The 64,707-nt window shown below is 36.9% G+C and overlaps 1 pseudogene; it reads left to right on the top strand.

The window, feature by feature from the left end:
* Window positions 1–20,981: 20,981 nt before the first annotated feature.
* Window positions 20,982–54,780, top strand: LOC119517330 (annotated as a pseudogene).
* The last annotated feature ends 9,927 nt before the right edge of the window (window positions 54,781–64,707 follow it).

Consider the following 64,707-nt stretch of genomic DNA (forward strand, 5'->3'; position numbering starts at 1 on the left):
TTGTGAGCACAGCCCCAGGCAGGAGTTTATCCAGCCCTCCTGGGAGCGAGCTGCTAGCCGCAGGGTTTCATTCAGCTTCTAGCACTTCCCTCCATTCCCCCAGCCCCAGGGGTATCTGCAGCAGGCTATCTTCCAGGCCAGACACCGAGAGGCCAGCCCAGACCCCTCTTGCTGTGTTTTACTGTGTGGTTCCCACGATTGCACCTGCAGCCACTCCTGGATTTTCCCCTTTTATTTATTTATTATTTTTTTTTATTAAAAGAGCCCGTCGGTCTCCAGACACCAAACCCTGGCTTCCCTGGATCGCCACGTGGCTGTGGGACTTCTAGCCAGCTTATTCACTCGTTTCAGAATGCAGACTCCCGGTTTCACCAAGCATACAGTCCCTGGGAACTAGCACATCTCGTCCAGCTGGCACATTGCTGTAACTGGTGTTCTGGGTCACTTTCTGATCCTTATCTAGTGTTTTCCATGGAGGGGTTCCTTAGCCCTGTCTCACCTAGCCTTCATCTTGGTTTCTGTTTTCCCCATTCTTTCTTTTGTTCTTTCATTTTCTGTTCTGTGGTCCTTGGGGAGGCTGAGTTGTTGTTCAACTTCCTCTAATCTTGTATTATGATTATCCAGAGTCTATTTAATTTGGCCTACAGTTTCTTTAACTTCCGTAAGATCTATTTTTTTATTTACTCTTGCAATTTCTTCTTTATGCTCTTCTAGGGTCTTCTTTATGTCTTTTATATCCTGTGCCATGCTCTTCTTCATGTTCTTTATATCCTGTGCCATGCTCTTACTGCCTGTCTGTAATTCTGTGATTAATTGTGCCAAGTACTGTGTGTCTTCTGATCTTTTGATTCGGATGTTTTGGTTTGGGTTCTCCATACCATCTCTTTTTATCATATGCTTTAAGATTTTCTGTTGTTTTTGGTCTTTTAGCATTTGCTTTACTTGATCCCTAATTTGACAGAACTGCAGCTTGGTGGTATACACTTTCTCTTATTAACCAGCAGATGGCGTCTGTGAGTCACCTGTTCCCCTCAAGTCAGTTCTCCCCCACTTTGTCTTTGTGGTGTGTGGTGGTCTGATTCTTGTGGGGTCCAATTGGTGCACCATTTGGGTGTGCTTCTGGTGCTGTCCACCCTGAATGTGGGGTGTGTATCTGGGTGGTTAGGCAGGCAGGTCATCTTTAATAATCAAACCTCCCAGGTGTTCCCAGAGACTTAAGGCTGTTCTCTGCCATATTCTCACACGTCCTTGGTATTGGCATAGGTTCCCTGGGATTTCTGAGTGGTTCTCACTTCCCAGCTTTGCTCTTCCAGGACCTCTGCTGAGGAAGGGTCATGCCACATCACTAGTGCATGCCAGCCTGCCAGGAAAGCCCTGTGTTGCTGGGCCATGCAGGGGTGCTTGTAGCCTGCTTCAAAGATGGTTGAATGGGAAGTGTTAACTTCCCCCTTTTCACACAGCTCCAGCCTCCCAGCTCTGGGACAATCAGCCATGGAGGTATTAAAGGCCACTCTCCGTGGCTGATATTGTGGGTTGTGTGTAGTGCTGTGGGAAAGATTCCCATCACACTGGGTTTCTTGGCATGGCTCTGTGGTGTGTGTCTGGCCACAGGCAGGGGCATCCCCTGCCCACTGGGTAGATGGCTGCAAGGAATGCAGTTTTTTCCTCCTTTTGGCTCCCCTTTGATCTCTGGTCTCAAGACAATCAGCAGTGGGTGTGGGAAAAGGTATCCTCCATGCAAGACACTGAGGTTTCAGCCCAGCCTGCTCCCATTGTGCTTCACTGTGTGGCGTTCCCTGTCATATCTGCAGCTGCTCCCAGGATTTTTTTTAAACAACTAGGCCATCTCCAAACGCCAGCCCACACTGTAGTGAGGCTGCAGGACTTCCAGCTGACTCACTCACTTGTTTCAGAATGCAGGCTCCTGGTTTCACGAAATGCACATTCCCTGTGGATTTATCAGACCTTGTCCGGCTGTTGCATCACTGGCAGTGGTGTTCTGGGTCACTTCCTGGTTTTTATCTAGCATTTTTCATGGAGGGTTTTTTTTGCCCTGTCTCACCTAGCCACCATCTTAGGTTCCTCTATCATTCATTTTTATTCCTCAGAGCCTATACCATGCTTGTCACAGGGTAGGCATGAAAACAAACAAAAAAAATCTCTATTAATATTAAATGAACCTTTCTTCGTACGAAAGAACATAGTGTAAGTAATATGACTTTCATGCACTGGGTGCTGCTTGCCTTCCATGGATGATCCAAAAGACTAAAGTTAAGATAGAATAGGGTGAATATATGTCTGTGGAGTGGCATTTTATGAGTCTCTTATTTTCCTTTTATAAGATGCACACCATTCATTATCAAAAATTGCAGATATTTTCAAATAATGAAAAATTCAAAAGAGGTATAAAGTGAAGAGGAAGATAAACCTTTCTGAAAGGACTGAGATACATTTTAGGATTTTACATTTACAATTTCAAGTCATTGCATTCTCAGGTTTTCTTGGAACAGGCATATGTCTTTCTGTCATAAATTTAATAAAAGCTATTACACCATTCCTGTAAATATTGTTCATCAATAAACCTGCTATTTCATTTGTGATCCAATTCTGATTAAAGCAACATGACAATTTTATAAAGTGCCAAACATTGTTTGGTGTGATACATGGCATGGGTGTTATTTTCCCCATTTCCAGGTAAGGATCACCAGCACAGAGAGTTTGAAAGATTTACATACAGTTAATATTGGTTTATGAAAAATCCACATCTTGGTCTACATATAACTTCTTCTTTAAGATTCATCAGCCATAGTCTGTAAAGTGGGTGTGTATAGAAACAGATGAATAGCACTGCAAACAATGAGGAAAGCGTTCTAAGAAGAATTGGTTTTTCCACAATTGAGCAATATTGCTGAAGATATTGCTGTATATGGTTCTCAATTATGAACACATTACTTGTGAATTGGTTGAATCTAAATTAGAGACAGAATACTGGATTCACTTATTCCAACTCTCTCATCTTTTCCATAAGTTGTTTCAGCTACAAGGAATGATACAATCTAATATTTGTCTCAAAATTGCTCCTCTTGGACATCTCAGAGCACTCAGAGGTACAGCTGTCCTGTTTGTGCTTTTCCTACCCATATACCTGGCCAGTGTTATAGGGAACTTGCTCATCATCATGACCATCATCCCTGAATCTCACCTCCACACCCCTTTGTACAACATCCTTTCCAACTTTTCCTTGGCTGGCATTGACTTCATTGCTACCCTGATACCAAAGGTGATTGTGGACATCCAAATGCACAAGAGAATCATCTTCTATGATCCAGGCTGCCTGACTCACATGTCTTTTATAATTCCTTCTTGATGTTCTAACAGTGGGCTTCTGCATATGACCTAGAATGGTGGGGTAATACCTCCATTGAAACATTCAATCAAATGGTGTCACCCACAATTGGGAATGTCGCAATTCCATGGAACAACCTAATCCAAAGGTCCCACAAGATTGGATTAAGAGTACATGGGACTTTTGGGGACACAGCATATCCAAACTGGTACATTCTACACTCTGGACCCCAAAAAGACATGGTCTTTCAAAATGCAATAACACATTAATTCTATGACAATGCCACAAAAGCTTCAATCATTTTCAGTAACTATAGATAAGTACATTCTAATCAAAATCAGTTACAGATAAGGTCTACCCTAAGTCAAAATTCCCCTCTGGCTGTGGAACTTTGAGACTTAGAACAAGTTAACTGCTGCCAATATAAAAAGGGGGAGTCAGTCATAGGAAAAAAGTTCTCATTACCTCAGGGAGAAATTGAAAGGAAAACCGGAATCACTGGATCTAAACAGTTCCTAAAACCCACAGGGCACACATCATTAGATTTCAAAGTCTGAGAGTCACTTATAGAATAACATTTTATCCTCAGTGCTTGAAAGAGAAGCAGTCCCACATTTTCTAAAGGTTTATGCAGTGGCCCTTTTCTCTCCAAAAGCTGGGGTAAGTGCTTCAACATATCCATGCATTGAGGAAACCACATTCTTGGTCCCACCCTCCTCATGCATTGAGCTGCCACCTGGAATTTGCATCTCTGGGGCAAAGTCTCTCCCCTCTCCAAACAGTGGGGTGGTGTCAAGGCTCTCCCCAATCCACTGTGAATGTTCTTCACCCTCTCTGAGACCTGGGGTAGCAGCACTCTTCCTAAGCATGGAGGCACAGTGCCTGCCCTCTTTCTCCAAGGCAAAGGCATCCTTTCTATGTACATGGGCTGCTCCACTCTCCTTGTCTGAGATTTCTTGGCTTCAGACCTTGGCTTCCATGGTTATCTGTGAATACCATGCCTTCTCTGAATAAATTTTTCCTTCTATCTCTCCCTTTTCCTTTCACTGCCGTCCAGGCTAGCAGTGGTTCTCTCTATACAGATCTTGCAAAATAATTGTTGGCTTGGCATGCAACATACAGTTGTCAAAACCATCAGACAATAAGTCTTTTGACATCCTTTCTGGACAATTCCATCTCCAATCCTGGCTTGTTATGAAAAGGTTTGCTGGTTCCAAGTTGCATTAAATCCTCACATGGGGCAGTAGCCTGTGGTGTTCCACTTTCTGGAAGCCCAGAGTTTTCCATATCATGAATTTCTGGTTTCTATGTATCCAAGAATTCAGTTCTCATCTTATCTATTTCCTCTCACATTTTACTATAAGGTTCATGGGGAAGCCAGCCTGAAGTTTCAAAGTTAGTTTGCAGATCTCTTCAGCTTAGTATCCCAGTTTGTCACTTTCAAATTATGCCTTCCATCTGACACCAGAATTCAATTTTGCCAAATGCTCTGCTACTTTAAAACAAGGATCACCTGCCTTCCAGTTGGCAGTGACACATTCAACATTTCTAAGACCTTGTTGGAAGTATCTTTAGAATCCATATTTCTACCAACATTTTCTTCAAAAGAATCTAGGACTTTTCTGTCAAACTCCTCACAATTCATCCAGTATATTCCCCTTATCCACTTATAAAGTCATTCCAACATGTTTGGTATTTGCAAATCACAGTAGCAGCAACACACTTCTCTGGTACCAAAATCTTTTCCTGTTTGCTACAGCTGCCATTATGCAAAATACCATAAAAGGATTGGCTTTTATAAAAGGGGTTTATTTGGTTACAAATATATAGCCCTAATGTCATAGAAGTGACCATTATAAGGCATCAACAAGAGGATACCTTCACTGAAGAACAACACATGGTGTCCAGAACAACTCTGCTTGAAAGTCATGTGGCTGGTTTCTGCTGGTCCTTTTCTCCTGTGTTGGGTTTCAGTTCCTCTCCCTCAACTTCAGTGCATCCTTGCTTCTTTCTTCAAGGGCATTTCTATCTAAGCATCTGGGGTCCTCTCTTAGCTTCTCTGGGGAGAACTCTGGGCTTCATCTCTTAGCCTAGCATCTCCAAACACCATGATCTCTGTATCTCCAAGCATCTCTGTCAGCTCTCTCCCATCTCTTGAAGATTCTAGTGATCCAATTAAGACCTACCCTGGCTGGGCATGGTCAAATCTCCATGGAAACATTCCATCCAAAGGGTTAAGCCACAGATGGATGTCTCACATCACCATAGAACAACCTAATCCAAAGATCCCACAAGATTGAATTAAAAGAACATGGCTGTTGTGGGGCATAATATATCCAAACTGGCACATATACCTTATAGTGCACTCATTTAAAGTATAAAATTCAAGGGTTTCTAACATATTCAGGAACTGGGAAGCCATTAAAACAATCAGTTCTAGAAAATTTTTATCAGCCCCCCAAAAACTCCATAATGATTAGCATTCAATCTCCATTCCCCTGCAACCTACTGTCTCCCCACCCCCAGAATAAATAACCAGTGATCTACTTTAAATCTTTAAGGTTTGCCTATTTTGGGAATTTCTTATATATGTGATCATACAATATATAGTCTTTTGTTACTGGCTTCTTTCATTTTTTAAAAATATTTTCTGGTATCATCCATTTTGCACATTTATCAGTATTCCTTTATTTGTATTGCCAAATAATACTCCATTATGTAGATATATAACATTTTATTTATCTGTTCATCTGATAATTGACATCTAGGTTGTTTCAACCTTTTGGCTATTATGAGAAATGCTGATACAATAATTTTCATTCAGGTTTTTGCCTGGATGTATGTTATCATTTCTCTTGGTTAATTATATCGGAGTAGAACTGCTTGGTCATATGGTAACTTAGTATTTAATGTTTTGAGGCATTGCCAGACTGATTTACAAAACAACTGCACCATTTTACAATCCCATGATAATTGTATGAGGATTTCAGTATCTTCATATCATTGCCACTCTTGGTATTTTCACTTTCTTGAAAAACTTATTGTAGTAATGTATACGCAACTTAAAATATAGTATTTTAATTACTTTAAAGTGTTCAACACAGTAGTATTAATTGCATTCTCAAAATTGTGCAACCATCACCAATATTCATCTTTTTCATCACCTCAAACAGAAATTCCTCACCCAAATAGCCATAACTCCCTCTTCCCTTCAACCCTCATAGTCTAAAATCTATCTTTTTCTGTGAAATTTGCTTCATCTAGTTAATTCATACAAATGAGTTCATACAATATTTGTCTTTCTGTGCCTATCTTATTTCACTCAACATGCTGTCCTAAATGTTCATCCATATTGTAGCATCCATCAAAACTTAATTTCTTTTTATGGCTCAATAATATTCTATTGTGTGTACATAAAAAGTTTTGTTTATACATTCATCTGTTAATGGTTTCCACATTTGGCTATTGTGAATAATGCTGCTTTAAACATTGGTGTACAAATATATGTTCAAGTCCTGTCTTTTGGTTCTTTCAGGTATATACCCAGATATGGGTCATATGGTAATTCTATTTTTAGCTTTCTGAGGAACAGTAACTGATTTCCACAGTGGCTGTACCATTTTACAATGCTACCAGCAATATATAAGTATTTTCTCTACTGCCTCACCAAAATTAATACTTTTATTTCTATTTATTTTTAATAAAGATCACCCTAATGGCTGTGGAGTGGTATCTCATTCTGGTTTTGATTTGCATTTCCTTTATGAACAATGAGGTTAAACATATTTTCATGTGCGTATTGTCCATTTGTATACCTTCTTTGTAGAAATGTTTCTTCAAATTCATGGCTAAGTTTATAAGTGAGTAATTTTTCTTTTGGTTTTTAATTGTAGCAGCATTTTACATACCCTGGATATTTAACCCTTATTAGCTAAAAAGGTTAGCAAATATTTTCTCCCATTCTTCAGGATGTCTTTTCACTTTCTTGTTAGTGGACTATGATGTTAAAAAGTTTTAATTTTTATTAAGTCCATTCTGTCTAATTTTAGTTTTGTTGCTTATAATATTGATGGCACATGTAAGGAATTAGTGCCAAACCCAATGTTATGAAGGTTTTCTCATATTTTTACTAAGAGTTTGAAGTTTTGGGCCCTTATGTGTAGGTTGTTGATGGCTTTTAAATTAGTTTTTGTATATGGTGTGAAGTAGGTTTCAAGTACATTCATTAGCAATTCAGTATCAAGTTTTCCCTCACCATTCTCTGAAGAGACCATTATTTCCCCAGTTATTGTACTTGGCACCCTTGCCAAAAATGAGTTGGTCATAGATAAATGAGATCATATCTGAACCCTCAATTCTATTACTTTCATCTATATGTATATCTCTGCCAGTATCACATTGTTTTGATTACTGTGGCTTCGCAGTAATTAATTAAAATTATTTTTTTAAGTCAGGAAATGTGAGACCTCAATGATTTTTCTCCTTTTACAGTACCAGTTTGGCTATTTGGTGCCAAATAAATATTTGACTTGTCACTACATATGAATTTAAGGATCAGCTTTTCCATTTCTGCCAAAAATGATTGAAGGAATTTGATAGTTATTGCATTGAATCTGTAAATCACTCTGGGTATTATTGACATTTTGAGTAAGTCTTTCTATTCATGACCATGGGATGTCCAGTCATTAATGTATGTCTTCTTAATATCCTTAAGCTGTGTTTGGTGGTTTGCAGTGTACAAATCCTTCACCCACTTGGTTAAGTGTATTCCTAGGTATTTTATTCTTTTAGGAGCTATTGTAAGAATTGAATTTTTGTTGTTGTTGTTATTTCCAATACAGAACTTTTGCTGCTGCATAGAAACATAACTTATTTTTGCATGTCAATCTTGTAGCCTGCAACTTTCCTGAAATTGTTCATTAGTTCTATTGTTTTATTGTGAATTCCTTGAGAGTTTCCATATAAAAGATCATGATAACTTTCAATAGAGATAGTTTTACTTCTTTACAATTCAGGAGTCTTTCATTCCTTTTTTCCCCTAATTGCTTTGTCAAATACTTCCAGTACATTGTTGAATAATAGTCGTGTAAGCAAGAATCCTTGCCTGTTTTCTGACCTCAGAGAGAAGTCTTATATACCTTAATCACCGAGTATATTATTAGTGGTGGGTTTTTAATATATGTTACTTACCATGTTGAGGACATTTCCTTCTATTCATACTTTTCTGAGTGTTTTTATCTTGAAAGGATGTTGGATTTTGGGGGGAAGTTTTGCTTTATTTCCTTCATTCTCATAGTGTGTTGTATATGCACTGTTTTGTTTTCTTATACTTAACCACCCTTGCATTCCTGGGACAAATACCATTTGGTCCTGTTGTGTAATTATGTTAATATATAGTTGGATTTAATTTGTTAGTTCTTATTGAAGATTTAACATCTATATTCAATGGGATTGGGGCTATAGGTTTCTTTTATTCTGATGCCTTTATATGGCTTTAGTATTTATATATATGTACTAAATATATATACTATTATGTATATTAAGCATATATATATATATATATATATATATATATATATATATATATAGTCAACTCACAGAATGAGTTGGGAAGAGTTCCTTTATTTTCAGTGTTTTTGGAAAAGCTTGAGAAAGATCAAACTTTTTGATCTTTTTGAGAAAGATCAATTTTTGAGAATGACTGGTGTTCATTTTTCTTTTAAGTAGTGGTAGAATTCTCCTGTGAAGCTTCCTGGTCATGGACTTTTCTTTTATGGGAGATTTTTTATTACTTATTCCATCTCTGTATTTCTAATTTGTCTGTTGAGATCTTCAATCTGTACATAATTCAGATTAGGTAGGTTTTTTGTTTGTAATAATTTGTTCTTCTACTCTAAATGACATAATTTTTGGCATACAATTTTTAATAGCACTCTCTTGTGGTCCTTTTATTTTCTGCATGATTGCTGGTAATGTCCCTCCTTCATTTTGGATTTTAGGTATGTGTGTCATTCTTTTTTTTTCCTTTTTCTGTTTAGTTAAAGGTCTGTCAGTTGTGTGGATATTCTCAAAGAACAAATTGTTGGTTTCATTAGTTCACTCAATTAATTTTATATCCTCTAATTTATTTACCTCCACTTGCAATTTTTTGTTTATTTATGTTAATTTTAAATTTATTTTTCTATTCTTTTTCTAGATTCTCCAGATGTGAAGTTAGGTTACTGATTCCAGAACATTTTTCTTTTTAGAATATTTGTTTTCTCTGTGAACTACCTTTCCTGAATCCTCACAGGCTTTGATATGTTGTGTTTGTGTTGTCATTCATCTCAGGATATTTTCTCCTTTTTCTTGGTAATTCTTATTTTACCCAGTGATTGTTTGATACATGTTGTTTAATATCCAGGTATTTGTCAATTTTCCAATTTTCCTTTTGTCATTGTTTTCTAGCTTCATTCCATTTCAAAGTTATAGGAACAGTTGCAAAAACAATACTAACCCCATACACAGAATTCCATCATACCCTGACCCCCCTCCCCTGATAGCTCAATCCATCAACCTTAACATGCTGTCACATCACTATTTCTTTCCCTCCCTCCCTCCCTATCTATCATCCATCATCTATTGCTCTGTCTTCTGAACATATGAGAGCTAGCTGCACACATCCTTGAACACACACTATAATACACATATACACTTCTCATGAACAAGAACATTCTTTTATGCAATCCCATTAAAAGCAGCTAAGAAGTACAAGAGATTCAACAATGATAAAAAGCTTACATTCTATATTTCCTTTTCCTTATGTCTCAACTGTGTCCCTTTGAGCCACCTGTCCTCTATCCTCCTGTCCCATCCAAGTTCATCCTTAGTATTCAATTGTCATCTAGTTAGACTGACATTTTTTTTTCAGTTGTGAAAACATATATACAGCCTAAATATTTCCATTCCACTCCCTCCCTAGCCTTTCATTAGTGGGATTAATCACGTTGAGAATGTTGTAATGCTCTTTCCCACCATCCATTACTAGAAATTTCCCTTCACCTCAAATAACAACTCTACACTCATTTCTTAACTCCCCATTGCCCCTTCGCCCATTTCTCTTAACCCAAACTTTACTTTTCATCTCTATGGTTATATTCTCTGACAATTTCTTTGTGTTTACTGTGGGGCTTAAAATTAACCTCTTAAATCCATATCAATCTTGTTTTTCTTTGATACCACCTCCACTTCAATAGGACACATAAACTATGTTCCTATACTCCTCCATTTCCCCACCTTTATATAGTTGTCTAAAATTACATATTTTACATTGAGTTCAAAACCACTGATTTGTCCTTAGAGTTTGTGTATTTTATATCATGTAGGAAGTAACTAGAGGAATTACAGTTCAAAAATTATTGACTGCTATTTGTATTCCATTGTGGTTGGAGAATGTGCTTTGAGTATATTCAAAGTTTTTTTTTTTTTTTAATATCTTGAGGCTTGTTTTATGTCACAGCTTACAGTCCCTTCTGGAGAAAGATCTGTGATCACTAGAGAAAAGTGAGTGTCCTGGTGATTCAGGATGTAAGGTACTATATATTTCTGTTAAAATTCTCTATATCTCTTTCTACTTTCTTTGCCTCTCTGTTGGTAGGGCTCCCTATAGAATCTGAAGTAGGGCAGGTCTTTCATTGGCAAAGTCTCTCAGCATTTGTTTGTCTGTGAAAAATTTAAGCTCTCCCTCAAATTTGAAGGAGAGTTTTGCTGGATAAAGTATTCTTGGTTGGAAATTTTTCTCTCTCAGAGTTTTAAATATGTCATGCCACTGCCTTCTTGCCTCCATGGTTGCTGCTGAGTAGTCGCTACTTAGTCTTATGTTGTTTCCTTTGTATGTGGTGAATTGCTTTTCTCTTGCTGCTTTCAGAACTTGCTCCTGTTCTTCAGTATTTGACAGTCTGATCAGAATGTCTTGGAGTGGGTTTATTTGGATTTATTCTATTTGGAGTTCGCTGGGCATTTATGCTTTGTGTATTTATATTGTGTAGAAGGTTGGGGAATTTTTCCCCAACAATTTCTTTGAATACTCTTTCTAGATCTTTACCCTTCTCTTTCCCTTCTGGGACACCAATGAGTCTTAAGTTTGGATGTTTTATTTTATCTATCGTATCCCTGAGATCCATTTCAATTTTTTTGATTTTTTTCTCCATTCTTTCTTTTGTTCTTTCATTTTCTGTTCTGTGGGCTTCTAGGACACTGAGATGTTTGGCTTCCTCTAGTCTTGTATTGTGAATATCCAGAGTCTTTTTAATTTGGCCAACAGTTTCTTTCATTTCCATAAGATCTTCTATTTTTTAATTTACTCTTGCTGTCTTCTTTATGCTCTTCTAGGGTCTTCTTCATGTAGCTTATATCCTGGGCCACGGTCTTCTTGATGTCGTTTAAATCCTTTGCTATGTTTTTGTTCCTCGATTGTAGATCTTTGATCAATTTTGCGAGGTATACTGTATCTTCCGAAATTCTGGTTTGTGTGTTTGGAGTTGGATTCTCCATATCTTCTGGTTTTATCATATCCATTAAGATTTTCTGTTGTTTTTGGCCTCTTGGCATTTGTTTTGCTTTATAGGGCTTTTTCAAGTTGTAAAGAAGAAGAGATATCGATCTAATTTTTCAGGAACATAGTTTGGTGATGTACACTTTCTCTAACTAAACAGCATATGGCGTCTGTGAGTCACCTATATCCCTCGGGTCAGTTCTGAACCTTTTTTCCGCTTTGTGTGGGGAAATGATTCTTGTGGGTTCAGTTGGAGAACTCAGTTTGGGTGTATTGCTGGAGCTGTCCGCCCTGAATGTGGGGCGTGTGTACGGGTAGCCAGGGAGGAAGGGCAGTTTTAATGTTCAAATTCCCCAGGATCCCGGAGATTCAAGGGTGCCGCAAAAATCTAAGCCTTCATTTCAGTTCAGCCCCAGACTCTCTCTCTCACTGATCCATAAACCACCAGACTTGGTGTAGCATCCCTGGGTTCTCCGAGTGGATCCCCCTCCCAGCTGTGCTGCTCCAGTAGCTCAGCCAAGGGAAGGCTATGCTATGCCATCAGTGCATGCTGTCCCACAAGGGAAGCCCAGGGCCGCTGGGCCATGCTGCGGCGCACTCCCAGCCCGAAGCAAAAATGGCCGAGTGGGGCATCTCAGTTCCCTCCTCCTCGCACCGTTCCTACTTTCCAGCTCTGGGACAAATGGCGGGGCTTTGGGCTGTGGGCACGGCCCAGGGGAAGAAGTTTATCCAGCCCTCTGGGGGCTAGCTGCTAGCCACGGGGTTTCTTTCTGCTTCTGGCTCTCCTCTCCGTTCCCCCAAACCCAAGAGTATCTGCTGCGGGCTATCTTCCCAGCCAGACAGCAAGAGGCCAGTCCAGCCCCCTCTTGCTGTGTTTTACTGCGTGGTTCCCACAATTGCTACTGGAGCTGCTCCTTTTTTGTTTTTTGAAACAGCCAGGTGGTCTTCATATGGTGAACCCTGGCTTCCCCAGCCTGCTGCATGGCTGGGGGTCTTCCAGCCAGCTTACTCACTCGTTTCAGAATGCCATCTCCCGGTTTCACCAAGTATACGGCCCCTCTGGAGCTAAGAGCCCTCATCCAGTTGGTGCATCACTGTAACCAGTATTCTAGGTCACTTTCTGGTTTTTAGCTAGTGTTTTTCACAAAGGCGTTTTTTTTCGCCCTGTCTCAGCTAGTCGCCATCTTCTCCAAAGTAGATACTTTGTATAATTACATTCTTTTTTAATCATTGAGAGATACTTTTTGACCTAACATGTGGTCTATTATAGAGAATGATCCTTGTGCACTTGAGAAGAATGTTTATTCTGCAGTTGTTGGAGGGATGGTTCTTAAATGTTTATTAGGTCTGGTTCATTACAACATTATCTGAGTCCTCTGTTACCTTATTGTCTTCTGTCTAGATGTTCTTTCCATTTTTGAAAGTGCTGTATTGCAGTCTGCTTCTAATTTTGTACAAGAATCTATTACTCCTTTCTGTTTTGTCAATATTTGATTCAGGAATTTTGAAGCTCTGTGTGATAAAAGGACATATATGTTTGTAATTGTTATATCTTTGTGCCGGTTTAAGTGTATTGTGTCCCCCAAATGCCATTATCTTTGTGGTTTTGTATGGGGCAGGCATTTTGGTGATGGTTGGATTTGCTTGGAATGTGCCCCACCCAGCTGTGGGCAATGATTCTGATGAGATGTTCTCATGGAGGCGTGGCCCCACCCATTCGGGGTGGGCCTTGATCGGTGGAGCTATATAAATGAGCTGACTCAAAGAGGAAAGAGAGTGCAGCTGGGAGTGATGTTTTGAAGAGAAGCAAGCTTGCTAGAGAGGAACGTCCTGGGAGAAAGCCGTTTTGAGGCCGGAGCTTTGGAGCAGATGCCAGCTGCCTTCCTAGCTAACAGAGGTTTTCCGGAGGCCATTGGCCATCCTCCGGTGAGGGTACCCGATTGCTGATGTGTTGCCTTGGACGCTTTGTGGCCTTAAGGCTGTAACTGTGTAGCGAAATAAATCCCCGTTTTATAAAAGCCAATCCATCTCTGGTGTTTTGCATTCTGCAGCATTAGCAAACTAAGACAATCTTCTTAGTGTATCTTCTATGGTGCCATTCTTTCTCTCTGGTAGCAGCTTTTGTCTTAGTGTTTATTTTTTCTGATATTAGTGTAGCCAGTCCTGTTTTCTTTTGATTACAATTTGCATTGAATATTTGTCCCATTATTTTACTTTCAAATTAATGTGTTTGTGTCTAAGACATGTCTTTTGTAAAAGATGAATAGTTGGAATTTTTTTATGTACTGCAACCTTTGTTTTTTGATTGGAAAGTTCAATCCATTTTCATTCAGAGTAATCACTGGTAATGCAGTTTGCCTTAGTCATTTTCCCTTTTTTTTTTTTTTTTTTTTTTTTTTTTTTTTTTTTGCATACCTTTCTTGTTCTACCTTTCCTTCAATGGAATCTTCTTTTGGGTGTGGTTCTTTTCTTTTTGGTCTCCATGGGGTTTGTATGTAACATCTTAAAATATATAATAACTAATTTGTAATGATACCACCTTAACTTTATTGCACATACAGTATCTACTCCTATCTCAGTAACCCTCTTTGTGTTGCTTATGTCATATGTTACCTCTTCATATCTTGCATTTTCAGGTCCTTCTCAGCCAGTGCCTTGCACTGGTTGTGAGCAGTAACTCTCACATATCATAAATGTGTGCAGATATTTCCATTCCTGGTAATAATATACACTCCACAACTTCTCATTCTGGGGCCCTGCTCATTGCTCTATTTTTATTACATTTTTCCCTACTGGCAGTTCTGATCAGCTTAACTCCATTTCTGTATTTTGGTCTGTCTTTTCACTGCAGTTTTCATCATTGTGTCTGTTCTGTCATTCATGGGTAAGCTCTCATTTCTGAGTCACATTTTCACCCCTTAGTAAATTTCAGATTAAGGAGCACAGAGCTACTCTTTGATTCTGTGTTACATAGAGTCAGTTGTGGTTGATGTACAAAGATAACAAATATTTCCTTTAAGTGCACTAGTAATCAGAACCCTGGGGTCCATATTGGAAATGTGCATGACCCATCTTGCCAACACTGTGGGGGTTTTGGATCTCAGAATACCACACTTGAGCCCACATGGTATTCCACAAGTCACTGTCAATTGGTCAGTTCCCAGGGACCCATATTTGAATGCATTTGGGACACCAAGCCACTGCCATGAATAACAAATGCTGCTGAATGGGTCAAGCTTGAGAGAGGAACAAGACCTCTATTTTTTTCTCTTCACTCTCCTAACACTTTTAGATTATTTTATTCTCATTCAGTTGTTCCTTGGATTGTTTTCTGTTCTCTGCCATGTTGAGAAATTTGGTTCTACTCTTTTGTTCCTTATTACTAAGTGGGTATTTACAATAGTACCTCTTACTCCACTATCTTGATGAAATTAGTCTCCTTCCATGTTCTGTCTTTTACACGGCAGTTTTATCAATTTACATTAAAAATAGCTGATATGTAAATTACTGTTATGGTAGGTCTTACTCTTGCATTTTTTTCTTTTTTAATATGTGTTAAAACTTTTCACCCTGATTTCCTCCATTACTACATATTTTTAAATGTAATTATCTTTCATAGTCTATAAGCTGAATCCAATCTTATGTCCCTCATTTTCTTGTTACTGTGGGACTTACAACTACTGTACCAAACCTAAAACAGTCTGATTAGATACTAACAACTTAACTTCAATAGCATACTGAAACTATGCCCCTATTCTCTTTAACCTCCCCCTAAGATGTTCCTGTAATAAAATTACAATGTGTAGATATGTATGCAAATTTTTTACTTCCAATCTTAGGCTTCCAGTTATTATTATACTTTTTAATTTAACTCATGTTAGATACAAGTATCAGAATAAAACTGAAAATACAATAATATTGGCATTTCTCTTTACCCATGGTGGCATTAAATTTACTGGAGAATTTTATTTATTCACATGGCTTGAAGTTACTCTTTACTGTCTATTCCTTTTTGTCTTATGGATACTTTTAGGATATCTTTTAGTGTTTGTTTACTGGTAACAAGCTCCGTAACCTTAATTTATCTGTGGATCTCCTGATTTATCCTTCATATCTGAAAAACATTTCATCATATATGAAGTTCTTGGTTGACAGATATTTTTCCTTCATCAATTTTAATATGTCATCCTACATTCTTCTTACCTCCAGGGGTTTTGATGAGAAATTGATAGTTAATCATATTGAGCATCTTTTGAATATGAGTTGCCTCTTTCTTGTTGTTTTCAGAATTATCTATTTCTCTTTCACTTGCATACTGTGAGTATAAAGATTATCCAAGGAGAGATCTTTGATTTCCTTCTATTTGGAATTCATTGTTTCTTTTTATATGTATACTCATGGGTTTTATCAACTTTGGATAAATTTCCACCATTTTTTTCTTCAAATATTCTTTCTTCCTTTTCTCTTTCTTTTCTTCTTCTGGGACTACCATAATTCTTATGTTTATCCTCTTGATAGAGTCTGTGATCTCTGTTCATGTTTTTTATCTTTCTCCTTCTAAGACTGGACAATTTTGATCTCCCTATATTCAAGATTAGTGATTTTCTTCTGTTTATTCAAATATCCTTTTGTGCCCTTCAGTGAAAAATTGATTTCAGTTATTGTAATTTTCAGCACTAAAATTACTCTTTGTTTCATTTTCATAAGTTTGTCTCTTTATTGTTTTATCCTTTTGTTCTATCATTTTCTCATGTTCTCTACTTTTTTATCCAAATTTTCCTTTAGATTATTGAACATATTTAGGGTAGTTGACTTAACATTTTTCTCCTTGCAATTTTACTGAGATAGAGTCACATGCTGTACAGTCATCCAAAGGGTACAATGAGTTTTTCACATTATCATCATACAGTTTTACATTCATCACCACAAGTTTTGAACATTTTCATTACTCCAAAAAACTAATAAAAATTAAAAGAATAAATTAAAAGTAAAATCACCCAAAACTTCCCATCACCCATCCCCCTATTATTCATGTACATTTTTTGTTCTCATTTTTCTACTCATCCTTCCATACACAGGGAAAAGGGATTGGGGCCACAAGATTTTCACAATCACAAAGTCATACCATATAAGCTCTATAGCTATACACTCATCTTCAAGAATCAAGGTTACTGGTTTGCAGTTCAATACTCTCAAGTATTTTCTTCTAGATATTCTAATAAACTAAAAACTAAAAAGGGTTACCTATATCATGCATAAGCACATCCTCCAGAATGGCCTCTTGACTCCATTTGAAATTTCTCAGCTCCTGAAACTTTACTCTGTTTAATTTTTCCCCCTTTCATTCAACAAGGCTTAATCAATCCCATGATGCCAAGTCCAGATTCTTCCCTGGGAGTCATGTCCACATTGTCAGGGACTGTGATTCACCATTTTGAATAGTAATTTCAATATCTGTATTTCCTTAGGATGGTTGCTTTAAGTTATTTTTCTCCCTTCAATAGGCAATCTTTTTGCTTCTTTGAACACTTGTGAGTTTTTAAAATAAATTTGATATTTTAATATTTTAATTTACACTGGAATCATACACTTCTGCAGTATTTGTCTTTTTCATTTGTATGATTCTTTGTTTTTAAGATTGTAGGCTTAAATGTCTATGAGTTTCATGATATTTCCAACTATTTCTAGACTATATTCCTTGATGTAAATGGTCACTGTAGGCTCTGCCTCTTTAAACATGTATTCAGCTAATATTGTTGCAAAGACTTCATTGAATGCTACTAGCTAAAATAAACAAATGATATACAAAAAAATACATTCTTACTGAGAAGGCATTTCTTGAATCAGCCATCCTATCCTTTGGTTTATGTTTGTCAGATATATTTTCCCTCTGTCTCTTAATGTCCTTTAATCTCTTTATTACTGAACCTTTCTCCATCTCTCTCTCTCCTTTCTTTGTTTCTCTGTCATAGGGCCCCCTTTACTATCTCAAGTAGGGCAGGTCTCCTCTTAGCAAATTCTCTCAGCATGTGTTTGTTTGTGAAGAATTTAAGCTCTCCCTCAAATTTGAATGAAACTTTGCTGGATAAAGAATTATTGGCAGGCAATTTATCTCTCTCAGAATTTTAAATATGTCATGCCACTGCCTTCTTGACTCCATGGTGGTTGCTGAATAGTCACTACTTAGTCTTATGCTGTTTCCTTTGTAAGTGGTGAATTGATTTTCTCTTGCTGCTTTCAGAACTTGCTCCTTCTCTTCAGTATTTGACAATCTGATCAGAATTTGTCTCAGAGTGGCTTTGCTTGGATTTATTCTACTTGGAGTTCACTGGGCATTTATGATTTGTGTATTTATGGTGTTGAGAATATTTGGGAAGTTTTCCTCAACAGTTCCTTTGAAAAGTCTTCCTAGACATTTACCCTTCTCTTCCCCTTCTGGAACACACAGGAGTATTATATATGGATGTTTTATATTATCTATCATATCACTGAGGTCAATTTTAATTTTTTCAAATTTTCCCCATTCTTTTTCTTCTCTTTCATTTTTCCATTCTGTCATCATCAAGGTCACTGATTTGCTGTTCATCTCCCTCTAGTCTTGTTCTATGAGTATCAAGAATCTTTTTAATTTGGTCAACAGTTTCTTTTATTTCCATAAGATCATCTTTTTTTTTATTTACTCTTGCAAATTCTTCTTTATGTTCTTCTAAGGTCTTCTTCATGTCCTTTATATCCTGTGCCATCCTCTCATTGATTGTCTTTAGTTCTTTGATTAATTGTTCCAAGTACTGCATCTCCTCTGATCTTTTGATTTGAGTGTTTGGGTCCATATCATCTGTTTTTTTCATATGCTTTAAAATTTTCTGTTGTGTTTGTCCTCTTGGCATTTGCTTAATTTGATAGGGCTCTTTTAGGATATGTTGGCTGATTCAAATGCTTATCTCCAATTTGTCAGATCTACAGTTTTGGAGTACACTTTCTCTAACTAACCAGCAGGTGGTGTTAGTGAACCACCTATTCACGTCAAACCAGTTCTCCCCATGTTTGTCTTCATGGTGAGTGGGGGTTTGAGTCTTCTGGGGTCCAATTCATGCAGCAAGTTTGCATGTGTGTTTGGTACTTCCCACCCCAAATGTGGGGCATGTTTCTGAGTGGTTAGGGAGGGAGGGTAGCTTTAATAATCAAATATTCCATCTGTTCCTGGAGATTTAAAGCTGTTGCAATAGTCTAATCCTTCAGTTCAGTCTCACCATGGTTTGTCTCTGCCACTGACCCTCAAGTCCTTGATATTGGTGTATGGTCCCTGAGACTTGCAAGTGGGTCCCTCTTCCAAGCTGTGCCCTCCTAAGTCCCCAGCTGAGGGAAGAGTGTGCTATGTCACAGATTTGCACAATCCCCCATGGAATGTTCTGCACTGCAGGGCTGTGTAGGGGTGTTCCCAGTCTACTGAAAGGGTTGCTGAATGGGGCATGCTAATTTCCCCCTTTTCACACAGCTCAGACTTCCAGACTCCAGGACAATTAGCTGTGGGTGCCCAAAAGGCTATTGTCCACACTCTATGTTGTGGTGTGTGTACATGTTGTTGGAAACACTTCCTGTCACACTGGGTTGTTTGGGGCAGCTCTGGGCTGTGGTGCTGGTGCCAGCTAGGAGCATTCCCAGCCCTCTGGTAAGATGACTGTAAAGGGATGCCCCATTTTCTTGGGGAATTGTGTTTTTTAGCAAATGTTCTCAGCCACTAGACTTATTGCTTTGTCTCTCAGAGCTATCTTAGCTCTGCTCTTGCCTGGGCCCAAATTTCAAGTCTTTGAGGCTTTCTGTAATGGGCTTTTAGAGTAATTGTTTTAGAGAAAGAGAAAAAAAGATTAAAAAAATAAAAAGAAGGCCCTCCTTGTAGCTCTAATGGGCTATTGAAATGCTAAGAGACAAGGAGATTAGGGTCATTAAGGAACAATCAAGAAAACAGAGAAACCAGCCCTTCAACTTTTCCAACCAGGGAACTCACCCTCTGGATTTGCATATGAGCCTGACTCTATCTGGGCCCTGCCCTTCTCCATCTTATGTTCACCAGAACTCCAAAAAGTCTCTGTTTTTATTTTTGAGTTTTTTTTTTTTTTTTTTTTTTTTGCTGTTTTTGCTGTTTTTGCTAGCCCTATATCCTCCCACTGTTCTGACTGCTCCCAGATTATCTGGTGTCTGGTCTGTGTCTATCTTTGGACTTTCAATCAGCAGCCTTAGTTTTCAATCAGAGCTGCAACTGCAGTTCTCCCTCCTCATTTCCAGCACAGATGGCCCCTCCTCCCATGGGACTGAGCCTGGCAAGGAGGGGCATCATTTCCCTGGCCAAGAGAACTTATAGAGTTCACTGATCTCAGCTGTTCCACATGTTTGTGAGTGTCATATGAAGTATGCCCAAAACCAAATTGCTCTGCAGTGTCCAGTCCATGTAGTTCCTGACTTTGTACCTACTGCCCTGGAGGAGTAACTAAAACCTACACCTCACCTCTCCACCATCTTTCCCTGCCTCCTTCCTTATACTTTTTAATTGGAACATTTGATTTGACCATTTCTTCTTGGTTGTTAATGTACATTCTAATTATTTTCTGGTTTCTGGTTATCTGATAATCTTGATAGAATTATTTTGAAAGTTGGTTTCCCTCTTTTCTAATATTTAGTTGTTGATTCAGTTTGTGTTGTAGGTTTTCTTTGCACTTGAGTTATTAGTATTTCACAAGCAAACCAGGACTGTTCTCCCATGCAGGAGATTAAGACCCATACCAATGAGCCCTAGAGGAAATATCAGGAAAGTAACTTAGTATTCTCAGCAAATGGCAATCTTCTGCAACTCATTTCCCAGAGCCCTACAAAGGTAAATTATTTTTTAATCCTGTTGAAAACTTTGTTTCTACAGTGAACTTGGATATAGGACCCATTGTACTGCAGGCTCCTTTATGGAAAGGGCCAGGGCTGTGGGTCTTGGCTGTACTAATTTTACTATCCAACAGTTGGATTAAGACAGATCCAGGTCCCCCTCTTTTTCTAAGGGGATGGCCTCTTTGTCTCTCCCAGATCACTGTAGCCTGCCCCAGACAAGACTTAGGCATGCTTGGTGCTGTCAGACCCAGAGGTAGGTGATAGGCCCCTGGTTTGCAGTGAAACTCAGTCACTCACCACATCTTTTTTTGTGGAAATAGTGGAAGATGAGAATGTAGAAAGGTTCAAAGCTTCAAGAACAAGAGTGTCATCCTCTTTGGTCAGCAGCTGGAACAAGACTGTGCCATGTCTCCCAATTTTCCTGAAGGTAGTACTTCCCTATTTCTCCAAGCCCACTGAAGCTAGACAGATGAGAGCCAGTTGCACATAGATTTTCTTGTATCACAGGTGGGGTATTGGTGCCAGGCACCCTTGTTCAACTCAGTGTCTTAGCACAGTCTCAGTTTGTGGAACTAATTAGCTGCAGGTTCCTGAGCTTCCATGTAGAAAGGCTTAACCGAAGGAATCTAACTCTTGCTGCCTTAATTTGGACATTTTCATGGCCCTGGAACTGTAAATTTGTGAACCAACATATCCCAATTTTAAAAGCCTATCCATTTCTTACATATTGCATTTTAGCATCTGTAGCAAACTGTTGCAACTAGTAATGAGCAATCTGAGGAATAAATCAAGAAAAAATCCATTTACATTAGCAACTAAAAGAATCAACTATCTAGGAATATATTTAGCCAAGGGTGGAAAGGACTTGCACAAAGAAATCTGCAAAACATTGCTGAAAAATCAAAAAAGATGTAAATAAATGGTAGGATATTCCATGTTCATGGATTGGAAAATTAAATATTGTTAAGATGTCAATTCTACCCAAATTGATTTTAAGAATCAAAGCAATGTCAATCAAAATTCCAACTGCAAAATTTGCAGAGGTGGAAAACCCAATTAACAGAATTATTTGGAATTGTAAAGGGCCCTGAATAGCCAAAAACATCTTGAAAAAGAATAATGGAGTTAGAGGAGTCACACTTCCTGACTTAAAAATATATTAAAAGTAGAGTGGTCAATAGAGCATGATACTCTATTCAGTGAAAGACTTTCAGAGTTTGAAATAGAGAAGAGAGTCTTTGTGAAGTCCCTTGGAAAGGGTGGGATTGCTGCTGTCTCCAGTCCCAAGGATAAAATGTCATTCAATAAAACAGCCTGGTACTTGCATAAAGATTGATATATCCACCAATGGAATCAAATTGAGAGTTTAGAAAGAGATCCTCACTTCTATGACCAATTAATATTTGGCAACATTCCCAGGTCCACTCAACTGGAAAAGAATAGTCTCTCAAACACATGGTGAAGGGAGAACTGTATATCCATAAGTAAAAGAATGAAAGTGGACTCTGTATCTGTATCTATCTATCTATCTATCTATTTGTGTAAATTAACTCAAAGTGGACCAAAGACCTAAATATAAGAACCAGAAGTTTAAAATTCCTAGATGCGTAGGTAAGGATTTTCAAGATTTTGTGGTAGACAATGTTTTCTTAAGCTTTATATCAAAAGCACAAATAATGAAAGAAAAACATTGATAAATGGAACTTCCTCAAAATTGAATACTTTTGTGCATCAAAGGACTTTGTCAAGGAAGTGAAAAGGCAATGTTTTCAATGGGAGAAATTATTTAGACACCAGATATCTGATAAGGATTAATGTGGACTATATAAAGAAATCCTAAAAGTCAACAATATAAAGACGAACACCACAGTTAAAAATGGACAAAAGAGTTGGATAGACATTTATCCAAAGAGGAAATGTGAATAATTAAAAAGTTGCTCAACATCACTAGCTATTAAGGTAATGCAAATAAAAACCACAGTGAGACATCATTTCACACATAATACAAAGTCCACTATTAATAAAACAGACATTCACAAATGTTGGAAAGCATGTGTAGAAATAGGAACACTCATTTATTGCTGGAGGGTATGCACAATTGTGCAGTCTCTGTGGAAGGCAATTTGGAATTTCCTCGGGCAACCAAGTATAGAATTACCATATGTTCCAGAATTCCTGATTCTTTGTATATGCTCAGAAGTGCTGAAAGCAGTGACTTGAACAGACATTTGTACATCAGTGTTCACAGACTCATTATTTGCAATTGACAAAAGATGGAAGCAACCCAAGTGTCCATCACCCAATGAATGGATAAACAAAATGTGGTATATGCATATGATGGAATGCTATTCTGCTGCAACAAAGAATGAAGTCCTAATGCATGTGACAACATGAATGAGCCTGAGGACATTTTGTTAAGTGATGTAAGCCAGACATAAAAGAACAAATATTGTATGAATTCACTCTTATGTACTAATTATAATAAGCAAACTCATGGAGTTAGAATCTAGAAAATAGGTTACTAGGAAATAAATTGGTGTTACAGAGGTGGGAGTTGATGCTTATCTTGTACAGATTTTCAATTTAGGCTGATTGCAAAGTTATGTTATACATCAGGTACATAACATATATTCATATACATGAATTGGATAGTTAAGTAGCAGAATGGTGGATGACTGGGAAATGTTTTCAGTGCTGTGGTGGATGGTTAAATACAAGCAAAAGTAGGAGGTTAGAATGATCCATGTGAAAAAGCTTAGAGTTGGAGGCATCATGGTGAACTCATATTTAGCTTAAAGTAGATACAGATATTTATCTATAGAAATATTTATAGATATGTATATACACATAGGTTAGTATACACATAGGTTAGTATACACATATATATTTCTTGCTCTGTGGCTTAGAGGCTACAATATCAACAAATACTAGTAGAAAATAAACACAATTTTCCAAGAAAATGAACCAAAGTACCCTAGAGAAATGACTTATTCTAAGTTTAGTTTATAGCAGGAAATATTCAAAATGAGGCTGGAGCTTTTTATCATGACAAAATAATAAGTTAAGTGCTCTTCCAAAAATATTGCACAATGGTGAGGACATTTCATAAGGACAGAGGAAGCAGCTGAAACACCTCCCAAAGTTCAAAGCTACAAAAATTTGAGCAAGACAATAAATATTTTAATGGATTGTAACCCAAATTATAAAATGAATACTTATGACTTTGTACTAATACTAAATAAATGAAGAAATAAACAAATTATTGAATTTGAAGAGATAAAGCTTCCACACAGAGAACAACAATAATTTATACACACATTCCCTCTCAGGGAGGTGAAGCATAACTCCACATTTCTGAAGTTTGAACTGCACATTTTTAATTCCTTACTGTGCCGGTTTGAGTGTACTGTGTCCCCCAAATGCCATTATCTTTGTGGTCTTGTGTGGGGCAGAAGTTTTGGTGTTGGTTAGATTTGCTTGGAGTGTGCCCCACCCAGCTGTGGGAGATAATTTTGATGAGATGTTCCCATGGAGGCGTGGCCCCACCTATTCGGGGTGGGCCTTGATCCGTGGAGCCATATAAATGAGCTGACTCAGAGAGAGGGATCACACAGAATGCAGCTGGGAGTGATGTTTTGAAGAGAAGCAAGCTTGCTAGAAAGGAACGTCCTGGGAGAAAGCCGTTTTGAGGCTGGAGCTTTGGAGCAGATGCCAGCTGCCTTCCTAGCTAACAGAGGTTTTCCGGACGCCATTGGCCATCCTCCGGTGAAAGTACCCGATTGCTGAGGTGTTACCTTGGATGCTTTGTGGCCTTAAGACTGTAACTGTGTAGTGAAATAAACCCCCGTTTTATGAAAGCCTATCCATCTCTGGTGTTTTGCATTCTGCAGCATTAGCAAACTAAAACAGATTTTGGTGCCGAGAGTGGGGTGCTTTTTCTGCTGAGTTTGCAAATACCAAACATGTTGGAACGGCTTTTTAAATGCATAATGGGGAGTTTCTGGAAGAGTTGTGAGGAGCTTGATAGAAAAGGCCAAAACTGCTTTAAAGAGACTGTTTGTGGAAATATGGACTCTAAAGATACTTCTGATGAGGACTTCAGTAGAAATGATGAATGTGTTGTTGCAAACTGGAAGAAAGGTGATCCTTGTATTAAAGTGGCAGAGAATTTGGCAAAATTGAGCCCTGGTGTCAGATGGAAGGAAGAATCTGGAAGCAACAACCTGGAATACTTAGCTGAGGAGATCTCCAGACTATGTGTGGAGGACATATCCTGGCTTCTCCTTGCAGCTTATAGTAAAATGTGAGCAGAGAGAGATAAACTTAGAACTGAACTCTTGGGTTCAAAGAAACCAGAAGTTGATGGCTTGGAAAATTACAGGCTTCCAGGGGGTGGAATCCCAGAAGCTACAGCCCAACATGAGGATGTAACCAAACATGGAACCCAGCCGCCATTTCAGTACAAGCCAAGATTAGAAAAGGAGTTAAGCAGAAAGGATTTGTGGAAAGTCCTATTGTCTGATGGCTTTGACCCCTGCATGCTTCATGCAAAGCCAACAGAATTTTTGCAAGATCTTTATAGACAGAGCCATTGCCAGTCTGGACTAGAGGAGACAGACAAGGAAAAAATTAAAGGAAAAATCTCTTCAAAGACAGAGCCATGGATGTTGAGGTCTGGAGTCAGGAGGTCTCGGGCTGGGAGAGCAGAGCAGCCCACATGCATGGAAAGGGTGAGTTTGCCCTGGAGGTCGAGGGCGGGCTTTCTGCCTCGATGCTCTGGAAGAGTTTTGCCACCTCAGGTCCCAAAGAGGGTGGAGCACATTTCCAGGGAATTGAGGAGAGCCTGGCTGCTACCACACTGTTCTGAAGGGGTTGAGCGTGTGCCCCGGAGATGGAAGGGAATCCGGGAACTGCCCCGAGGTTTTAGGAGGGTGGAGCCGAGAAGGTGGTCTCCCCAATGTGTGGATATGTTGGAGCACTCACCTAAGCATTTGGAAAGGAAAGGGCTGCTGAAAAGGCCCTTAAGAAGGGTTAGGCTCCCGCTCTCTCAAGCCCCACGGATGCAACATTGTTCTGTAAATGACTCTCGGACTTTGAAATCTAATGGAGTTTGTCCTGCGGGTTTTAGGAACTGTTTTGCTCCTGTTAACCCTGTTTTCCTTACTGTTTCTCCTTATGGCAATAGAAATGTTTATCCTATGAGTGTTCCTCCTTTGTATATTGGGAGCACATAACTTGCTCTAAGTTCACAGATCCACAGCTAAAGAAAAATTATGCCTTAGGACTGGCCATGCCTATAATTGATTTTGATGGGATCTTGTACTGTACTTTTGTTAAATGAATGTATTTTGTATTTGGAAAGATAATGTCATTTTGGGGTCCAGGGGGTGGAATGTGCCGGTTTGAGTGTATTGTGTCCCCCAAATGCCATTATCTTTGTGGTCTTGTGTGGGGCAGAAGTTTTGGTGCTGGTTAGATTTGCTTGGAGTGTGCCCCACCCAGCTGTGGGAGATAATTTTGATGAGATGTTCCCATGGAGTTGTGGCCCCACCCATTCGGGGTGGGCCTTGATTGGTGGAGCCATATAAATGAGCTGACTCAGAGAGAGGGATCACACAGAATGCAGCTGGGAGTGATGTTTTGAAGAGAAGCAAGCTTGCTAGAAAGGAACGTCCTGGGAGAAAGCTGTTTTGAGGCCGGAGCTTTGGAGCAGATGCCAGCTGCCTTCGTAGCTAGCAGAGGTTTTCCAGACACCATTGGCCATCCTCCGGTGAAAGTACCCGATTGCTGAGGTGTTACCTTGGATGCTTTGTGGCCTTAAGACTGTAACTGTGTAGTGAAATAAACCCCCGTTTTATGAAAGCCTATCCATCTCTGGTGTTTTGCATTCTGCAGCATTAGCAAACTAAAACACTTACCTGTAAAAAGAGCCTAAGTAAAAGTAAGTTTATAATGGAGACACTATATGAATTCTCTTTTAATCAGAAAAGATAAAAATCAACTGAAATTATTCATGTTGATACAATGTCCCCTTGCTAAAATGTGATGAAAATCTACCTACCACCAAAAATCTGTAATCCCAGTCTAATCACAAGGAAACATAAAATTTCCAAGTAAGGGACATTTTACAAATGAACTGACCAGAAATGCTTATAACTATGAAGTTCATCCAATACAAGGAAAGAGTGAGAAACTGAGAAAGACAGGAGAAGTCTAAGGAGAAATGATGGCTAAATGTAATATTGTATTCTGGATGAGGTATGTTAAGAATAGGGGAAGTGGGTTCAGGATTCATCCCTGTACTATCCTCATAACAATTATGTAAATCTAAAACTGTTCTAAAATATATTTTTTAGAATGAATCATTAATAATTGCAAAAGCTTTGGAAACAGTTGTGACCCTGATTTGACTCCACTACATGCCTTGGACAAGAAATAAAGTTCTTAAGTCTCAAATTCTTTATCCATTAAATCAAACAGTGATTCTAATTTCATAGAATTACTAAGATAATAAAAGTATATAATGACTATAAAGTGCCCAACATTGTTCCATGAATTTTCTGTGCATTTTTTATACATTATGATTTAACTCCTCATGATTTATTTTCACCTGTGCATTTCCAATTCAATTGTGTGTATTTCATTTCTCATCATCTCTCTGACTTGGAAAACAGGAATACTACATTCTCCACATTAACCTTAGTGATCTTTCCACAGGACAAGCTTGCATATGGGAATTTTCTGTCATAAAACCTTCACTGACTTCCATAATTTCAGAATTAAGTATTAATGTTGTAGGAAAAATGCAAGTCTCTCTGACACCTGCCTACCTTACCAAGTGAAAGTATTGCTTTTCATCCCCTGACCCTCATTGTTCTGTAGATATTAAGAACAATATGAAATTTCATAAGCACAACTTATGGTTTAATTAATCTCATATTTTCTTCCAGATGCCTCTACTTGGAGTGTTCTAACCTCTTTCAAATTAGATAAAAAATGAATTCCTCTTTCTAGTATCAGTACAACTATTCTCTGTACAATTAAAAGATTCATTGTGAAGCCTTCACTAAACTCCCAGGAAGAGTCAACTACTTCACTGCAGTATCAGCTTCACTTGGATTACAGTGCTACCTCGGGGTTTTGTATTTATTTTCATGTCTCTTTACCTGTTTAGAAGGTGAGATTCTTGAGAAGAGATAAAAATGTATCACTCATTAGCATCTTTCTAAGGATGCAATCTACTGAATAACATACAGTAATTGATGAGTAAATATATGTTGAATAACTTGAAGGAAAAATAGCTCAAATATTAAGGAGACATTTCTAATACAATAATGTAGGAGAAGCAGTAAAACCAAGGAAACACTGATGAAAGAAAGAGGCCCCAAGACTGAAAACCAATGCCTGTGGAGACTTATTATAGAATGAGGAGAATTTAGTCTATCCAGAATGAGGGCCTTTCATTTGATAAGACTTTGTATCATTACACATTCTATAAAATTTTCCCTGTGGAAGCCCTAAAAATACTGAAAATTAAAGAATATACTTTAGTAGCATATTTCATCACCAGACCTTGGGAGAATTCTGTATCTAACCCACATATCAGGGATGTCTGAGATCATGGACCATGTTTCCTCATTAGATGAATTTGGAAGCTGTGCCCCTAGATTATTAAAATTGACTTGAGGTGGTGTAGTGGTAATTTTTATAACTTCTCTGGCTTTAGCAGCTGGCTCACCATGAACCCCACTTATGAAACATTTCTTTTTTTCTCTACCTCTTGAGAAAATTAATTTTCTGGAAATAGGAGAGAGAAACAATTGTGTAGACTTGTACCAATTGTGATCCTTGGGAAACTGCTATGTAGCTCCACATATATCTCTTATCCCTGTGGACTCCTTCTAATCAGAAGGAAGTCATTTCTACATTTTTACCTCTCAACTCTTTTATTATTAGAGAAGTTGTGATCTTACGGAACAATCATGCATAATATACAGGATTTTCATGTATCACCTTATTATTAACACTTTGCATTGGTATGGTGTATGTGTTACAAATAATGAAAGCACATTTTTGCAAGTGTTCTATTAACTGTAGTCCAAGGTTTAACTTAGAGTTCATTTCTTGTGTAGTGGAATTCCATAGATATTTTCAATTTTTTTATCTTATATATATATAACCTAACATTTCCATTCTTAATCACATTCAGATATATATATATATATATATATATATATATATATATATATATATATTCCAGTGATGTTAATTGATCTCACAATGTGTGCCACCATCATCCATTAGCAAAATGTTTTCATCATTTCAAATGTGAACCCTGAATATTTGAAGCCTGAATTCCCTATTACCTAGCCCCAGCATGTCCTTATGTTCTAGAATCTGATTCTACAATTTGCTTATTCTGGTTATTTCATATAGGTGAGATCACACAATATCTCTCCTTTGCTGGGTGGATTATTTTACTCAACATCACCTCTCTTTAGCTGTGATCTCTAATATTGCATGGTGAATTCTAAAGATAATCCCATCCATGATTCTCAGTGGAGATTCTGGGTACAGTAAAATATCTTATTTCAGTGAAGTTTCTGCTCTAGTGTTGGCTTACAATGAGGGGACCTCCCTCTCTTAAAAGTGTTTTCCGTTGTTTCATTGCTTCACCTGTCTCCCCCATGGCTGGCATATTTAACTTTTCCAACCATTTGTCCTTTCAGTAATTCAACAAACATTTGTTCAGCAATTACTATATGGTAAACACTAGCTAACATTCTGGAAATAAATTAATGGCTTTGCTCCTTCTCACAAAGAGTTCATAGTCTAAACAGGGGAAGAGATATGGAAATAAATACATGCAATACTGTCAAACTGGCACTACAATCCTTCAATCCAAAAAGTAATTCCCTCTCCTGGGGTGCTTAGTAAAAACAGAGAAGTTGATATTTATCATGAGCCTGGATGGAGGAGAGGTGTTCTTTGAAGTGGCTAAGAAATTAAGAACATGACAGGAAGAGGCAGAATGCATGAAAATGTGGGAATTAATTAAGGTAAAATTTGTGCTTTGGAAATTTAAATTAGTTCTTCAAATCTAAACAGCAATGGGGGTCAGAAAATGAAGAGTGAAAAATGAACCTAGCCATGTAGGGAGCACCCTTATAATAGAGTGCCTTGTGTTTTGGCTACAGGGTAGATAATTGATCCAAAAATTATTAGAGTCTTGGTGCAAGTATTGTAGCAGGATGCCCATGATCAAGATTGCTGTGTGGAAATGTCACCCTGAGTCACTTTGAGGACCAAATTATTGCTGCTGTCAAAGACGTGGTGGAATCAATATAGCCTAAGAAGCATGGTAATGAAGAGTTTGGTAATTAATAGAGATTTAAAGCATGGGAAATAATTTTTTTTATAAAATATTTATTATTGAAATTTTTGTGTGCCCCAAAAATACTGGAGGACACTTCAAATAACTATTATATCCACCTTTATTTAAATTATGGAAAATAGCAAAATGTTTTGAGCAATAAGTGAAAACCCAATGTCCCAGTACACCATTCAAACTTATGACCCCATAATTATTCCATTTTCTTTAGTTTACATAAATCAGGAATTTTTATTTATCTATCATTCAGGGAGGTAACAAAACTGGTGGAAAAAACCTTTTGAATGAGCTTGATAAATTCTTTAAATGTTTTGAGAAAGAAATATGTCAGAAAGGAATGATTTGCTGGCAGTAACTCCAGAGTCTGAAACAGGGATAGTCAGTGTCTCAAAATATAAATGTGGGCAATATTCTAATTCCTGTTTTGGGAATGTTCTTTGGTGTCCACTGCAGTCCTGTATTGCTCAGTTCTGCTTTGTGGATTTTTTTATTTATATAATTCTATTTTTCCTTTCTAGATATTCTATTTGTTTCTTTTTATATGTGCTTCTTCCGTTGAGTATATTTGCAAGGGTCAAATTTACAAACTTAAAATCAGTTATTTCATATTTTGTGTCTGATAATTTCAATATGTAAAATAGTTAAAAACATATTGAGACCATCTTTTTCTGCTGGTTCTTAATCATGGTACCTTGCTTCCTTAGTGTGTACCCTCATAATCTTCTATGATCTGTTTATTATTCTGGGTCATTTAATGTTAGACTTCTTTAAGTTTGAGGTGGAAGGTGAGTTCCTCAATGAACTATTAGTATTGATTTAATTTTTCCACTACAAAAACAATATTATTTAAAATTAATTTTGCCACTAGTTTTGTTCAGACAATGCGGGTAGTATTATTTCAAACTGCAGACTCATATACCACTCAGAGACTATTTCCCACCATGTAGCTCTAGGGTCCTAAGAAGGATGAATCTTAATATCCATTTTTATTTTATGTTTATTTATCATTAATCTTTAGACTATTGGTGCAATTTAAAGCTCTCACTTTCTTACAGGACTCTTTTACCAGAGTTTCTACTTTGGAGACATCTGTTATACATCTCCATTCTAATCCTATTTCCTTAATAGACAATCTCATTTACTTCAGTGTTGATGGTTGCTACCAAATCAACAGCTGGCATTTGAACCCTTCTAACCAACACAGATGCCCTATCATTGCTTATTTTGCAGATAGATTCATTTAACACTCCAGGCCAGATAAGTGATGAATTTTAAAAGATTTTTTAAAATGTTTTTCCAATATTTTATTTGTTATGACAAAATGTTCTCCTTTCCAAAATGGAGGAAGTCTAATGTAATCAACTGGTTACCAGGTGTCTATCTGATCCTCCCAGGATATGTTGCCATCTTCAGTGTTCAGTGTCAATCTCTGCTATTGGCATATGGAGCACTCAGCAGTCACCACACCATATATTTTAAATGAGTGCAAGACCATGTTTCTGAGCACACACACAACCTACTTCCCTCCCTGCCATTTGGGACACTATGATCATAAGCCTTTTTAGCAAGAACAGGGGAAGCAGGAAAAAAAGGCTGACTACCAAATGTAGAGTCACTCATCTTTGTCCATTGATAACTATTATCTTCCTCTGCTGAAGTTGCTCTTTAATGAGTGTTTGCATAGGGTGCAAATATCTTCACATTCTCTGCAGATTCACATACTTTTCTTTCCCTATTATTGAATATCCTAACAAAAAATTAATACCAACTATGAATTCGTGTAAATCAGTGCTACTGCTTTCATCTTCAAGGCTAAAAAGTAAACAGGCAGATTTCTGGAAATTCTACTTTCCTCAGAGGATTCCCTTCATTACTGTCCTTCAGGGCCTCTACTGAGTAGGGGTGTACTTCCACTAATCTCTCTGGGGATGCAGAAGGCACCATTCCCCCATCTTTGACATATCAACACTTTTACTCTGGACACATTATTATGGATTTTAGTTAACAGCTCTTTTCCTTCTTTATCCTGTGCCTTATCTTACTGGGGCTTTTGGCTCCTGGATTGTTTACTCTGATTTATTACACTGAAAAAAATAAACTTCTAAAAGATAGTAATTATCTTTTCTAATATTTTATATTGAAGAGTCTATTCAATTGATAATTGAACTTAGTCCAGTGAAGTACAGATGAACAGAACAAATATTTCTCAAAATGTGTTTACTCATCTTCCATATAACATACTTTTGATGGTTTAAAGGCAGAATTCACGTCCTACATTTCTAAGTAATAAGTAAACTGTAAACTACTATTTGTCCAACACACAATCCCTAGAAACTTCTTAAATCCATATTTTAATGACTCTCCACAAGTTTGTTCTTTAAGCAGAACACAAAACTACAAATATTACAGTAGCAGAATATTCAGTCATTTTACTTTGTAGCCATTTATAGTTTCTTCATGAGAATTCATTGATTCTCTCATTTAGGATGACTCATTAGTATTACTATATAGGATATGCATATTACAGCCTGGTCAAACTCTAATAATAGAACCAGGAAGGTTTTTCTTCTGAGGGAAAAATAGGAGGTACAGGAATAGTGAATTAAGAAAAGATTTGGCATTAAAAGACAGAATAATAACACTCTATCATACACATACTTCATTATTTACAACACATCTTTTCTTAATAATTTAGGAACCTATAGATTAGAAAGGTTACATCTTATGGAATTTTAAAAGAAACACACTCATTCTCTCCTACAATATTGAAAAGTATAAAAATGTTTGGCATCCATCATAGAGTGTACTTGCTCTGTTTTGAGGTGGTTTGGGTAGACTGATTTCTTAGCGGCAATTTCTCACTCCTTCAAATTTGTGTTTCTGTACCACAGATGGCTGTGAACCATCAGATGTAGTGCTTCGTTAACCAATACAAATGGCAAGAGCTTCCTAAGATCTGAATTGCAGAAATGATGTGCTCATTGAGCCAATTATTTTACTGGAGTCTTCTTGCTTACTCCACCTTGCTGTTGATAGAAGAAGTATCAACTTTTTTAGCTGGTCTTTCTTTCAGTGTTGTTTTGCTCCTCCCAGTACTTGAAGGACATACCTCTAGACCCATGAACAATGTGGAGAGTCCAAAAGTCACAGTGCTTATGATCAACATACTAAAAGAGATTTATTCTAAAATAAAAAACCCATATAGGGAAATTATTTGACTGTAGAAATGATTGAAGAAATAAAAACTGACTTATCAGATAAGAGTCTTAGAGTTGATATACCAGCCTGTTGGTTTGAGGGTCACAATAATGCTATTTCCATTGAATAAATTCATGCTCGTGGTCTATGCACAGTATTGCTAAATGTGATTCACTTTACAGACACTACAAAGAAATTTCCTAGAGAATATTTTGGCAAAATGACAGGTATATGGGATAAAGGATATTGATCAGATTCATAAATCAAGAAACATGGAGGGTGCTGGAGTTTTTTATACCTAAGGGCTTACAAAAAGAAAACCAAAAGTTTATGATTTTAAATTGTCAGATCAGGGCACAAAGAACAGGAAATATCCAGTATTGCATGCATCAAATCTCTTTTCTCACCAAGTTTCAACACTCAAAAATAAGTTGACTTCACAGCCTTGCCATAAATCTTATGTAAAATATAACATAATTTTGGAAAATGGCCCTTAAGAACAGTAATAGGTACAAGTGGATGGATTTAAGTGAATCAGAACATTCCCAAACACTTAGGCTACAGAACTAACCTAGGCATGGCATCTTTAACTATCTGATGAGGCAGGTATTACCTTCCCTAATGACTTTCTCTTGAAGTTATTTGGAAAACATTTACCTTTCAAGGTATTTCAAATTATTCCCATTTCCTACTTTTCCCTTTCTCATTGCTTCTAGACCTGACATAAATTAATACCTAATAATCCATAGATAGACATATAATATGTGATTAAGAAGAATGTTGAGATATCAAAATAATTTCAAGATCATTTTAATTGTATCAAAACAATATAGGAAATATCAGCAGGAAATAATTCTTAGAGTATCTGTCCACAGAAGAAGGAAATTAGTTTTAGGGTAAGCCAAATATTCTGATGGGAACACTATCAGAAATTCTGGAGCCAATGAGCCAGTTTGATCAAATGGGCATATCTCTAAAATTGTCAGTCATTTGACTGAAGTTTAGATTCAAAACTTTTTGATCTAAAATAAATTAAATTCCTAGCCCATTTTAAGGGCCAGAAATAGGATGTTGTGGATTTATTATCTGTCTCAATCACCCACACTCCCTTTCAAGTGTTCCCTATGAAAAGGCTCACAGGCCAAGAAAATAACAAAGAAATTGAGAAACACAGTGGTAAAAGTTGAAAGAATCTTTTCAGAGAACTGTATAATAATTTCTCTTTCATTTAATCACATGGCAATGCCATTTCTAAATATGGTCTCTTTCTGAAGTAGATAAGCACAAAACTTGGTAACTGGTATACAGCCTTCTATATGACACATTATTTTTCTTCAGAAGCATGTAACACAAGAGGCACATGATTTTATCTGACAGAGATAGTGGTAGATATTCAATCCTTCAGTTTTTAAAATATTTATAAATACCCAATTTAAAATCTTTAACCTAATTACTAAATATTTTATCACTGAATATTTGTGCAGTGGATTGTGAATTTCCACTGAACCTAGAAAATACAGAGAGGTCAATTTTTAAAATATTAGACAAAACAGTGATTTATAATATAAAAGTTAAAAAGATTGAACACTTGAATGAAGATAAACAGCACAATATCATTCTGTGAACTGATGAAATCATCATGACTAGAATCCAGGTTATTTCATTGTATTATTCATGAGGACCTCTGTAATCTTGATACAAAATATCATGTTATGAAGAGAGAATTTTTCAAGAGAAAAGTTTTCTCAGGACCTGCTTTATGTCCTAATTTCTAAGACTGAAGTTAAAAAGGTTCAGCCTGGGTGTGATGACCATGTACAGCACTGAGGCTAATGCTTTTGACCTGGGTTTTGGTTAGCAGTAGAACAAAAATACACTTCAAGACTTGTAACATACAACAAAGAAACTACTGATAGGTGAGACTCACAAATGGAAAAGGCTTTGTACTAAGGAATTTCTCAAAATGAAGCATACAACCTTAGAGTAAGGGAAAACTTTCCCAGTTAATGGAATAATATCTAGAAGTGCAGCTACAAGACAATACCACTAGATCATGGAGTAAAGTGTCAGAACAAGCAAATTGGATTAGTTCACAGAAAAAGTGTATAACTTCAAAGTCTTTACAGGAAGACAGTAATAAAGTCAGTAAGACAAGTGATAGTGAAGCCAGAACACTCAATGGCCAGATTGCCGGCAGCAACTTGGGGTTCATAGTGACCATGTAATACAGTGGGTGACATCTGGCTACAAACTGATTATATGCCATCACCATTAAGAGGTAGTTATCCAATGCTCAAAAAAATAAAACACATCTGCATGAGAAAGAACTCATAGATTATGACTTTTCTTTGAGTCTGGATTTTCACCAGCAATTTTGGGACAGTGGTGGAAGTGAAACATTTATGAAACAAAGAGATGAGCATATGGAGATGAGCATATGGAGGTAGGAATTAGTAATAATGGCCAGGATAATGAGAAGTTTCCCAATGAATATGACTAGCTACATGGCAAGGAATTGCTCAAAAAGTGGAAACTGCAGATTTGCTTCTTTTGAAAATCCCAGGAGAATAACTTGTGGAACACATGTGTGGTTTCCTGGGTTCATGTATCTGATGAAACTGCTTGTAAACAGATAAGAACAATGCAAATTTAAGTGTAAGCAGTGATCATAATGTAAAAGGAATTCTGTGGTTTCTATTTTCAACTTATTTAACTAATTAAATCCTACATATTAGCTACCATTAATTCCTTTACCTTTAAATTCAGGGAAAACATACACTTTATCATCACTGTACTGCTGTCACTTAGCTATTCTGCCCCTACTCCCAAAGATTTTCCTCTTCTTGATCTGTGTGACTTTTCTGGTCATTAAACAAATATTTTTGACTAATTACTGTTTTCCAAATATTCTTGAAGCCCCTGGGAAATAGATGTAAATTTAATTTTTAACTCCTTGACCTTAAGAAGTTTTATTCAAAGATATATAGGCATTTGTGAGACAAAATTATCAATATATCATAACTGCTATTTCATGAGTGATTATTAGTTTTGAGTAGAAAACTAAGAATAAGCCAGTTGTACACAAGTTGTACAGCATGGAAAACATGAGAAAAAGTAGTATTATTGTTCAGAAGCTTTATCAACACTATTTTTACTAGAAATATCATGTTAAACATAAATAGTGATTAATTGCATTGCTGGTATGTACCCTTGATGTGATGTGATGAAAATGAAATCTTTTCTCTCTTGTTTTCATCCAATAACTCATAAGGCCAGTATAATCATGAGAAAAATAAAAGAAAATCATAATCAAGAGGTATTTTACAAAATATTGGACCAGTATACTTCAAAACAATCAATGTTATCCAAAATAAGAAGATTCTGAGAAATTCCCATATCCAAGAAAAGCCTAAGCAGAAAAGATAAATTGTAGCATGGGTTTGTATGGGAGATGTTAAAAGCAGAGGAAGTAGGTGTGTGGTTTAAAGAAACAATATGCATTATATTTGCAATCTTTCTGTAAATCTAAAACTTTTATAAATTGTAAAGCATATTAAAATTAAAGTATAAGTGAAATCCAAAGTTTTGGAAACATCACACTCAAGCTTGAATTCAGAATCTACCTTGGACAAAAAAAAAAATCACTGTTTCAAATCTTACATTCTTTATTAAATTGGATTAATGATAAAATTTCATAGAGTTATTGAAACAGTTACATAAAACTTTTAAGTGAAATAATGAATTAAAATGCCAAACATTGTAACTAGATTTAAACTTTGGATTTTTGGATAAATTATAATTCATGTCCTACTTCTTTCTGACTTTAATTGTGATGTTTCCAACCTTCATCAAATCACTATGGCTATGAAAAATATGAAACAACGTACTTCACAGTGACCTGAGTTGTCTTTTCATGGGATGAGCTTGAATATGGGCTTTCCCTGTCACTCCCTGTCAACTTATAACCTAAATTTCTGAAAACATATTTGTTGAATGACTTGAAGAACAAATAATTTAATGAGTCTATGTAGCTATTTCTAATATAGGTGGTGAGAGGAGAAGCACTGGTACAAGGGGAAACACTGTTGAGAGGGGGTGACCCCATGATTGAAAGCCAACTCATGGGAGAATAAAGATGGTTGAGTGTTTCCAGAATCTGCTGACAGAACCAGAGTGTTTTCCTTGGTAGGACTTTTAATAATAATGCTTTTTATTATTTTCTGTGTTGATACCCTAAAGTTACTAACAATAAAATTACTCCCAGGTACCATTCCAACACCCATGAAGATGCTGTGGCTCACCTAGTTATTATTAGGGATGTGCCTGTGTTTACTGATGCAGGTCCTTCATGGAAAAGAGCATGAAATTTAAAGCTCTTCCTCTAGGAATTTCAGGGAGATAGAAACACTCATGAGGCCTTGGGAAGACACAAGTGTGTATTGTCCTTTGTTGATATTATTAAAGTTGACTTGAAATGCTGTAGAGCAAGCATTTATGTTTTCTGTGGCTTTAGGAGATGAAGTCTCATGAGCTTCATTACCAAAATATTCTTTTGTCTCTCTGCTCCCTGGGATATTTAGTTCTCTGGAATGTCCCCCAGACTGCCAGATCCTAAAATTTTAACATTTTGCAACATATGCTGTGTCATTCTCTCTCTTCATCTATCAACCTACCATCTATATCTATCTATCTATCTATCTATCTATCTATCTATCTATCTATCTATCTATCATCATCTTTTTCTGAATATTTGAGAGCAGTTTGTAAATATTCTATTACTTGAACAGATAATGCTTCAATGCACAGTTCCTAAGAACAAAGGTATTTACTTATGTAATTTCTTAAGTGCAGTTTCAAGAAATTCAAAAAAATTATGTTCAGATTACATACTAGATTTCAATTTTTTCATATGTGCCAATAATGTGTTTTTGAACTTTTCTTCTCCGTTCTTAGATCCCATCCAGGATTAAGATTATGTATTGCATTTAGTTGTCATTATCTCCTTGGTTACTTCTTTCCTTCCTTCCTTCCTTTCTTTCTTCCTTCCTTCCTTCTTTCCTACCTTCCTTCCTTCCTTCCTTCCTTCCTTCCTTCTATTCTCTCTTTCTTTTTAATTGTGGACAAATGTATATATCATAAACCTTCCCATCCCAAACACTCCAAAGCATACTATTCAGTGGGATTAATCACATTCACAACATTGTAGTACCCTCACCATCATCCATTGTTAGAAATTTCCCTTCACAACAATCAGAAATCCACACCCATTTTGCATTAACTCCTCCAAATCCCTCACCCACTTCTTGTAATTTTCACTCCACTGTCTGTCTCTATTTGTTTGCATAGACTTTGATACATTCTGTGTGTTTAATATGGGGTTTAGATTTAACATCCTAAATATACGAAAACCTAATGTACTTTAATACCACATTAACATCAATAGCTTATATAAATGATGTCCTATAACCTTTCTTCCCTACTCTTTAATGTAGTTCTAGCCACAAGTTACATATTTATACCTTGTAAGTTCAAAACAATTATTATAGTTTATGCATTTGCCTTTAAAACATGTAGGAAGTAAAAAGTGGAGTTATAAATGAAAAATGAAAAAGTACTTGTACTTATACTTACCCATGCAATGGTCTTTATCAGATCTCTTTATTTCTTAATGTGGCTTAAGCCAATTTTGTAGTATCCTTTCCTATCAATCTACAGAATGTCTGTTAGCATTTCTTGTAGAGCCAGTCTAGTGGTGACAAACCCCTCAGCTTTTGTCTATGTCTTAACCTCTTTCTCATCTATTTTATTAGAGAATTTTTGGTTTACAGAAAAATCATGCAGAAAATACAGGCCACAAAAATCACCCCATACACAACCACAGTTTTCCCTATTACACCTTGCATTAGTGTGGTACCCTTCATTAAAGTTGATATAAAAAGAGTATTATAATTACACTATTAATATTGTCTGTAGTTTATGTCCGGATTCACTGTCTGTCATTCATCGTAAGGTTTTGTTATTTGAAAAGTTATTCTAATAACATAAAACCTAAAATGTGCCTTTTAATCATGTCCAAATATATAATTCAGTGATGTTAATTACATTCAAAATGTTGTGCTACTGTCATCACTATCTATTAATAGAATGTTTCCATCAATCCAAAGAAAAATTTTCTATGCCAATTAACCATGAAATCCCCTTTCGTATGCCCACACTGCCCCCTGGTAAACTTTATTCTAGTATCTGATACTAGGCTTGCTAAAGATTTGTCAATTGTATTGATCTTTTCACAGAACTAACTTTTGGTTTCATTGATTCTCATTTTTTTTTTTTTTTTTTTAAATCATCATTTTATTGAGATATATTCACATACCACGCAGTCATACAAAACAAATTGTACTTTCGATTGTTTACAGTACCATTACATAGTTGTACATTCATCACCTAAATCAATCCCTGACACCTTCATTAGCACACACACAAAAATAACAAGAATAATAATTAGAGTGAAAAAGAGCAATTGAAGTAAAAAAGAACACTGGGTACCTTTGTCTGTCTGTTTCCCTCCCCTACTTTTCTACACATCCATCCATAAACTAGACAAAGTGGTGTTTGGTCCTTATGGCTTTCCCAATCCCATTGTCACCCCTCATAAGCTACATTTTTATACAACTGTCTTCGAGATTCATGGGTTCTGGGTTGTAGTTTGATAGTTTCAGGTATCCACCACCAGCTACCCCAATTCTTTGGAACCTAAAAAGGGTTGTCTAAAGTGTGCATAAGAGTGCCCACCAGAGTGACCTCTCGGCTCCTTTTGGAATCTCTCTGCCACTGAAGCTTATTTCATTTCCTTTCACATCCCCCTTTTGGTCAAGAAGATGTTCTCCGTCCCACGGTGCCAGGTCTACATTCCTCCCTGGGAGTCATATTCCACGTTGCCAGGGAGATTCACTTCCCTGGGTGTCTGATCCCACGTAGGGGGGAGGGCAGTGATTTCACCTTTCAAGTTGGCTTAGCCAGAGAGAGAGGGCCACATCTGAGCAACAAAGAGGCACTCAGGAGGAGACTCTTAGGCACAAATACAGGGAGGCCTAGCCTCTCCTTTGCAGCAACCGTCTTCCCAAGGGTAAAACTTATGGTAGAGGGCTCAACCCATCAAACCACCAGTCCCCTATGTCTGTGGTCATGTTAGCAACCATGGAGGTGGGGTAGGCGAATACCCCTGCATTCTCAACAGGCTCCTCAAGGGGGCACTACATCTTTTCTTTTTTTTTTTTTTCCCTTGTTTGTCTTTTTTCTTTTTTTTCTTTTTTTTTTTTTTTTAACTTTCCCTTCTTTTTTCAAATCACCTGTATGAAAAAAAAAGTTAAAAAGAAAACAAACATACAATAAAAGAGCATTTCAAAGAGACCATAGCAAGGGAGTAAGAAAAAGACAACTAACCTAAGATAACTGCTTAACTTCCAACATGTTCCTACTTTACCCCAAGAAAGTTACATAATATAGCAACATTTCAGTGAACTTGTTCCTACTACAACCATCAGAAATTAACAGACCATAGTCATTTCTGGGCATCCCCAGAACGTTAAATAGCTTATCTGTTCTTCCTGGATTATTGTTCCCCCTTCCTTAATTGCTCTCTACTGCTAGTTCCCCTACATTCTACATTATAAACCATTTGTTTTACATTTTTCAAAGTTCACATTAGTGGTAGCATATAATATTTCTCTTTTTGTGCCTGGCTTATTTCGCTCAGCATTATGTCTTCAAGGTTCATCCATGTTGTCATATGTTTCACCAGATCGTTCCTTCTTACTGCCGCGTAGTATTCCATCGTGTGTATATACCACATTTTATTTATCCACTCATCTGTTGAAGGACATTTGGGTTGTTTCCATCTCTTGGCAATTGTGAATAATGCTGCTATGAACATTGGCGTGCAGATATCTGTTCGTGTCACTGCTTTCTGATCTTCCGGGTATATACCGAGGAGTGCAATCGCTGGATCGAATGGTAGCTCTATATCTAGTTTTCTAAGGAACTGCCAGACTGACTTCCAGAGTGGCTGAACCATTATACAGTCCCACCAACAATGAATAAGAGTTCCAATTTCTCCACATCCCCTCCAGCATTTGTAGTTTCCTGTTTGTTTAATGGCAGCCATTCTAACCGGTGTTAGATGGTATCTCATTGTGGTCTTAATTTGCATCTCTCTAATAGCTAGTGAAGCTGAACATTTTTTCATGTGTTTCTTGGTCATTTGTATTTCCTCTTCAGAGAACTGTCTTTTCATATCTTTTGCCCATTTTATAATTGGGCTGTCTGTACTATTGTCATTGAGTTGTAGGATTTCTTTGTATATGCAAGATATCAGTCTTTTGTCAGATACATGGTTTCCAAAAATTTTTTCCCATTGAGTTGGCTGCCTCTTTACCTTTTTGAGAAATTCCTTTGAGGTGCAGAAACTTCTAAGCTTGAGGAGTTCCCATTTATCTATTTTCTCTTTTGTTGCTTGTGCTTTGGGTGTAAAGTCTAGGAAGTGGCCTCCTAATACAAGGTCTTGAAGATGTTTTCCTACATTATCTTCTAGGAGTTTTATGGTACTTTCTTTTATATTGAGATCTTTGGTCCATTTTGAGTTAATTTTTGTGTAGGGGGTGAGGTAGGGGTCCTCTTTCATTCTTTTGGATATGGATATCCAACTCTCCCAGCCCCATTTGTTGAAAAGACCATTATGGCTCAGTTCGGTGACTTTGGGGGCCTTATCAAAGATCAGTCGGCCATAGATCTGAGGGTCTATCTCTGAATTCTCAATTCGATTCCATTGATCTATATGTCTATCTTTGTGCCAGTACCATGCTGTCTTGGCAACTGTGGCTTTATAATAAGCTTCAAAGTCAGGGAGTGTAAGTCCTCCCACTTCGTTTTTCTTTTTTAGAGTGTCTTTAGCAATTCGAGGCATCTTCCCTTTCCAAATAAATTTGATAACTAGCTTTTCCAAGTCTGCAAAGTAGGTTGTTGGAATTTTGATTGGGATTGCATTGAATCTGTAGATGAGTTTGGGTAGAGTTGACATCTTAATGACATTTAGCCTTCCTATCCATGAACATGGAATATTTTTCCATCTTTTAAGGTCCCCTTCTATTTCTTTTAGTAGAGTTATGTAGTTTTCTTTGTATAGGTCTTTTACATCTTTGGTTAAGTTGATTCCTAGGTACTTGATTTTTTTAGTTGCTATTGAAAATGGTATCTTTTTCTTGAGTGTCTCTTCAGTTTGTTCATTTCTAGCATATAGAAACATTACTGACTTATGTGCATTAATCTTGTATCCCGCTACTTTGCTAAATTTGTTTATTAGCTCTAGTAGGTGTATCGTTGATTTCTCAGGGTTTTCTAGATATAAGATCATATCATCTGCAAACAATGACAGTTTTACTTCTTCTTTTCCAATTTGGATGCCTTTTATTTCTTTGTCTTGCCGGATTGCCCTGGCTAGCACTTCCAGCACAATGTTGAATAACAGTGGTGACAGCGGGCATCCTTGTCTTGTTCCTGATCTTAGAGGGAAGGCTTTCAGTCTCTCACCATTGAGTACTATGCTGGCTGTGGGTTTTTCATATATGCTCTTTATCATGTTGAGGAAGTTTCCTTCAATTCCTACCTTTTGAAGTGTTTTTATCAAAAAGGGATGTTGGATTTTGTCAAATGCTTTTTCAGCATCTATTGAGATGATCAATTGATTTTTCCCTTTCGAGTTTTTAATGTGTTGTAATACATTGATTGTTTTTCTGATGTTGAACCATCCTTGCATGCCTGGAATGAACCCCACTTGGTCATGGTGTATGATTTTTTTAATGTGTCTTTGGATTCGATTTGCAAGTATTTTGTTGAGGATTTTTGCATCTATATTCATTAGGGAGATTGGCCGGTAGTTTTCCTTTTTTGTAGCATCTTTGCCTGGTTTTGGTATTAGATTGATGTTAGCTTCATAAAATGAGTTAGGTAGTGTTCCATTTTTTTCAATGTTTTGAAAGAGTTTGAGTAAGATTGGTGTCAGTTCTTTCTGGAAAGTTTGGTAGAATTCCCCTGTGAAGCCATCTGGCCCTGGGCATTTATTTGTGGGAAGATTTTTGATGACTGATTGGATCTCTTTGCTTGTGATGGGTTGGTTGAGGTCTTCTATTTCTTCTCTGGTCAGTCTAGGTTGTTCATATGTTTCCAGGAAATTGTCCATTTCTTCTACATTATCCAGTTTGTTGCCATACAGTTGTTCATAATATCCTCTTATAATTTTTTTAATTTCTTCAGGATCTGCAGTTATGTCACCTTTTTCATTCATTATTTTGTTTATATGGGTCTTCTCTCTTTTTGATTTTGTCAGTCTAGCTAGGGGCTTGTCAATCTTGTTGATCTTCTCAAAGAACCAACTTTTGGTGATATTTATCTTTTCTATTGTTTTTTTGTTCTCTATGTCATTTATTTCTGCTTTAATCCTTGTTATTTCTTTTCTTCTACTTGGTTTAGGATTGGTTTGCTGTTCATTTTCTAGCTTCTTCAGTTGATCCATTAGTTCTTTGATTTTGGCTCTTTCTTCCTTTTTAATATATGCGTTTAGTGCTATAAATTTCCCCCTTAGCACTGCTTTTGCTGCATCCCATAGGTTTTGGTATGTTGTGTTCTCATTTTCATTCGTCTCTATATATTTAGCAATTTCTCTTGCTATTTCTTCTTTAACCCACTGATTGTTTAGGAGTGTGTTGTTTAACCTCCAGGTATTTGTGAATTTTCTAAGTCTCTGATGGTTATTGACTTCTAATTGTATTCCATTGTGGTCAGAGAATGTGCTTTGAATGATTTCAATCTTTTTAAATTTATTGAGGCTTGTTTTATGTCCCAGCATATGATCTATTCTGGAGAAAGTTCCGTGAGCACTAGAAAAGTATGTGTATCCTGGTGATTTGGGATGTAATGTCCTGTAGATGTCTGTTAAATCTAATTCATTTATCAGATTGTTTAGGTTTTCAATTTCCTTATTGGTCTTCTGTCTGGTTGATCTATCTATAGGAGAGAGTGATGTGTTGAAGTCTCCCACAATTATTGTGGAAACATCAATTGCTTCCTTTAGTTTTGCCAATGTTTCTCTCATGTATTTTGTGGCACCTTGATTGGGTGCATAGACATTTACGATTGTTATTTCTTCTTGCTGAATTGCCCCTTTTATTAGTATGTAGTGGCCTTCTTTGTCTCTCAAAACATCCCTGCATTTGAAGTCTATTTTATCTGAGATTAATATTGCTACACCTGCTTTCTTTTGGCTGTAGCTTGCATGAAATATTTTTTTCCATCCTTTCACTTTCAGTTTCTTTGTGTCCCTGTGTCTAAGATGAGTCTCTTGTATGCAACATATTGATGGTTCATTTTTTTTGATCCATTCTGCGAATCTATATCTTTTAATTGGGGAGTTTAATCCATTTACATTCAACGTTAAAACCGTGAAGGCATTTCTTGAATCGGCCATCTTATCCTTTGGATTATGTTTGCCATATTTTTCCCTCTCTCTATTAATATCCTTTATTGTACCCATACCGAATCTCTTTAGTACTGAACCTTTCTCCAAGTCTCTCTGTCCTGTCTTTGTTTCTCTGTCTGTAGGGCTCCCTTTAGTATCTCCAGTAGGGCAGGTCTCTTGTTAGCAAATTCTCTCAGCATTTCTTTGTCTGTGAAAAATTTAAGCTCTCCCTCAAATTTGAAGGAGAGCTTTGCTGGATAAAGTATTCTTGGCTGGAAATTCCTCTCTCTCAGAATTTTAAATATATCGTGCCATTGCCTTCTCGCCTCCATGGTGGCTGCTGAGTAGTCACTACTTAGTCTTATGCTGTTTCCTTTGTATGTGGTGAATTGCTTTTCTCTTGCTGCTTTCAGAACTTGCTCCTTCTCTTCTATGTTTGACAGTGTGATCAGTATATGTCTCGGAGTGGGTTTTTTTTGGATTTATTCTATTTGGAGTTCGCTGAGCATTTATGATTTGTGTATTTATGTTGTTTAGAAGATTTGGGAAGTTTTCCCCAACAATTTCTTTGAATACTCTTCCTAGACCTTTACCCTTTTCTTCCCCTTCTGGGACACCAATGAGTCTTATATTCGGACGCTTCATATTATCTATCATATCCCTGAGGTCCATTTCGAGTTTTTCAATTTTTTTCCCCATTCTTTCTTTTATGCTTTCATTTTCCATTCTGTCATCTTCCAGGTCACTGATTCGTTGTTCAACTTCCTCTAGTCTTGTACTATGAGTGTCCAGAATCTTTTTAATTTGGTCAACAGTTTCTTTAATTTCCATAAGATCATCCATTTTTTTATTTAGTCTTGCAATGTCTTCTTTATGCTCTTCTAGGGTCTTCTTGATTTCCTTCATATCCCGTACTAGGGTCTCATTGTTCATCTTTAGTTCTTTGAGTAGCTGCTCTAGGTGTGTCTCTTCTGGTCTTTTGATTTGGGTGCTTGGGCTTGGGTTATCCATATCGTCTGGTTTTTTCATATGCTTTATAATTTTCTGTTGTTTTTGGCCTCGTGGCATTTGCTGTCCTTGATAGGGTTCTTTTAGGGTTTGTAGACCAGTTGAAGTCCTTATCTCTAATTTATCAGATCTACAGCTTCGTGGAGTACACTTTCTCTAACTAACCAGCAGGTGGTGTCCACGAGCCACCTGTTCTCCACAAGCCAGATCTCCCATGCTTAGCCTTTTTGGTGAGTGGGGGAGTGAGTCTTGTGGGGCCCAATTGGTGTCCCAAGCTTGCGTCTGTAGTTGGTGTTGCCTGCCCTGTATGTGGGGCGTGTTTCTGGGCAGTCGGGGAGGGGGAGTGGCCCTAACAATCAAATCTCCCTGATGATCCTAGAGTTTTAAAGCTACTGCAATAGTCTAATCCTTCAGTTCAGTCCTGCCACAGTTTGTCTCTGCCACTGACCCACAAGTCTTTGGTATTGGCGTATGGCTCCTGAGACTTGCAAGTGGGCCCCTCTTCCAGGCTGTGCACCCCGGGTCCTCTGTTGAGGGATGACTGTGCTATGTCACAGGTGAGTGCCGTCCCCCCAGGGCAGTTCTGGGCTGCTGGGCTGTGTTGGGAGGCTCCCAGTCTGCTCAAATGATGGCTGAATGGGGCTCTGTTAATTCACACTGCTCCCCCTTCCCAGCTCTGGGACATTCAGCTGAGGTTGCAGGGAAGGCTAATGTCCACGCCCAGTTTTGTGGTGTGTGCCTGTTATTTGAAGCACTTCCGTCACACTGGGTTGTCTGGGGCAGCTCTGGGCTATGGGGCTGGCGATGGGCAGGAGTGTTTCCTGTCCACCAGGATGGTGGCTGTGAGCGGACACCCCCCTTTTCTTGGGAAGTTGTGTTGTTTAGTGAATTTTCTCAGCCACTGGATTATTGCCTTTTGTCTCAGAGCTCTCTTATTTCTGCTCTTGACTTGACGTGCCCAAATTTCAATTCTTTGAAGCTTTCTGTATTGAGCTTCTTAGAGTAATTGTTTTAGAAAAAGCAAAAAGGATTTAAAAAAAAAAAACAAACAGAAAAAAAAACGGCCCTCCTCAGAGATCTAATGGGTTATTGAAATGCTAATAGACAAAGCAACCAGGGCCATTAAGGAAAGGTGCCCTGGGCAGAGAGATCAGCCTTGCTTCGGGATTTGCATATGCGCCTCAAGGCCTGATCTCCGCCCTTCCCCTTTCTGTGTTCACCAGAACTCCAAAAATCCTCTGCTTTTACTTTGGAGCTTCTCGTGTTGTTTTCCTTCTATGCCCGTCTCCTCTCTGCTGGGCTGGCTGCTCTCAGAGTCTCTGGTGTCTGGCCTCAGTCTATCTATGGTTGGAGTTTGAATCAGTAGAATGAGTTTCCGATGAGAGCAGCCACTGCAATTCTCCCTTCTCCTTCCTGGAGCTGACAGCCCCTCCTCCCCCGGGACTGAGCCTGGCAGGGAGGGGCGCGGGTCCTCTGGCCGCAAAAACTTACAGATTTCGGTGATCTCAGCAGTTCCACGTTTTCATGAGTGTTGTATGAAGTATGCCCAAAGACAGATTGCTCTGTGGTGTCCAGTCCACGCAGTTCCTGGCTTTTTACCTACTTTCCTGGAGGAGTAACTAAAACATACAGCTCACCAGTCTGCCATCTTGCCCCGCCTCCCCTCGATTCTCATTTTTTTTTTTAGTTCTCTAATTCATTTATTTCTACTCTAGTTTTTACTGTTTCCTTCTTTCTCCTTACTCTGTGTCTTTACTCTTCTTTTTATAGATCCTCCAATTGTAATGTCAGATGTCTGATTTGAGATCTTTCTTTATTTTTTCTTTGTAAACATTTAGAGCTATGAATTCCCCTCTCAAAACTGCCTTTGCTTCATCCTATAAGATTTGGGATGTTGGAGCTTCAGTTTCATTTGTTCCAAGAATTCTTTTAATTTCTCTTGCTATTTCTTATTTAACCCATTGTTGTTTAAGAGTTCATTGATTAATTTCCACATGTTAGAGAATTTTCCAGTACTCCCTCTGTTATTGATTTCTATATTGAAACCATTGTGATCAGCAAGATACATTGTAGGATTTCAATATTTTTTTTTAAATTATTGAGGACTGTTTTGTGACCTAACATATGGTCTTTCCTGGAGAATGATCCATGTGCATGAGAAAAGAATGTGCATTTCCCTAGTGTTGAATAAAGTGTTCAATATATGTCTGTTATGTCATGCTCACATCATCTCTATCCTTTAGATATTCTCTCTAAATATTCCACCCATTATTGAGAGAGATGTATTGAAATATGCTACTATCAATTAACCATCTCTGTCTCCCTTGAGTTCTGCCAATATTTGCTTCACATATGTTAGGCCTCTGATGCTAGGCATATATATATATTGAATTGACCCTTTTATCACAGTGTAGTGGCCTTTTCTGTCCCTAGTATCAGTTTTCCTTAAAATCTGTTTTTTCTGGTATTAGTATAGCAATCCCAGCTCTTTCGTTGTTACTATTTGTGTGGTATATATTTTTCATCTTTTCACTTTCAACCTACTTTGCCTTTGAACTTAGGGTATCTTGTAAGCAACATATAGTTGGGTCATGCTTTTTAAATTTCTTCTGCCAATCTCTGTCTTATAAGCTTAATTCTTGTACATGCAAATTAACTACTGAAAATGAGAAAAACTCTTCTGCCATTTTATTATGTTGTCCTTTTTATTTCTTTTTTTCCTCTATTCTTCTATTGATGCCTACTTTCATACTTTATTTATTTTTGGTATTGGATCTTGCAAAATTTGCACATTTTTATGCCTTTGTTGGACAGTAAACTCTATCTACAAATTTGAGGAAATGTTCATTGGGAACTCTAATTAACAATTAAGATCTGGCCATTGGATAAATAATACAGAGAGGAAGCTGCCCCAAGGATAGGATAGTATGTTGGACAACAAAAGTGCTACCAAGGGTATACAATTATCAGGAAATTGGTTACTTTCTCTTCTGACTGCCTCACTCAGGGGAATAAAATTGCTCAGAGAATATATTAAAATAGATTGATTTAATGAGTAATTATAATAATTTAACCTGTGAGGATCCAGAAATGGTTAATATGGTCACTATTCCTCTCATTGACAGCCACACTCTTCTAGGAAGAATGGAGTTTAACAGGGTTCTTTCAGGCAGCCTATACGTGGTGTCACCTCCCTGTCCATCATTGCAGCTGAGTTGAACCTCCATCACACAGGAAGGAAAGAATCAATGGAACAAGAGGCTCGTGTAAGTTTTCTGAGCATCTGCTGTGGGAAACAGGTATGGACGCATGTAGAGCTCTCAGAAGTCAAGCTCTTGTTGGACAAAAGGGGATAACCTGATGGAAACAGTCCATCTTATCAAGGATCTTACACAGTTGTGCATCTCCTTTCCTCCTGCTCTTTCCCTTTGGCCTGGACCTCAATTCTGAGTGAGGGTATCTCTCCTTCCCTAATTCAAATTAGTCTACTCATTGGTCTCAACATCAGTCAATAGTTTATCACCCAGCCATGTTAGTCATATTTCCATAACCATTTCAAGAGATTTCATTCTCTCCTATCAGAGATGCATCTTTATTAATTTTTCTATAAAATCATACTCACTCATTCACAGTTTCAATAAAAATTTCCAGTGATTCTTTGTAACTAGGACTTGAATATTTATTAATTTGTCTTCTGATATTGTTACTTAATGTTTTTTTTCCTTAATTTCCACATCTGTAAAATAAGGATTATAGTAGTATCTACTTTATATGGCTACAGTAGTATCTACTTTATATGGCTATATGAGCACCAATTACATGTTAATGATTATCATTACACTACTGTAAACAGATTTTCATCCATTAAATTAAAACAGTATTGGTAGTGATAAAATAATCTAGTTCACATAAAACAGCACAGTGCTTCGCATGTAGACAGTTCTCTATAGATTTTAGCTATTATGATTGTCACCTATTGAGTATATGTTGTTTTTCAATCCTTGTTACAGACATTTTGTATTATAACATTTGAAATAATTTCATTCACTGTTACTGATGATTCAAAGAATGCATATGAATGCTACTGTTTTTCCATACTTATTCTGTATATATTAACTGTCTTAGTAAAACAGTACACCATTAAAATTGGTTTTAAGCTACCAGTTCTTTGCCACCAATCAATTTTCAGCATATATATTGCCTTTCAATATTTAAGACCCTGTTTACCTTTCCATTTATAGTGTATTGGTTGTAAATTTAGAGTGTTTACAAATGATATTCCTGACTAGAGACTGCTTTTCTTCTTTCTTACTTGAAAGTAAATTCTTTTGTTCCTACAGCAGGCCACCACCAGAACATTTTGGAAGGTAAGCCTTGTTATTTACTTAATTACTTCCCTTGCTATAAGTTTCTTTTATCATCCTTTTTAATAACCTTGGCATTTCTATTTTGTCAGAAAACAATTATTTTCCTGGATTTTTCAAACTTTAAGGCAGAAATATAAATATTATCATGCAATGATTAGCATTTCCTTATATCAGTGGTCATTTGTCTCATTTCTAATTTTAGGTACTACTGTTGTTTCTTTTCCTTTCCTTTGTTTAAAATTCTGTCTCATTTTGTGTATTTATTGGCTTAGCCAAGGAATTCACTCTAGGATTTCTTCTTCATTCCTACAAATTTTCTTCTTTTTAAAGCATTTAATTCAAAAACATCTATTTACTACCTCCTACTTTCCCTGGTTTGCTTTGTGGATCTTTATTAACAACATCTTCAAACATTTAAAGCTTTATTTTTGAAAATAGAATGTGTTCATTTACAGATTGAAATATTTACTGGATGAAAATGAGTCTAAATATCAGAATTACCATTACCCATCAAAGATGATGATCACTGTTAATATTTTGATGTTTATATTTCCCATGGGTTTATCAAAATACATGATTTAGTATGAAAGATCTGTATGCTGATTTAATTTATCCAGAATTAAAATTAAATTAAAAACAAAATTGAAAACATTTTACAGTACTATATGGGAATGATATTTCTCCTTCTACATGATGTATTTTTTCATTCTTAGTTTATTAAGAAGCATTTCTTACTTCCTCCATGAAAATTACATCTTGTTTAATTTCAAATTCTTAGAAAGTAGTAATGTTGCAAATTTTGTCATAAATATACCACAATTTTGTACATCTGATTTCATGAATTTTAATAAATATATTTTCTGAGTAATGAAAGTATGTATATTAGTTTAATTATAGATTTTTATTTCAAAAGTGTTATTTTATTAATTTTGTTTTGCATTTTAATTTTCTATGTAACACAATTTGTCATTCAATCTTTTTCACTCCTATGACCCAAATATTCATTATTTCCACTCATGTCTACCAAAGTCTTAATTTTGAGTAATAACTTTTCTCTAAGAATATATTTGTCTCTATATACATTTTTATCTAAATATTCATGTATTTTTTATACTGACCATGGTCTCTGACCCCATGTATGGTTTGAACCTTATTTGGACTATATGGATACAATTTAATATTATTTTCAAAATGATTAGTCACTCATAAAATATTTATCTGTGATTTATAAAAACTTTAAGCCAATGAATGAAAAATGCAAGTTACCATGATAAAAATAATATATTAAAAATCATTGTGAGAAGCACATTGTTACAAAACTGGGCTTTTTCTCTGATGTCAGAATAAAAGACCATTCCAACTCTTACAATGTTTAATGTTTTATTTGGAATGTATATTGTTAATCACAGTGCTGCAACCTACACTTCTAACTAGTTCCAATATATTTTCATTGCCCCAAAGTTTGACCCTGTACCCTTTAGTAGTCATAACCCATGTGTCCCTTACCCTAGTCCCTGGCTACCATTAATCTTATTTCTATCTCTGTGGATTCCTGCATTCTGTATATTTAATGAAAATAGAATCTTAAAACATAAAACTTTTTTATCTGACTTCTCCCAAATAGCATACTTATAAGTTTAATCAGTCAAATAGTATGTAACAGTGCTTCTTTCTTTTTTATGGCTGAACAATAATCCATTATATCAATACTCCTCATTGTGTCATCCATACATCTGTTGATGGATATTTGAGTTTATCCACTCTTGAACAGAGTGAATAATGCTCCTACGGACATCCATGTATAAAATTGTTTAATATCTATTTTCAATTCTTTGGGTCATTTACTTAGGAATGGAAGAGCTGCGTCATATTGTCATACTATGTTTAATTTGTGAGGAAATCCTTAACTATTTTTGACAGCAGATACATCATTTCATATACCCAGCAGCAAAGAAATAGTTTCAATTCCCTCACATCCTAGCCTACACTTTTTTATTTTGTTTTTCGATATACCAACCCTAGTGTGTGTAAAGTGTTTGCCACTTATTTTACCAGCATTTTGGAATATCAAATCCATATAGGTGTAGTGAAATAATATTTAGAGGAAGTAGATGGAAATGCAAAAAATAAAATTAATGATGAAATCTTGAAAACTCTAGTTACTAATAATGAAATCAGGAAAATCAAAATATTTCCTAATATGATAGCAACATCAGTAAAATAATTAATTCTTGGTGACATTAACACTAAAATACCCTGAAATCAATTATATAAAGCAGGAGAATTTATCAAATAAAAGGAGTTTAAACATCTGGAGGAAAATTCCAACTAATAGAATCAGAATCTGAACATAGGAAATGTGTCAAATCTTTCCAATTAACATATAAATTTAATGAAATCTATCTTTAAATTTCAATGCCATTTTTTCTTGCAAAACAGCTACATGATACTAAAGTTTTTCTGGAAGAATAAATTGGAGCTATCTTCTTTGGACTATTTCTATCCATGTATCTAGATGTTAGACTACCAGGTGATCTTCTCTAATCAACATTAAAATGTATCATGATGATAGAGAATTAAAAAGGTTAGATAAAAATTTAACATTTGCTTTCTGGAAGATGCAAGTGTTCATTAATAAGGTTGTGATCTGTTCATGATACAAATGTTCATTAATAAGACTGTGATCAACAAATCACCTGAAATTTTAAGAGCTGAGTAAAGGATATATATAGATCGATCAAAGAGAAAAATGTAAAATGAAAAGAAGCTAAAGAGGAAAAAAGAAGCTAAATTCATCTAAAAGAAAAATTATGTTGTCAACGTCCAAGAAAGGGCAAATATTTAAAAATAATATGCCACTTCCATAGGGTAAACTATTTTTAATCTGATAAGTATTGGATGATGTTGGAAAATGTGCATGACATCCTCTTAATTGAGAAGAGAACAGTCCATATTTAGGCTCCATTTCTCTTGATTGAGAATGTAAAATATGTCATATATTTGAAATAAAGCAACTAATAATTACAGCAGTTGTCCATATTTTTAAGCAGCAGGACTAGAAAAGTCTCCAGAGAAACTAACATGTAGTAATGACACCAATGCAGGGAAATGACAGAAAACTTTCCAATGATTGAAAATATCTGCCCTGGAGTTAAGGAATTTCCCATTCCCCCAGCACTGAGAAGAAATGCAAAGAGTGAACATCAGACTGGTGGGGTGGGGTGAATATTTGGCTGCAAGGCAAGCCCTAGAGTAGAGGTCCTCAAACACTCATCAAAATCCTATGGAAGACTTGTTAGAACACAGGTTACTATTCCCACCTTAAGATATAATGATTACGTAGGTCTCAGTTGGGAGTTGAAAATGCACTTTTCTAACAAGGTCCCAAATGATACTTGTGTTGCTTCCAGAGACCACAATTTGAGAACCTCTGATATGGAAAAAATGTTTTCCAAGTAGTAGTGGTAAACATAATTTGTTGCCAAAGATTTCTGAAGTTTAGATAAGATGAATAACATGATGAGTCCCATGGTTTCAGGTTAAGGCTATCATAATTTACAAAAAATAGTTTTAGAGTAGTGTGTTGTTTTTTCCCCTTATTCTAGGGAAACTCAGCTGCCTCAGGGAAACAGGAAACCAAACAAGAGCAGTAAAATTTCTTCTCCTGGTATTTGAAGAAGAGCACGATCTGCATCCTGTCTTCTTTGTACTATTTCTATCCATGTATCTAGTCACCTTCACTGGGAACCTGCTCATCATCTTGGCCATAATATCAGACACCTGCCTCCACACTCCCGTGTATTTCTTCCTCTCCAACCTGTCCTTTTATGGTATTTGTTTCATCTCCACTACCATCCCAAATATGCTTCAGAACATCCAGACACAGATCAAGGTTATCACGTATGCCTGCTGCATAACCCAGATATTTTTTTTCATTGTATTTGGATGCCTAGACAGTTTGCTCCTTGCCAAAATGGCATATGGCTGCTTTATAGCCATCAGTCACCCCCTGCACTACACAGTCATCATGAATCCCTGTCTCTGTGAAATACAGGTTCTGAGATCCTGGTGTCTCAGTATCCTAAGCTCCCTTCTTGAAACCTTGCCTGTTTTGAAGCTGTCCTATACAAATATGGAAATCTCACACATTTTTTGTGAACTTTCTGAAGTCCTGAAACTTGCCTTTTCTGACACACTAATCAATAACATAGTGGTTTATTTTGTGGTTAGTATTCTGGGTGTTTTCCCTGTTGCTGGGATCTTCTTCTATTCTCAGATTTTCTCTTCCATTCTGAGAATCTCATCAGCCAGGGGCAAGTATAAAGCATTTCCCACATGTGGGTCTCACCTTTTGGTTGTGTCCTTGTTCTATGGCACATCCCTTGGGGTCTGCTTAAGTTCTGCAGCCACAGCCTCCTCAGGAAAAGTCTTATGGCTTCAGTGATGTATGCTGTGGTAACCCCCATGTTAAACCCCTTCATCTATAGTCAGAGGAACAGGGACATGAAGGGGGCCCTGAGGAGACTCATCAGTAGGGTGGCCACTTCACAGTGATGGGGCCATTGAAGGACTGTCAGTAGTAGCAAGACTCAATACTTAGGACAAAAAGCAACACTTTATCTTCATGCGGTTTCATGTATTTTAAAGCAACTCACTAAATGTTTCTTTAAGGCCCTTTCTGCCCTGTCTAGTCTTTATTAAGTTATATCTTGGGATCACCTTTACATTTTCTATCCAGTAATGTTAATTTTTTCCAAATAGGACATGACATACTATCAGTTATTTTTAGTAATGTTTGAACATTTTATAATAATAAATTTTATTTCATACCTTTAATGTATATTTTCAGAAGTGATAGAATATATGCATACTTTGGAACTGTGGCCCTGAGAACTCATTTACAGAAATGTATTCTAGTGTAATGTTATTGAAATAAATTCAAAGATTAGCACATTTTCAGCTGGGTCATATTCTTTGCTATAATGCCAATTTTATTAAATATTTCTACTCATCACAATATATACTCCTTAACTTCCAGGATTATATCCTATCCATGTATGAAACCACAATGACTACTACAGTTACTGGTAGGAAGTTTAATAGTAATTATTAAAAATAGATGACTATAAAGCAACATGTGAGGTGCCATCTGAACAACAAGAAAACTACACACACAAATATATTGAATTAATAAAGACTTTGAGCTGGAAAATTATTTCAGTGCCATTGAATAATAACACATAGTCTTACATTACTCAACAGTGTTTAAGCATTTTATACATATTTTCTCATTTAATTTTCAATAAACAATTTAAGTGATTAGATTCATTTCTGCTTAGTCAAAGATCAGGAAGTCAGAGCCCACAGAAACTAGGTATCTAGCTCAAGATTATAGGGATAAAGAGGAGACAGGCAGCGTGAAATCAGTAAAATGTTATTATAATAATAGATAAACTTCAAACCAAATGGGAATTCTTATGATTTAAACTCCCACCTGTGAAAATTTGTTCTTGACCAAAGGTTACTGTTTCCTCATGGCCGTTAGCCTTAGAAATAGGTCAAAAACTTGAGTGTAACACTTTCCATGAAAAACCTACCTTCTACTGGCAGTTCATGCATTTCTCATATTCACCCTCAACATCCCTGGACAATTATATTGAAATTGACAAACTAACATTGTAAAGTTGGATTTCTTTATTCTTTATTTAAAAAGTAGTAAATTTAAAGAAAATCATGAAAAAAATACGGCGTACCTATATATGTCCTCACATTCAGTTTTTGCTATTATTCACAATTTTCTTTAGTGTGGTGACTTTGTTGAATTGATGAACAAATATTATTATAATTATAATATTAACTGTAGTCCATAGTTTACATTGAGTTTTGTGGCTTCTGTTGTACAGTATTGTGATGTTTAATTTTTATACTGCTAATGTATATAAAACTTAAAATTCTCCATTTTAGCCACTTCCAATGGCTAAATTTCAATGGGTTAATTGCGTTCACAATGTTGTGCTGCCATAACCACCATCCGTTATCAAAAATGGTCAAGTCTCGCCGCCGTCTCCCCAGTGGGCGGGGCTGCTCCTGCTCAGGGCCGAACACACAGCACAGAACTGAGACAAGAAACCCAGCCTGACAAGGAGTCTTTCCCACAGCACCGCTCACATGACACAATATCGGCCATGGACAGTGGCCTTGAATACACCACGGCTGATTGTCCTGGAGCTGGGAGAGCGGAGCTGTGCAGAAAGGGGGAAGTTAACACATCCCATTCAACCATCTTTGAAGCGGGCTGGGACCGCCCCTACACAGCCCAGTGGCCCAGGGCTTCCCTGAGGTCGGCGCTCACTTGTGACGTGGCACGGCCCTACCCCCCTCAACAGAGGTCCTGGAAAAGCACAGCAGGGAGGGGGAACTGCTTGGAAATCCCAGGGAACCTACACCAATACCAAGGACTTTTGTGTCAGCGGCAGAGAACAGCCTTAAATCTCTGGGAACACCTGGGAGGTTTGATTGTTAAACCTACCCTTCCTCCCTAACCACTCAGGCACACACCCCTCATTGAGGGCAGACAGCACTGACAACACACCCAAATTAAGTGCACTAATTGGACCCCAAAATAATCAGATCCCCACATAACACAAAGTTGGGGAGAACTGACTTCAGGGGAATAAGTGACTCACAGACGCCATCTGCTGATTAGTTAGAGAAAGTGTATGTCACCAAACTGCAATTCTAAAAAATTAAAGATCAAGTAAAGCAAATGCCAAGAGACCAAAACAACAGAAAATCTTAAAGCATATGATAAAACCAGACAACATGGAGAACCTGAACCCAAACACTCAAATCAAAAGATCTGAAGACACACAGTTCCTGGTAGAATTAATCAAAGAACTATAGACAGGCAATCACAGCATGGCACGGGATATAAAAGACTTGAAGAAGAGCATGGCACAGAATATGAAAAACATAAAAAAAGACCCTAGAAGAGCATAAAGAAGATATTGCAAGAGTAAATTAAAAAAATAGAAGATCTTATGGAAATTAAAGAAACTGTAGCCCAAATTAAAAAGACTCTGGATACTCATAATACAAGATTAGAGGAAGTCGAACAACAACTCAACATCCTCAAGGAGCACAGAACAGAAAATGAAAGAACAAAAGAAAGAATGGGGAAAAAATTGAAAAAATTGAAATGGATCTCAGGGATATGATAGATAAAATAAAACATCCAAATTTAAGACTCATTGGTGTCCCAGAAGGGAAAGAGAAGGGTAAAGGTCTAGAAAGAGTATTCAAAGAAATTGTTGGGGAAAACTTCCCAAACCTTCTACACAATATAAATACAAAAAGCATAAATGCCCAGTGAACTCCAACCCACTCCAAGACATGTTCTGATCAGACTGTCAAATACTGAAGAGAAGGAGCAAGTTCTGAAAGCAGCAAGAGAAAAGCAATTCACCACATACAAAGGAAACAACATAAGACTAAGTAATGACTACTCAGTGGCCACCATGGAGGTGAGAAGGCAGTGGCATGACATATTTAAAATTCTGAGAGAGAAAAATTTCCAACCAAGAATACTTTATCCAGCAAAACTCTCCTTCAAATTTGAGGGAGAGCTTAAATTTTTCACAGACAAACAAATGCTGAGAGACTTTGCTAATAAAAGACCTGCCCTACTTCAGATACTAAAGCAAGCCCTACTGACACAGAAACAAAGAAATGAAAGAGAGATATAGAAACTTTTAACAGACATATATAGGATATTACATCCCAGGTCACTGGGACACACGTTCTTCACTAGTGATCACGGATCTTTCTCCAGAATGGACTGTATGAGGGGACATAAAAAAACAAGCCTCAATAAAATAAAAAATATAAAAATGAATTTGTTCAAAGAACGTTCTCTGCCCACAATGGAATACAAATAGAAGTCAATAACCATCAGAGACTTGGAGAATTCACAAACACCTGAAAGATAAAAATGAGAGGGAGATGAAAACATTCCCAGATAATCAAAAGCTGAGGAACTTCATCACCAGTAGATCAGTCCTAAGCAGGCTGAAAGGAAGGGACACTAAGCAATTGACTGAAATCACATAAAGAAATAAAGATTTCCAGTAAAGATCACATGGTAGATATAAAGACCAATACAACTGTATGGTTGATTTATAACTCCACTATTTACTTCCTACAGGATCTAAAATACATAAACTATAATGATAAATCGGTGGTTTTGGACTCAATGTAAAATATGTAATTCTTGACAAGAACTACATAAAGGTGGGGGAATGGAGGAGTATAGGAACACAGTTTACATGTCCTATTGAAGTTAAGTTGGTTTCAAAGAAAAACAAGATTGTTATAGATTTAAGAGGTTAAATTTAAGTCCCATGGTAAACACAAAGAAAGTATCAAAGAATATGGCCAAAGAGATGAAAAGTAGAGTAGGGGTTCCAGGAAGTAGGGAAGGGGCAATGGGGAGTTAAGAAATGAGAGTAGGGGTTTTGGTTTGGGGTGAAGGGAAACTTCTAGAAATGGATGGTTGGAAGGTGATAGCATTGCAGCATTCTAAATGTGATTAATCCCACTAAGGGAATGCTAGGGAGGGGTGGAATAGGAAGATTTAGGCTATATATATCTTTCCAAAATTGAAAAAAAAAATAAGACACTCTAAATAGACGACAATTAAATGCCAAGGATGATCCTGGACAGGATCTGAGGCCTGAGGAGAGGAGGCTCAAAGCTACACAGATGGGACGCAAGAAAAAAAAAAAAGAAAAAAAAAAGGAAATATAGAATGTAAGCTTTATATCAATGTTGAATTTCTTGAACTTCTTAGCTGCGTTTAATGAGGTTGCATAAAATAATGTTCTTGTCCATGAGAAAGGTATATGTGAATTATATTGCCTGTTCAAAGATATGTGCAGCTTGCTCCCATATGTTCAGAAGATAGAGCAATAGATGATGGATGTTAGGGAGGGAGGGAGGGAGGGAGAGAGGGAGGGAAAGAAAGAGACAGTGGTGTGACAGGATCTTAAAGGTGATGGATCAGTGTACCGGGGGAGGGGGGTCAGGGTATGATGGAATTCTATGTAGGGGGTTTGTACTGTTTTTACAACTGTTCCTGTAAGATTGAACTTATTTCAAAATAAAATTTATTATTAATAAAAAAAAAATGTTCCATCACCTTAAACAGAATCTATGTACCAATAAAAGATTAATTCCCCATTCCCTACCCCCATTTCAGCCCCTGGTGACCTGTGTTCTTGTTTCTGACTGAAAACTTGCATATTCTAATTAATTTATATGAGTTCACACAATATCTGTCTTTTGTGTCTGACATTTCTCTCAGCATGATATGTTCAAGGTTCATCCATGTTGTAGCTTGCATGAGAACTTCATTCCTTTTTAATACTGAATAATATCCCAATGTACATAAAAACCACATTTTAAAATCTATTAATCTGTTGATGGACACTTCAGCTGATTTCCTATTTTGGCCGTGGTGACTAGTGCCTCTATGAATATTAGTGTGAAAATATCTGGTTGATTCCCTGCTTTCAAATATTTTGAGTATATACCTGGAGTTGAGATTGCCAGATCATATGGTCATGATTATCACATACTTAAATTTACTGAGGAATATCCTCAGAGTGTAAAATGGTGACTGCTCCATTTTACATACCCACCAACAATATAATAGGGTTCTCACTTTTCCAAATCCTCTCCAACACCAGTTATTTTCTATTATTTTAATAGTAGCCATTCTAATGTGTATGAAATAAATCACTGTGGTTTGTATTCATTTTTTATTTAGAGAAGTTGTGGGTTTAGAGCTACTTATTGTAGTTTTGACTTTCATTTCCCTAATGGCCAATGATGTTCAATTCTTTTCATGTGCTTATTGGCCTTTTGTGTATCTTTTTTGGAGAAATGTCTATTTATGTCTTTTATTCACTTCTTAATGAGATTGTTCATCTTTTTCTTGTTGCGTTGTAAGTATTCTTTATCCTGCATATTACATAAATTTCAGATATACGGTTTCCAAATATTTTCTCCCATTTTTAGGTTATATTTTTACATTCACCATGAAGTCATTTGTTAAACAAAAATTTTAAATTTGATGAAGTCCCATTCATGTACTTTACTTTAGTTCCTCATGTTATTGTTTGAAAGTCTAAGAAATGACTGTCTAACATGAGATCCTGGGGATGCTTCCCTATATTTTCTTTTAGGAATGTTTAGTTGGGTTCTTATAATTAAGTGTTTGATTCACTGTGAATTCCTAGAAGATGATGTAGGGATACATCTTCAAGACATAGTATTAGGAGATGGCTTCTTAGACATTACAACCAAAGCACAAGCAATAAAAGAAAAAAATAGATAAATTGAAACCCTGCAAAAGCAAAAGTTTCTGTACTTCAAAGTAATTTGGCAAAAGGGTGAAGAGGCAGCCCCTGAATGACATGAAATCAATGACATAATTTAGAATATTGGGGGCCTAATGATAGAAGCTGCTGATAGGGGAATGATACTCTTATACATTTGGATATGTTAATAAGGGTGAGTTCAAATGCATTGGGGTGGATAGGTATGATTTATTTTGTTAATGTTATTGTTAAATGTTAATTATCAGAGCTGCCTTGAAAACAAATCAGTTTGAAAGGGGTTGTTTAAAGTCATATATCCCAAATGTAAGCACTAAAAATATAGATAGGTGCTTGCATGATATACTTCTAAGCTATCACACTGGTACAGAGAGTTGACAAAAGAATAATATATGGGAAAAAACTACCTATTCCATAATAAGAAATAAAATTAATTGGAATACCTTACTAGTACCACAAAAATACTAGGGGAAATAATGCCTGAAAAGATTTGTAGGATATTTTGGGTCATGATGGTTGTTTAAAATGGAGAGTGATGTGGACTGTACAAATAAGTGATGATTATGTGAGATATGGATGCATTATCATGGGCAGAACATATGCTATGTGAATTTAGGAAACCCCTGATTTTAAGTCAAGCCCTCAATCTCAAGTCTTGCTCTTGTGAAACTTATGGTTGTAAAAGAGAGACAAAGTCCACCTATAATTATGTCTAGGAGTCACCTCCAGGGAGCCACGTTTGTTGCTCTTATGTGGACTTACTTTCCCTAAGCCCAAATCTGCAAATAAATTCATCACATGGGACAAGACTCACCAGGTGAATGTGTCTCCCTGGAGATGTGGGACACAGATTCCAGAAATGAGACTAACCCTTGCATTGAGGGGTTGAGAATGCCTTTTTGTCCCAAAAAGGGAACAGAAAGGAAACAGAATAAGGTTTAAGTGGCTAAGAGATTTCAAATAAAGTTGAGATGTTGTCCTGGAGGTTGCTTCTATGCAAGCTTCAGCTAGAAATGCCAAATGGCTACAGTATGATAAGCTTAAGTCAACAGATGTCCTGAAAACCCTAAGGAATATCTGGAACCCTATCTGAGACTGCATGAAAGTTACACTCACTGTTTATTTGTCAGAAACATAAATCTTCCAGAGAGCCTCTATGCCAGCTAAGTCCCAAAATGCAGAGTCAAGAGTCTTTTCAATATCAACCAGATGCATCCCCTTTTCTCATAATGTCAACACACTGTTTCAAAAGGAACAAATTAGGGTGATCACTGCATAGACATCCTTGAAGATTGGGAAAGTGATTAAACTAGAGGAATGGGTAACAACAGAAAAGATATAATTTAGCAAAGATTAGGATACTGGACCTGTATATAATTTTCTTTTTCTTAGTTGCTAGGGTATTGGAATAGCTAGAAGGAAAGAATTGAAATGGGGGAACTGTAATCCATGACATTCTTTGCAATTTCCTCTTTAGCTACTTGTTAAATTGCAATGTGAAAGTTATCACATTTTGTATATATGTTATATTTCACAAAATTGAAATGACTGAAATCATGAAACCATAATTCAGAATATTTTTTTCAAATTTCCTATATAATTCTTGTTCATTCATACTATTAAAGTTTTTACCTTTTTGCATATAGGTTATATTTCACAATAAGGAAATAACTAAAACTGCAGAACTGTAACCCATAACATTCTTTGAAATTTTTCTCTAATTAATTGTTAACTTGCACTTGGAATGTTATCACTTCTGTGTATATATGTTAAATTCCACAATAAAAATATGGTTAAAATCTCATCTTTGTAGGCCTGGCTAATAACCACATACAAGGCAGCCTGGACCAGTGACAGGGACATCCCACACACCACTCCCCATTGGCAATGTATGGAAGAATTTCAAGATGTGCTGTGGAGTCTTGGGATGAATATATGACCCATTCTGAGAATTTTACAGGCCCCACAATGAAACTTTCATGGCAGGAGTGAAATAAACCATCCTTCACACTGTTCCTAATCATTGTTTTGTGCCACTGGTAACCATTTTGAGTCTTCTAATCGGACAATCCAATTTGAGAGCTTTTCAAATCATAACAGTTCTTGAGGTATAAGTGCAGCTCCAGAAAGGAGGAGTGAGGGCCACATTCCTCAGAACTTAATAGCCCTAATCAGATCTCAGTGATCTAATTGCTGTGAGGACAGAACTAGAAACCATAGCTAGACAATCAAATGCTATTTTTATCAAATTATGTAGCATATTATGCAAAGACAAAAGATTTAATAAAACAAATCCCTGAACAGTTGAAGGGGATGATAAACTAGTTAAGAAATCCCCTGTTCCAGTTTGCTAAAGCTGCCATTATGCAAAATACCAGCGATGGATTGCATTTTATAAAGGGGATTTATTAGGTTACAAATTTACATTTCTAAGGCCATAAAAAGGTCCAGACTAAGGAATCAACAGAGGATACCTCCACTGACAAAAGGCTGATGGTGTCTGGAACACCTCTGCCAGCTGGGAACCATGTGTCTGCTGTCAGCTTGTCCTATGCTTCCAGGTTCTGGTTTCACAATGGCTTTCTCCAAAATGTCTCCAAGCTTCTGTATCTCTTCATTTCTCTTTCTCAACTCCTGTGTATCCTTGCTTATTCTCTCAGGGCATTTTTCTCTAAGCATCCGGGGGTCTTCCCTTAGCTTCTAAATGGCAAACTCTGGGCTTCATCTCTCAGTTTAGCACCTCCAAATGTCTTTCTGTCTGCATCTCCAAGCATCTGAGCCCGTGGGGGCTCTCAGATCTTTTAAGGACTTTGGTTCTCTAATTAAGATTCACATATAATGGGAATGGTCACAAATATATGGAAATAGTCTAATCAAAGTCTCTCACCTGCAGTTGGTGGCATCACATCTCCATGGAAACAACATAATCACAAGGTCCCACCCACAATAAGTCCACATCCACAAGGCTGGATTAAAAGAACATGTTTTTTCCTAGGGTATATAAGTTTCAAAACAGCATACCACCTTTCAAAACACAAGAACCATCCACACCCCTGGAGGAGACTTGACAAACTTCCTTTCCCATCACAAAGGGGAGGAGCCAAGTCTCCCAGTTACAAATAATGACCAGTAACCACAGAGGCCATACGTAGAATTAAATATTTACTTGTCTCCTACTAAAAACACAGAGTGTTAGTACTGATATATACTGGAGCCAAACGTTCTTTAATTTATGAAAAGGTAGCTTGACTTAACTGATCCATTCTGGCCATAGATGGCTATGGTAGAGACAGTCAGAGCCATATGGCATAATTCAATCTTTCAAATTGGGAGATTGGCCACCCTGGGAATACACTGTTTATATTTCTCCTATATCTGAATATGTATTATGAATCAATATTCTCTTAGATTCCACATTACAAACTGCCATAGGAGAATACTGCCTCTGGTGTAGAGTAGTGAAAGCAGTCTTAAAGGGGCAGGTGAAATGGTAATCTGTAAGAGTACCACAATCTCAGAGAATTGTAGGCACTAAGTGATATAGGCTCCCAGTGAGGGGAATGTCAAGAGATTTCTGCAACTATTAGGGTACAAGAAAGGGTGGGAATATTAATAGAAACCCATATCCCTTTTAATAGTCCTGTGTAGCCAGTAAGGAAACCTGACAAACCTGGCACATAACAGTGGACTATAAAAAATAAATTATATAATGCCACCTTTGTATGCAGCAATTCCAAACATTGTCTTTTTACTACAAGAAATTAGCACACATTTATGCCATTATCATTTGTTTTAGAATTAGTTAAATCTTTCTTCAGTATTTTCTTAAAGAAAACAAATCTGCTTTCCTCTTTACCTAGGAAGGACAAAAAAGGAACTTACACTGTGCTCCCACAAGGCTATTTACATAACCTGACCATTTGCCACAGCCTAGTGGCAAAAGACTTGGTCAATTGAAGAATCCAAAATTTTTACTTTATTTTATTATATTGATGATATGTTAACTGGCAATTTCCATTCTGAATTGACATGTGTCGAAAACATTAATATCCAATCCTGAGAGCTTGTATATTTCAAATTTGTT

The sequence above is a fragment of the Choloepus didactylus genome, chromosome 21 (genome assembly GCF_015220235.1).
Source record: "Choloepus didactylus isolate mChoDid1 chromosome 21, mChoDid1.pri, whole genome shotgun sequence".
NCBI classification, from domain to species: domain Eukaryota; kingdom Metazoa; phylum Chordata; class Mammalia; order Pilosa; family Megalonychidae; genus Choloepus; species Choloepus didactylus.